Raw genomic sequence first — 65387 nt, forward strand, 5'->3', positions numbered from 1 at the left:
AGATAGGCATAAAGAACCCACCATTTACAGGCATCTACAGGGCTTACTAATCTAACCTTATATGATAGACGTGTCCACGGACATATACTACATCAAGTCCCCCGCCTAGAAAAGAAAACGTAGTACCCGTACTACAGGCTCCAAATAGCTCCCAATTTAAGCTCTCTTTCTATATAAATATCCCAGTTACAAATAGTGGTATTATGCCACTATTATAGTATCTTATATATCGTTCTAGTCTATACTCGTTCTATGTAGGCGTTTTCTAGCCGTGCCTACCTCTGGGCGAGTCTTTGACGCGGCTTTTCTAGTCGTGCCTGCCTCCGGGCGAGTCTTTGAGGCGGTTAGTTACCTTCCTTGACGAGCCTAGTATTCGTTTACCATCTTACACGTGTAGTATAGTTAGAAGTTAGTTTTCTAGATGTTATATTCGTAGCCGAGTCCTTTCCATTTGATAAGATACTTATATTTACTATATATAAGCTTATAGTCCTAAATATACTCGACTTTATATTTGTTACCGGATTCTAGCCTACTATTAGTATAGCTATCTTTAATAGGGTTAGTAGGTAGTATAGTGTAGTCGTATAGGTCGGTTCTAGGAGGCGTAGGTAATAAATAGGCTATAGATATTACTAGGTATATATCTATATTAGGTAGTAATTATAAGTGGTATACTAGATAGCTAATGTGTTTAACGATCTTAAATAGGCCTATATACTATTAGGACATTTTATACGACGGTTAACCTAGTAGATAGTAGCCGTAGTATAGGCGTAAATATACTTAGTCGCCTAGCTTAAACTCGATATCGTGGTAGCTAGTATTATATCTACGTTTGGCTCGAGCTATTATAAAATCTATTACTATCTAGGCATCCTAGCGTAGATATTTACATAGGACTAAGATATCTTATACTATATTTAACGATAGTGTAGTTAGCGCTTCTAACGGTCTGGCAGGTTTGAAACTATATAGTAGCTCGTATGGTAATACTCTAATAGAGGTAGTATAGGAGCTATTTAAATGCTACTAAAGCTATAGAAGTATAGTAGTCTAATCGTTATCTGGTTTCTTATATACGAAGAAGCGTAGAGTAATTTCTATAGTCTGGTTCTTTCGCTTTATAAGACCGTCTCCTTGTAGGTAGTACGCGGTTATTATTAATAGCTTCGTACCTAGTACCTTCTATATACCTATCTATAGTTCGGAAGTAAATTTGCGATCGTAGTTAGATATAACGGCTATCGGCACTCCCTAGTCGGATAGGAGCAGTTATCGTATTAGTACGTAGCCCTAGTTCGTGGTAGTATAGCTAGAGTGGCCTAGTATTAGGAGCATTTGTTTAGATGACTTATAGGATACTATTATTATCAAATCGAATTTATTATACCTGTCTAAGTGCTATAGCGTTCCGGCTGATATAACTAATAGTAACGCTACTATAAAGTTAATAGTAATTACCTACATTAGTAGTATATCTGATAGGCGGATTAGCTAGTAGTTACCTATAGGAAGGTTACGATCTATAGCATTAACTTGACAAATAGGATAGTGTTTTATATAGTCCTTTACTTATCTGGTTTTTCTATCGATCGTAATACTATATAAGTTATATATTATCTTATTAGTTCTAAAGTGATACTTCTTATTATAGGCCAGGCTAAGGATATATTATATAAGGCTTGCTAGTATATATAACGCGCGAGTGCCGTCTAGGCAAATATAATAGAGGAGCTTATCGATCAAGACGAATAGTAGCCTACGGCGCGAAAAAATAGTAATACCCTTATTATCGATAGTTCTATCTATACGCTTAGTTTTAAGGTCCTTAATGATATAGGTATACTTAGTATCCGTTTTATAGCCGTTAACGAACTTCGTTTTAAGGTTAGGATCTATCCGTACCTTAGCAAAAGCAAACCAAACGTCATCAAGTATAGCTAGCTCATTAGAGCGTTTAGACGGTTCGGGGTCTTGTAACACGCGTAGTCTGCTTAAGGCGTCTAGTACGAAGTTAAGCCTTCTAGGAAGATAGTAGACTTTAAGGTCGTACTACGATAGGTAGATAGATACGTTAATTAGGCGGCAGTTAACGTAGTCGGTAGAGCTTATATCTAGGTTAGTTTGTTTTATAATTCCGTGTATAGCGGCGTAGTCAGTTAATATAATAACTGGTATATACGCCGAATGGACCATTGTATGTAGTTTGTAAATTGCCTATATTAGATAAGCGACTTCTTGTTTAGAGGGCCTATATCGCATCTTAGCCTTCGTTAATAGGCGGCTTAGGAATATAACTAATAGTACTTGGTTAGCTAGGATAGGTATACCTAGGTGCTAGTTATATCTATTACGAGTATAGAAGACTATAATGCTAAATCTGTGCTCTAAATAGCCGTCTAGTTAAATATATAGCTATTTGTTAGGATTGAAGTGGTGTAGGATAGTTAGGTTCTTACGATAGATAGCCTCTTACAGGGCTAAAAAAGACGCCTTTTCTTGCTTAGTCGGTTCGAAAGAAGTATAGCTATAATAGCCTATTTGCTTGGTACGGTTACTAACTTCTAAACTACTAGACTTACGTCCTTATATTAGTAATTTAGTTTTACATTTTTATAATAGTTTAATGATCTTTGTATAGTATAGAATTAAATGCTATAGGAATCTAGTGGTGCCTAAATATTATTCTAACGCCTTTAATATATATAGAAAGGATAGTTACTTAAATGCTTCGATACACTAAGCCGTATTAGTAAGGCTAAGACTATCTACCTGAAAGCCAAGGAGTTCTATGTCTAGGTATCTGATATAGGATTTAGTAGGAGAAATGGCAATATTCTTCTTCTCGAACAGGCTAAAGATGGTCCTCAAATGGCGTACGTAATCTTCGGCTATATCTAAGAAGATGACGATATCATCGATAAACGCGCGATAGTAGGTAGAAAACGGTTATAATAGCTAATCTATAAACCATTATATATATATAGGCGAATTACGGTAACCTATAAGTACTATAGTTAGCTATTCTAAACCATATAGACTAATTAGTATAAACCTATCGTGATACTATGGATATATGCCAAATTAATAGAAAAACGATATAGCGTCAATAGCTATAATAAACTTCTTCCTACGTAGGGCTATAATAATCTCTAACTATAGTAGTAATAGGTAGTTATCTAGGACGGTAACCTTGTTTAAACTACGTAGATCAATAATAATATGACCCTTAGTAATGCCCTTAATATTACGCCAAATAACGAAGATAGGATAGGCGAAAGGCGTAGCCTCTTTTACAAATCGTATCTTTCCCTATTGATAGAGGGCGTCGAAGGTCTTATCTAGGACTTCCCTATCCTTCTAGCTTAACGGGTACGTGTAGGAGCGTATCTTCTGGTATTACTAGCCTTCTACTAGTAGCACTTTTATCTATTCGCTCTTTGGTATATCGATTAGACTATTATCATTCTAGAGTTATAGAAATTCGTTAACCAGGTTAGTAAACTTCCTAGCTAGGGCCGAGTCGCCTACGTAGATATAGATACCGTTGTTAGTAACGATCTTAGGTAGGGAGCCGGATATCCTTAATCCTAGGGTAGAATGCTTCTCTGGTACTCGCGGTTTACATTCCTTACTACTAGTGGCGTCGCCGGTAGCTCTAGGCATTGCTTTTGACAAAATATCTAGCCGTTAGATTCTCTTAGAGTACTAGGTAAGTTAGAAGATAAAGTCGCTAATAGGTATATTCAAATTCGCGTTTTTAATGTTAGTAAACATTACTATAGGTGTAAGTCGCTTTAGAGGGACGTAACTGCCTTCGAGGATTGCTCCTATATAATTATTTAAATTGAAGGAGGTATTAATAGGAATAACGTCATAGTGATTAGTAATTATTAATGTAAGGTTAACGTCGGTTGCTATAGCTGGTATAGCTATCGTTATAGTGGTAGTTATAACTATAGTAGCGCTAAAAGCTATTTCCTATAAATAGGCGAAATAGCCACTATCTTCTATTTCTTTGATCCTTCTAATAGGGTGCCTCTTTGGGATATAGATCGTTCCTCGTATAGTATTTTTAATAGGTACCACTTTTAGAATCTTTATATCTACTATAAAGTTATAAATAGCTATATAGGCTAAGTTGAATATAAAGGTATAATCTATTAGGAGAGGCTTATACTTAATAGGTACCATTGCCTATTAATTAGGTAGGAAGGTAATTTCCCTAGTTATTTTGACCTTCCGTATATAGGGCATAGAGTATATATATATAGAAAAAGGAATATAGAAGTTAAATAACTATAAATTAACTTCCTTATACTAGTAGTTAATATTAGCGTTATAGGAATCTAGGAATTCGTTACCTATTAGGAGATTCGGCGCTAGGGAGTTAATAACCTATATAGAATAGGTAAACTTAGCTAGGGTAGGGATACCGTTTTCTATACCTAGCAGATAGTAAACTGGTGCCAGCCTCTCCTAATAGTAGTCATATACCTTCCGAGACCAAACCTCCGTCTGGTTAGATGGAGAGGAGTGTCGGCTCAAAGTGTCTAGTATATCTAGGCACTCGCAGATGTAATAGACAAGTCTAGCCTCCTAGACAGCGGTTATAATAGACGTAGAGACGGCGATAACGATGCCCCTCTAGGCAGATATAAAAGAGCCTACCTATATAGGAAAAGATAACCAAACTTATAAGTAAAAGAAGAACCTTATTATTACGTAAATAATGCTATAGTAGCAGTCCGTTACTATTACTATTAATCTATTCTATAAAAACTATCTATTGTCCTTCCTTTGTTATTCCTTAGCACCTCCTAGATAAGTACCCCCTATTTATATCTAGTATATATATAACTTATTCAGAACTAGAAAAACGAATCTATAACCTATACCCCTCTAATTATACCAAGAGGTTCCTACTCTAGTCTATACTTCCCCTTCGAATTTGCTCCGAGGCTCCTACTAGCGAATTTAACACTTAAACGCCCTCCTTTCTAGCCTCCTACTATCTCGCTCTCTTGGCCCTACTATCCCCCTTAGGCGACGGTCGCTTCTTAGACTACCGACGCCTCTACCAGGCTTTAGTCTCGGCCTCTAGCTCGTCCTAGCCTATAAACTAGGGTAGGTATTTAGGAGCTAGCTCTAGATCTTTAGGCCCGGACTACTTAAAGAGAGGGGGCTACGTCTACTTAGCGGGATTATCCTTAGGGCAACGCTAACGTGCCTAGCCTTTTTTAATGGTCTAGGGTGACCTAGCCTATGCCGATATACTTGTCTTAGTCTAACTAGATAGCCGTTATACTATCAAAGGCTTCTACTTAGCCTAGTACTACTTCTACTACTACTAAGAGCCTAAAGGTTATATCTATCCTTATATATCTATAGCTATAATTTATTCCTCTACCTATATTACTACTTGCTAGTAGATATCTATCTTTGGCTTATAAGGGTACTCGAGCGCCTATTGTAAGAGCTAGGCCGGTTTAAGCCCTTTAGGTACCTTACTAAGGAATCGCTAGATAGCTACGTCTAAGGGGACTTAGGTATCCTTTTTAACCTTTAGCTACTCTTACGTTAGCAGGGGATTGTCTTCTTCCTCTATCTAGACAGAGATAACTAATTTTATATATCTAGGGGTTAGCTATAGCTACTAGATAGGTAGCTTCTACTATCTATCGTTTGCTAGCTATCTAGGTGGTTAGTAGGGATTAACGTTACCCTATAGGGTCTTTAGCTTCTCTATATATAAGGGATTATTAGGCTAATAGCCTAGAGCTATCTAGATTATTCTAAGCTAGAGTATTAATATCTTATTCTTGGTAGCCGTTATCTTTAGCCCTATATATAGATAGCCCTTCTACTAAGGGAGCTTAAGACAGGCCTTATCTTTCTAGTATATCTCCTAGAAATAGAATCGATAGAATTTAGTGACCTAGATCCTATATTCCTACTATCCCTATTATCTTGACGTCGCCTATACTATAGCCTAGACTCTAGTATCCTTAGGCAGAGGGAAAAGGGAGCTTAGGCAGATAACCTTATCCTATAAGTCCTTATATAGGTCTTTATAAGCCTGCTCATTAGAGGGGTATAAATCTATATAATAAATATAGTACTTTATCTGGTTATATATAGTTACTACCTAATATAATTCTTTTAGATAGTAGATAAGGACCTAAAAGCATTTACCTATAGCCTCCTTTTACTTCCTTAGAGGCAAAGCTACCTACTTAGGCTACTAGTCGATCACGGTATCTAGGAAGATATATATATATAGCTTATAAGCTACTAGTACGTAGTAGAGGAGATTTAGGAGGTCAAAGCTATTTAGGTATTCTCTTCTTAATATAAGCCCTTTAACGTTATAGAGGCTTACTATAATATTATATTAGGGCATATTAAAGTATATCCCTCCCTAGCTATATAGTCCTATATATAAGGGAAAGAGGTAGCTAATAATCTACTTATTTGCTAACAAACCAGGGCTTATAATCTAGTCAGGCCTCTATTATAGTACCCCGCTCGGGTAGGGAATAGGCCCCTTATATAGCTCTTTAAAAAGCCTATTAGAATCGCTAGGTCTAGGGTAGTTTCTAGCCTCTAGTCCTAGAGTCTGGCTTATAAGGAGGTACTATAGGAACTATCTTAATGTTTTAGGGTCCTCCCTTAGGAGTAGTAAAGGCAGGCCGGTGTTTGGCTGGTTCGGCCCTCTAGTTAGATAGAGAGGTACCGATCCTTCTCTTCTTTAGTACTCTAAGTCTCTAATATTATCGCCAAAGGTATTTGACGTTAGAAGACTTATATAGAGTTACTTAAAACCTAGACTACTAACATTTGGAAAAGAATCGCTTGATAGGACACTTACCTATCGGCTTCTAGCCTTCTAACTAGATATAGATGATATTTTGTTTAGTGTTTTTACAAGCGGCCGATTCGTAAAGTGGTTAGTTATTAGTTAGAAGTTAGAGGAGGGAGGGGGTTTAAGTTAGGGGTATTTATAGACCTCTAGGTCCCTCCCTGATTCCTTCCCTATCTGGTTATTCTAACCTAGTTTTACTATTTCCAGGGCTATCTAAAGTAGCTACCTAGTTAGCCCTTATATAACTAGGTTATTCTTTATTATAACTCTAGGGTATAACCCTAAATTACTTTTTATCTAGTAATAATAAAGAGGTATAACCTATTATATAGTAGGTTATTCTAGCCTAGGTATACCTTCTTTATATAGGAATCTATAGCTCTAAAACTCTAAAGTAGGTAGGCATTAAAGGATAAGTAGCCTTCTTCTCTCCCTAAGTCCTTCTAGCTCTCTAATCCTCTAACCTACTCCTTATCTACGTTGATCTTCCTCTGCCTAGATAGCTAGTGCCCTTCTCTTATATTACTTCCCCTTCGAACTTACTATAAGCTCCTATAAGCAAGTTCGAACATTATAGCGACTAAGAGAGTTAAACGCTAGAGATATAAAACCTCTATCTAGGAAGATATAAAAGTTAATAAAGATACTAAGCTAGTTCTTCCTATAATAACTAACCAATTAGTGGATTTAATAACTACCTAGGATAACCGTTTTCTTACGCCTCCTAAATTCGTATAGGTAATGAGAGCGGCTTACCTAGAAGATCCTCCTATACCCTTAGATAGTCTAGAAGTAGCCTTAATATAGTACTAGTATAAACTTTTCTTCCTATACTATAGATTCTTTATTATTAAGTACCTAAAGATATAGCTAGTTCCTTATATTCGTTAGGAACTAAACCCTAACCCAGACGCTCTAGAGAGGCTATTTAGAATCCTAAAGCTTGCTCCCTCCTATATAGAATTCTTTTACTATTACAAGGGAGCCCTAGCGAAGCAAATCTACCTAGTGTTTATAGAAATTAATAACGGTAGTCTGTTTAGCTAGTAGATTTATACTATAGTCGCCTGTTAGGCTTAAGTCCTTAGCCTGTTTATTTAGGTGTTCGGAGATATATAAGAGTAGGTCTCTCCTTCTGGTTATATAAAGAGCTAACTAGGGAATAGGAATCTAGTACCGTGTTAGGCCTATAAATAGTTGTACCGAAGGTCGACTACTAAGGTTACTCCTCCTAGTAGTAAGAAACCTGTGATGATTTACACTATATAGCTATTTTATAGCCGTATTTCTATAGGTCCCCTTCTAGACGGATAGTATAGAAACTGCTACTAGACTAATAAGAAGTGTTCTTAGGAAGATGTAGTTAATGACGGCTCCTAAGATCCTAACCCTTAGCTCCTAGGGCGGGCTAAATTTAACCTAAACGGTTAGCCGAAGAACGTCTAGCTTACTATATAGAAGAAGGGTATATAGATTTTAATAGATTTAGAAGAGGCTATCAAGAATTAACAGGCTATATATGATTAGGGTAGGCATAGGATAAAGGTAGATGCTTAAGGGGTAGAATAGGGGTAGTAGATATCTATATAATAGGGGGGGAATTTCTAGGGCTTAGATAGTAACGAGTGACTAGAAGTAAAATCTAAAGGCCTGTTTTTCGCGTTTCTTATTAACCAAAATGTTAAAATCCGGGTGGTCTCCCTCTAGTTAATTCGATTATAAGCTCCTACTATTACCATCGCTACTTATAAGCTTTCGATCTAGTAATTTGTTTAGTTAGCTATAGCTAACTAGCTTGTCTAGGTGCCTCCTCTTTTATTACCATTTCCTTAAGTGCTTCCAGTGGTAAAGATCTTATCTTATAAGTCTAAGGCCCTCGGTTAGCTAGAAAACCGTTAGATCTGTTAGCTTTAAGCCAAACTCTATCTCGCTTGAAAAACTTTTTAATATAGTTCGCAATATATAGTATCCCTATAGTTATACTATCAAGAGTCTCTAGGAGGTAGGTATTTCAGCTCCTAACCCCTCGAACGCGGTAAAGACTATACCACTAGTACTAAAGCTTTCGAAATAAACTTATATTAATCTGCTAGATATTGTTATATACTAGGATAAGATCCCTAACCTTGACTTAGGCGTTTTTGGCTCTAAATTTCTAATTATAAGCTTTGTTCCGGCGCTTAGCTATTCGGTGTCTTACCTCTATAACTTTTTCGGTAGCAATTTCTAGGTTAAATTCTACATCTAGTAGCACTTTGGTATAGAGCTCTAGTAGCCGTAAGCAGGCTTCCTATTGATCTTCCCTATCTAGTCGGATGGCTATAGAGTCCTAGTAAAGAACTCGCTAGGTCGGGATATCATTTTCGATCGGGCTAATAGGGTTATAATTATAGATAAGGTTAAAGGGTAAACGGCTATAGCTATTTCGAACGGTAGTTCGGTTAATATATAGGATATAGGGAAGAAGCTATTACTAGTTCTTTCTAGTCCTTGTAGTTATCTTTGCTAGGGTAGCTATAATAGGTATATACCCTGCTTTACTAATACTATTAGCTTTGGAATTATAGGGAGAGATAATTACGCGTTTTACTCCTAACTCTTCTAGAATAGCCTTTACTTCCCCTTTGAATTTAGATCCCCTATTAATAACTATAACTATCGGGAGTCCCTAGCGGAGGAGAATGTTTCGGTTAATAAAGTTCTTAACTACTTTAGCTAACTTGTTAGGTAGGATCTCTACTTCTATAAATCCTAAGAGATCATTACGCGCCTCGAGAAGGAAATAGGGCTTCCCCCTCTGGTTAGAGGGTATAAATTAGATATCTAGGTACCATTTTGCGAAAGGAATTGGAGAAGGTTATAAATGTAAATATACCTCCTTAAATCTTCGGGTATCCTATACCTAACATTCTAGGTAGGTATAAATCTACTCTATTACATTAGCATATATTACCTTCTAATAATAGTAGTTAGTGACCCTTCGGTAAGTTACTTCTCTACCCTTATAGCCTATCTTATTATAGTAGAACCGGAAGATTCTTCTTCTTTCTTCTAGGGTATCTATTATATAACGAGGGTTCTAGCTATCATTTGTAGGGCGTAAGAATAGATATCCCTTATCTATAAAGTATTTAAGCGCTTCTTTCTTAAATAAATGTCGCTACTAGTATAGTTAGATAGCTATAGGTTCTTCTAAAGTAACTAAGTACTATATAATTACTCTAGAGTAGTTAGAGTACCTATCTTTAAGGTTTAGGTCTATAGGCTTAGGAGGATTACTAATATAATTAGTATAGATTTACACATTAACCTAATTATTAATATCTTCTTTATTCGCTTTCTCCCTCTAGTTAGAGGGACTAGGAGGCTTCTATAAAAGGCTATTAGCTACTACATTCTTAGAACCTAGGATATATTTAACCTTAAAGTCGAATAGCCTATAATATACTAGCCTTATAGCAACTACAGATAAGCGCACAATGTTTTATTCAACTACCTTAAGGGAAGAAAGAGGAGAAAGTAAGTACAGGTGCCAAAAGGGGTTCCGTTTCCTAACATAGGGGGTACGTACATACTCCGGTTAGGGTCCGGTTAGGCATCGGGTTAGAGCCTAACTAGGTACTAAGCGCGTACCCCACGAACGCCCTACGAACGTATGTAGGTCCGGTCCGAAACCGGGTATAGCCCGTTATCGATTAGCCCGGGTAGAGCCCGGGCCTGTGACATACCCCCCCTCTTTTTCTGGTCGGATGCTCGGGTAGGTCTGCCTGGTATTACCGTGGTAATAGGTCCTACGCGTGCCGGCGGTCTGTACGTGCGGTCCAGCTTTGTTTGGGTCCTGTATAGGTCCCGGTCTTTGTTTTAATGCTATGTAGGTCCCGGCCTTTATTTACGTTCGAAGTGGGGCCTGGTCTTTGTTCGGGTCCTATGCGCGCTCCCCTAGCCCTACTCCCCGAACGCGTATAAATTCCTCCTCTCCCTCCCTCTAACTCCTATTTCTTCTCTTTTCGTAACCTATAAATCCTTCCCTACTTATGCTTAACCACGTACCATCCTGCTGCCTATACCTATATTACGCCCCTAAATTTTTTTTTTTTTTATTTAGAATGTCTACTACTATTGGCTCGCTTAGTAGTAGTGGTAGTAGCTGCTATCCTAGCGGTAATAAGAATAAAGATTATAGTGTAAGTTTTCCCTTTTATTTTCCTAACTATAGCTACTATATATATATACTAAGTCCCTACTAACTGTCTAAATTTTAGTATAAGAACTAGAATATTTCCTTTAGTAGGTTTGCTATTAAGGGTAACTCCTCTAATAAGGAGTTTAAACTCCTACCTAAGAAGATATAGTATTATCTTAATTATATTCGCTATATTCTAAGTAGTAATAATATTATATATATCCTTAGTTATAGTATATCTTATATAATATACTATTCTGCCTATAATCCTTATATTTAGGACCTATAATTATAGGCAAATAATCTATATTTATATATAGGTATTTATAAGATTATATACTATTATAATAAGGGTATAGCCCTAGAGACCCCCCCCTAGCTAAAGACTACAACCTATAGTATATATAAGGTAGTCCTTACGCTTACATTCGCTACCTTAGTACGTTCCTTTACTACGATTATAGAGGCCGTATAGGCTAACCGTTCCCCTACCCGGCTCGCCTTCTCCCCTGCCTAGGCCGCCTCCCCCCGCCGCTATAATAATGACCAGGCCCTAGTCGCCTACCCCTACACTCCCTCCTGCCGTAGCAACGCCCTCCCCGCCGCCTCCGACCCTGCCCCTGCCCTATAAGCTGCCAGGCAGCTTATACGCCATGCTATAGCGTAAAATAACACTATATTATACCAGATATAGCATACGAATAAGAACATATTAACTTTGGTTAACACTAACGCCACCCTTGTCGCCTATATTTTAGGTATGCCTTCGCCCGCCTCCCGGGCCTGCTACGCTACCGCTACACGCCCCGCACCCGTTCCCATTGACTTCGGCCGGGCCTGTGCCTGACGTTCCAGCTCCCTAGCCGAGCACGTGCCGTGCCCGGTCTATGACTATAAGGAGCCTGCCCCTATAGCTCCTAAAGGTATAATAGAGGAGGAGGAGGAGGTAGAGTACTTAGAGGAGGAGGAGGAGTAAGTACGTGGTATATTATCATTGTATATATTTGTTTTGTAATTAGTTAGGTCGGCACGTCTATAACGTAGCTATTACCTATTTGCCCTAGGTTTGCCTATATATATGGAAATTTTAGACCGTTTGCTTGTATGTTCCCCTACGTTTTCTCTTTATAACTAGCCTGTCATTTAGGTATATATCCCCCTATTCCTGTTCGAAAGCGTCGAGCGCTTTGGTATTCTCTAAGTTTTCTAGTAGTTCCTAAGTTAGGGTGTTATATCCCTTCTACTTTACTAATATATTGTAGCGGTTTCCCCTCTCCCTTATATTCCTAGCTATAAGAATCGCTTCTACTTTATATTCTTTTTATAGTAATCTATCTTACGAAAGTTCTAATACTAGGCTAGGGTAAGTATCTAATATATATTATAAGGGGAGCGGGTCGGATATAGTATATTTAATTAGATTAATATAGAAGGTAAGGTATAGGCCCTAGGGGATATCTAAAGTAATAGTTAGTAGTGTTGGTACTATTACTACTTTATATTTGGCGTTAACCTAATCGAGTTTTTAACTTAGGCGGTTAGTTTTTATATTATATAGGGATAACTATACTTTATCCCCTACCTTAAACCTTTTAACTAGATATCGAGATCGATTAACGTTTTCTTACTAGTACTACTATATATATACGATGGTAGCCTAGGTCTACTTTATACCTTCTTTTAGGTAGCGTAGGAAGTTAATAGCCCTCCCCTATAGGGACGAAGCGGGAGCGTCTAGGAGGTTAGCAAACTAAATAGGACTTATATTATAGCTATAGAGGAGGTAACTTACACTTATTCCGGTTACTATTAAGTTATAGTTATTAATTATAAGCTAGTATACTAGAAGATGTTTAGGCTAATCGTATTAGGCAAAGGAAATAACAATCTATAAGATAGTCTATACCTCCTAGTTTATACGTTCTATGCCTCTATCTATTTAGGGGTAATAGGCTATTAATAGTAACTGTTTAATCCTAACGATCTTATAGAGAGAAGTCTAGAATTAGCTAAGCTAATCCGAGCTATAGTCGGTAATAATCTATATCGGAAACCTATAAAACCGCTACTATATATCCTAGAACCAGAGCGTATACGCTTTGGCCCCTATCGAAGATATAGCCTTAAGTTAGACGTATTTCGACAGCCGATCGGTAATTACTATAAGGTAATAGGGTAAGTTCTTCTCTCGTACTAGGAGGTTAACTATAAAGTCGATAGAAATCTATTTCTAGAAGCGGTCGGCAATAGGTAGGGGTTAGAGGAGTCCTTATCGTAGTTATTATAATACCTTAGCCCTTTGGTATATATAATAGTTCCTCGTAAACCGCTTTATATTAGAAGATATAAGATCCTAATAATAGTCTCGTTAGAGTATCTTAAATAACCTATTCCTCCCTAGGTAACCTAATATAGGGGAGTTATAAACTCGTTAGAGGATAGTAGTAGTAAGGGGTTCTTATATAGGGAGCTAAAGTCTCCCTTGAAACTAAAGAGTACCTTATATACTTAGAGAATAGTCTATAATCTAGGTTTATACTATATTTGCCTCTTTAGGGAACTTCTAGGCCTTATCTTAGATAGCCTAGAGTTAGTATATATAGTATTTGTCCTTAAGAACTCCCTTATCCTAGAGGGATATAAGCGAGCTATCCGTAAAAATGTTACTCCCCTTAGGTAGGCAAGATATTTCTAATAACTCTAAGGTAGTAGAGGTGTCTAATTAGATAGTAGGAAGAAGTTATATAATATGCTATATATCTTCGGAGAAGTCTTATTCGCGATAGGACAGGGCGTTAGGGCGAGACGCCTATAATCTAGGACGGTATTAGAGCTCGAAGTTAAAGTAAGAGAGTATCTTAGCCTATCGAGCTTATTATTTGCTAATCGGATAGGGCCAGGTGAAATATTCAAGGTTCTTATAATCGGTTAGGATTTAGAAAAGGGCTATAATACTATAAAGCTCTATTAACTAAGCCTTTAAGTAGGAGATAATTATAAGTAATTCCTTATTATAGATCGTATAATTCCTTTTAGCTAGGGTTAACTTTACAGAATAATAGGCTATAGGATATAGAACCCCGTCTTCTCCCTATTAAGAAAGGTATCTACTAAGGGCTATCCTAGAATAATCTACCTCGAGAACTATCTCTCTCTTAGGGTCCTATTATACTAGGATTAGCTCTAAGATAAAGGCCGTCTTAAGGGCTTCGAAGGCCTCTTGTTCCTCCTTTCCCTACCGAAACAGGGTATTCTTATAGGTTAACCGTGTTAGGGGCACGGTTATCTCGGAGAAGTTAGGGATAAAGTCGCGGTAGAAGTTAGCGAACCCTAAGAAACTCCGTACTCCTTGAACTTTCCGTAGCGCCTCCTAGTTACGGATAGTAGCAAGCTTCTTAGGGTCAGGACGGACTTGGGCACCGGCCTTAATAATATAGCTAAGGTATTTAACTTCTTTTATAGTAAATATATACTTCTTAAGGTTAAGAGCTAACCCTACTACTTATAGTCTCTAGAGAACTTCCCTAACTCATTTTATATAGTCCTTTCTACTTCCTACTATATATATTAAGATATTATCAAGGTATACTATTATAAAGTCTCTAAATATTAGACCAAGGGTGTTATTAATATATCGCTAGAAAGTTATAGGTATACCTACTAATCTAAAGGGGTAGACTAGCCATTTAAAGAGTCTAAACCAAGTTCGAAATACTATTAAATACTCGTCTCCCTCTACGATCTAGATATAATAGAAGGCCGCCCTAATATTAAGCTTCGTAAACTACCAAGCCCTAGCTAAGGAGCAGAGAGTCTCCTTAATTAGTAGAAATAGGTATCGATCCTACTTTATAATCTTATTTAGGGCCTAGTAGTCTATATAGAATCTCTATCCCCCGTCTGCCTTCTTTACCAAAAGGACAGGGGCAGCGGCCAAAGAGGAACTTACCTAAATCTATCCCTTATTTAATAGATTAACGACCTGTTTCCGGACCTCTAATAGGTGATCTCGTAGTATATTATAGAGGGGTCCTTAAGGGAGTTCGGGAATCTTCCTATCGGGACCCTCTTTTAACTTAATATAGTGGTTAGTAGCGCTATGGTAAGGAGGTAAACCGCTAGCCTTCTCCTTGTCGAAGAGGTCGGTAAAGTTACGAAGCTCTTCTAGTAGAGTTACCTCTAGTTCTAAGTAGCTGCTCCCCTTTTCTCTTATACCCTTGTCGAGTTTATACCTCGATTCTAGGATAATTATCATTTCCTAGATACTTATAACTAGGAAGGTATTAGAGGTCTTCCTTTTCTATACTCTTTAGACTAGGCCTATAAAAATTATACTTATAATTTAGGAGATTCCTATCTTTTTAGTCTATAAGGAGACTTCCTAGATAAATAGTCCTAGCTATACCCTAATCTCGAAGATACTAGTACTTATATCTAGTTTAACCTCTTGATATTCTATCTATAGAAAGCCTAATATAATATCTTATACTAGTCTAGGAACTATATAGAATATAGCCTAACTCTCCTATCTATTGATATCTATTGTAATATAGATTATCTAAGTGATTTTCTAGTTAGGATATACCCTTATTATAGTACTAAGGGTATAAGGGGTTAGTAAACTAATTTACTTAAGTCTAAGCTTCTAGTATATCCTTTTACTAATAATACTATAGCTAGAATATCTACTATCTACTTAGGTATTTATAAAGCTAGTAAAGTTAAGGAAGACTAGAATAAGAAAAGGGGGTCTATCTATTTTCTTACTAATCTCTACGAACTTGCTTTCCTAGTGGTCGTAGTCTTCTAGCCCCCTCGCGAGACTTTGCTCGGGGGCTATTCTTTTCTCTACTCCTTATCTTCCTCGTTAGACTAGTCACTTTCCTCTCTTTCTTCCTTAACCTCTAGGGTATAAATGTCAGCCCTTGGCTAATTCTACTATACTAGTCTTCTAGCGGGAGCGTATTTACACTTAGTAATAAAGTGACCCTTCTATCTATACCGAATACACGCTCCGGCTACCTATCGTGCTACTCGTACCTCCTAGCTAATCTATTTCGCCCTTAGGGCGTCTCCTCTACGTCCCCTTGGTTAGTCCTTACTAGGACCCTTCTTTTATAGGTTAGTCCATACTAAGTTAACACCTATTATCGGCATATCCCTATCTATATCCTTCTCCCTCTATAGCTTAAATATTGCCTATCGTCTTCGTATCTACTAGTATCTCTTGCCTAGGTAGAGGGCCTTAAGGTCTGTCGCGATTTTACAGTATCTCTCTACTACCGCTATATAGTTATCTCGGGGAATTCCTCGTCTAACAGCCGTATACTTTAGCCTTAGGGAGAGACATTACTATAGTTTAATTAGGTATATCTTATTATTCTAAAGAAGACCGCCTGCCTTCGAGAGTTTTACCTCAAACCAAATAATAAAGGTAGAGAACGGCTTATTATCTCTCTATTATAAGAACTCGAGCTCCGATAGGGTAACTATCTTCTTATAGGGGTTAGAAAAGACGCTCTTAAGGTATTAGAGGAACTAGGCTAGGTTATACCTAGTCTTTAGGCCTGTAGATTCGTAATAGGCTATAACCCAAGTCTAAACCTATCATATTAGGTTTCCCTAGATAAAAACCTACTAGTCGTAGTTAGAACCGATAAAGTCTCTATCTATTATAAGGATATATTCTATTGTACTCTTCTAGGCTATAAAAAGTTCCTTCTTACTATCGAAAGGTTCCCTAGTTAGGAGTCGTTTCCTTTAAGGCCGCTGTCTCTCCGGGGATATCCCGACCGAGTCAGAGGTTAGTGTAGGTTAAGTCCGAGACGCCTAGAGGGAGTCGATCATAGCGTTCTACTATGCTACCGCCGCTTAGAGGGAGCGTACGAGTTCCTATAACTCCGCCAAGCTCGAAGGCGTATATACTCTAGATTCCACTATAACTAAGTTATCGGTCGTTCGTTTAGGAGGGTTACTATCAAGGGAAGGTAGTTAAAATGTAATGTACTAGCCTTATAGCAACTGTAGATAAGCGTATAATGTTTTATTTAACTACCTTAAGGGAAGAAAGAAGAGAAAGTAAGTATAGGTACTAGAAGGGGTTCTGTTTCCTAATATAGGGGGTATGTGTATGCTCCGGTTAGGGTCCGGTTAGGCGTCGGGTTAGAGCCTAACCGGGTACTAAGCGCGTACCCTATAAACGCCCTACGAACGTATGTAGGTCTGGTCCGAAACCGGGTATAGCCTGTTATCGATTAGCCCGGGTGGAGCCTAGGCCTGTGACATAGCCGAATCTATATAATCTACTGTATTATTAAGGCTCCTAGGATATTACTAGCTATACCGTTTAGCTAATAAACTAGGACAAGAGCATCTATTTCTATAATAAAGTAAACGCTAAAGAGATAGTACCTAAAGTATTTTAATAGGAAAAGTAGTCCTTAAAGCTCCTATTTAGTTAGATTATACTATTTCTTAGCTTTAGACTAAATCCTACTTTTAAAATAGTATAGGTACCTCTTCTTATTAGGGCTAACTTATTTAATAACCCCTCCCTAGCCAAATAGACTAACATTACTTATTAGGTATATCTGACTATATCTAGGATTATCGAAAACAAGTGGTATAAGGACTAGGGCGGTAGTTATCCGCTTTTGAAGTTCTCTTATAGCTTCCTATTAAGTAGGCCCCTATTCCTAATAGGCATTCTTCTTTATTAGGTCGTAAAGGGGCCGTATAATAGTAGTAAAGTGCTCTATCTAGATCCGGTAGTAGCTAACGATCCCTAGGAAGGCGCGGACGTCCTTTAAATCTAAATAGGAAGTCTATTCTAGGATTTTCGTAATTTTAGCATTATTAGGAAGGCGCCCTTCGGGTATATAGAGGTAGCTAAGTAAAACCACTTATAATCGATACCACTAGGACTTTCTAGTTATAATGGTAGCTCTAGCAAGTTTAGCGTTTAGGAGAACTATATCTATATTCTAAAGGTATTTAACTATAAACTTCTATAACCTAGGGGCTACTTCTTCTCCTTTATAGTCTAACCATAAGCCTTTTATATAGATATTATCAAGGTAAATATAGTAGATATCTAGAATTAGGTTCTAGAAGATCTTAATTATCGCTCTTTGAAATTAGGCTACTAAGTTCGTTCTACCTATAAGGAGAGTATATATCCTAAAGAGGCCGATAGGCATCTAGAAGGTAGTAAGGTCCCTACTTTGCTTATCTAGGCTAACTTGGTCGTACCTAGAGAAGAGGTTTAAGAGGGAGATAATCTTATAACCCCTAAAGTCTTTATTAAATTCCTCTATAGCTAGTAGTACAAATATATCCTATATAGTTATAGTGTTAGCCTTCTAGGTATCATTAATTAACCTAAGACCTCTATCCTTCTTAAGCACTAGGAACTAGTTGTTTTAGTAGCTCCTATAGCTAGGCTTGATGATCCTATGCTAAATTCTTTGCTTTAGGAGGTCGATAACCTTTGGTATTAATGGTTTTAGGATCGGGATGCTCTTTGATTACCACGCTATATAGGGAATAGTCTAGATAACCTAAGGAGGAATAATGTTAAGGTAAATCCGTCTACATTTAGTGAAGTCCTATACTAGAGCTACTTCCCGGTTCCGTAGGATATACGTAAAGAGTTTCTTCTCCTGGTTAGAGAGAAAACCATCCATAGCTATAAGAATTTTCTTAAGATACTTATCCGTTAACCTAGTTCTAAGCTTTAGGTCCGAAAACCATAGTATAATAAGGCTATCCTACTCTAACTCGAACTTTATCTTCTTAGTAGCTTCTTCTAGGCGTTGCTCCCTCTAGTTAGGGTTACCGTTAGGTACTAAGCTATCGCTAATAGCTATATCTATAGGATAAACTTTCCTAGCTATAGATTTTTATATAGTAAATGTCCGTACTTCTTGTAGGCCTTTCCTAACATCTAACGCGAGTTTCCTAAGCCCTCTCCGTCTATCTAGATAGCTAGTGTCCTCTATTTTAGTCTCCGTCTTCTAGTATACTTATATCGAGGCGTCCTATCTAGCGAGACGAAATATTAAAATTTTAGTAAGCGTATCGATAAGAGGTAAGTAAGAAATCCTTAGTACTATATTAAAAATAGCTTCTCTAGCCTAATCATTAAGAAATCTAAGTAGAATTTTACCGTCTTAAATATTAGTAAAGGCTAGGGTAGTAGTAATAGTCGTTACTAAGCCCTAAAACTCCTCCCTTAGGAGTTAATATTTTCTCTTAAATATTATATAGGCTATAGCGTCTAAGATAACCAATGCCCTAATTAATTTATCCCTAACGATAATATTTACTATAACTAGATAGCTAATATTATAGCTAAACGTTAGACTCGTATTATAGATAAATGATATACCTAGTAAGATTTGATAGCTACTAATATCCCTATCTAGGATAAAGAAATACTCCTAGATTAAGATCATTCCTAGAATAATTATACTAATAGTTTCCCTAGTAAATGGCCTACTATTATAGAGGCCCTTCGAAATCATTACTATTAATTAGATAAGGAGATAGTATTTCTAGGCTAGGCTAAGGGTGATTATATTATATTTAGATCTAGTATTAATAAGGGTAAGTACTTTCTTACCCCTAGGGTCCTTAAAGTTATAGTATAATGTTAGTAGGGTATATATCCGTATAAGTATACTTATCTAGATCTTCTAGCTAGCCAAAAGTATATAAATTAGCGCCTTAAAGCTAGTTTTAATCTCCTCTAAGTCTAGCTAGTCTCGCTATCTAGTAAGGTATTTGCTCTAGAATCTATTAGTAGCTACCGCCTATTAGCTATTACTAATAACCCCTAGAAATACTAGAACCGTAATCGTAGACTCTTCCCCCTCATCGCTACTCTATCTGTCTAGATAGCTAAGATTAGTTCTAACCTCCTAAGGACGCTCGTTCCTTACTAGCTTCGCTATTATTAGATTATCTAGGTAAGGGATAGCCGAGCCCTTATACTTAATAACCTCCTATAGATTCTCGTAGTCTTGTTTTAGAAAAGCGATTAGAGCATTTCTAAACGCTAGAGAGATTCTAAGTACCTTATTAATAGTAAGGGTCTTAGCTTATAGAGCTTTATTAACTAGTATTACTATATTATTAGCTACGTTTTCCTAGTTTAATTTCGCTTTCTCCTTAAACTAGATAGCTTATTTCTGTCCGACTAGAGGGATAGCGTCCCTACTTATAGGTTAATTTGCCCCCTTAGTAGCTAGTATACCCCCTTGGCTAATAGGGTTAGACTTCGGCAGCCCTTCTGACAGCAGCGCTCCTAGATTCCTCTTTACTATTAGGATAGTCTTATACTTACTCCTTTCCTTTGGTCGGATAGCGTCCTATATAGGTTCGTCCTCTATTTCTATAAAAAGCCGCTTCGTAAGCGGTACTCCTTAGACTATTATTATAGCCTCCCCTTTACCGTCAGACACGTCTTTACCGTCTATTTCTAACTTGATAGTATTAAATGTCTATATTGCTATCTGGTTAGAAGGAGATATACTCGCTAATAACTCTTTATAATCTATAGAGAAGTTAGGGGTATCCTTCTAAGATACTATCTACTTTACTTGCTAGATAAGTGTCTGTCCTCCTTACTTACGATCTATCTAGAAATTGATTTCTCTAGCCTTAGTATAATTATAAATAGACTCCGAAGAGGACCGCTTAGAGTTAGTAAGGCGGTTAAGAGACATCTTAACTACTTCTAGTAGCTATAGGCCCTTTACTTGTTAGAAGAAGGTAATATCTATAATAAGGTTTAAATCCGGATGGTACTTCTAACTATATTCCTTCTAATAAGCCTTTATAAACCTCTAATATAGCTCCTAGCTAGGAAGGTCTAGTTAAAGAGATATATAGGTATAGATAATATATTACTAAGTTCCTTAATTAGCTATAGTAGCTATATCTTCCCTAAGGATTTTAACTTTCTAATCTTAGGGAGACTTAGATCTCTCCTCCCTAATATCTACTTAAAACTAAGCTAATAGATAAGCCTATTATAGATATCCTCTATAAGGATAAGATAATCGTAGGCAAAGTACGTCCGGTTATTATAGTAATAGTACCCTTAAGGACTTATAGAGGTCGGACCTAGCTAGTATCTACTCTTCTTTCTTCGCTAAGACTCTTATATAGTAGATAGGAAGGTCCGGATTTCCTTGACCTTATTATCACTTAGGTTGCCTATCTAGTTATAGGTATACCTAGCTCTATTAGAGCCCTTTTGGCTAACTTTCCCTCTATTAATCTAAAGCTTATATAACGTATCCGTAAGCCTGTTAATAATCTTATTAAATATATTATCCCTCTAGATAGATGGCGCCAAAGAACTTTCCTAAGTCTAGGGAGTAGTTAAGCCCTTCTCGATAGGCAAGCTTACCTACAGCTTTACCTCTCTACCCTTCGGATCTAGTTTATAGTAGATTAACCTAGCATTAATACCCTTATATAGGCACTCCTATATAAAGTCACGGAACTCTTCCTATTCTATATTATTAACTTATATATCTCCTCTCTTATAGACCTAAAGACTAGTCTAGAGAGTAGGTAGAAATCGGTCCTATACCTTCTAAACCATAGATAACTAATAGACTGCCTTCTTCTTCTTAGGTACTCTAGTAAGTAAGACGTCGATATATTCTAGGTAGTTATAGATAGACTTGGCTAAATCTATATACTAGGAATCTAAAAGATACTCTAACTCCTAAGTAGAAGTCTCCTATTAGGAATTATTCTACTTCTAACGCTCCTTAATAGTAGCCTTAAACGTAGCCTAATCCTTCTTCTTTACCTCTAGCTACTAATCTAGAATCTCTTAAAGGTTATCTATATATTATTATTTAAAGTAGGAGATCTTATCTATATTATCTCTCCTAAAGATCTTATACGCCTTTGTAAAGCGCTCTAGGTACTTAGTAACGTTATAATTAGAGAAGAGTCTAGGTAATCCCTTGTCTATAGGTAAAGGGAATATAACCTAAATAACTTTAGTAAGTCTATCTATTATAATATCTACTTGGCTATAATATTAGTCTTCTATATTAAAAGTAAGGTTTCTAAACTCTACTAACTATAGTAATTCTAATAGCGTTCTCCCTAAGGAGTTCTTAGTATATCTAGATATAAGAGATATAAGAAGTAATATTTTAGGTTATAAAGTCTATTAAACTAATAAGAAGAGAGGTTATAGTAATTACTATCCTTAATTATACCTTTCTATTTAAATTACTTCCTTAAAGGTAATTTCGCTCTCTAAATAGCTAATCTAGAAAGTCCTCCTTCCTTCCTTTAAGTCTTCTTATTATAGTTATAACTAAAGCCGGAGTTGATCTACCGTCTTTAGCCCTTCTAAGTACACCTAGTAAAGCTATTCCTAACCCTTCTAGTAAGAAACACTCTATAATGCCCTAGCCTCTATACCTAGAGATCCTAAGATAATAAGAGAGATCTACACTAACCTACCAAAGAGTAGTAGTATATAGGTAGAGATAGTCTTACTAGCAAGGGCTAGTACCGAGGTAACTAGGGTTAGGATAGCTATAAGACTCTCCTCTAGTATCCTTATAACTCTAGAAGCTTGCTCCTTAACTCCGAGTAGCTCCGACTATACCGATCGATCTTCCGAAATCTCTATCCCTCTAGATAGATAGCAAACTCGCCTAATCTTAACATCCTATCGCTTCTCCCGCTACCGCTAGCGGTATTACTATATTAGGGCAAGAGTAGCCTCCTAGCCTACCACTAGATATACTAATCTCTTAGCACCTATATTCGCCTTTCTTAGTTTCCTAATAGATTTGCTATATACGCCTCTATATGTATATCCTCGCTCCTCTATCGCGAACGTTATTATCTATTATTCTCGAGGTCCGGTAGTCTAGTTTAGACTTAGAGCTAAGCTCCTCCCCGATTAAGCCCCTAAAAATATAAACTAGTGCTAGCCTCTCCTAGCAGTAGTTATATACCTTCCGAGACTAAACCTCTGTCTGGTTAGATAGAGAGGAGTATCGGCTTAAAGTGTCTAGTGTATCTAGGTACTTGTGGATATAGCAGACAAGTCTAGCCTCCTAGATAGCGGTTACGATAGACGCGGAGACGGTAATAACGATGCCCCTTTAGGTAGATGTGAAAGAGCCTACCTATATAGGAAAAGATAACTAAACTTACAAGTGAAAGAAGAACCTTATTATCGTGTAAATAATACTATAGTAGTAGTCTGTTGCTATTACTGTTAATCTATTCTATAAAAACTGTCTATTGTCCTTCCTTTGTTGTTCCTTGGCACCTCCTAGATAGGTACCCCCTATTTATATCTAGTATATATATAACTTGTTTGGAACCGGAAAAACGAATCTATAACCTGTGCCCCTCTGGTTATACCGAGAGGTTCCTACCCTAGTCTAATAGATATCGAATGTTATCTACTCGTTAAGACTTAATAGAGCGTTTTCTATACCTTTAACTCTGCCCTTGTGTCGTTTAATCTGGTGGTTTAATTGTTATAAGAAACTATAGTCGATAAGGGAGTAACTAGCGCTAGGATCTAGGTAAATCTCTATAATGCTATAGTTAGTTAGTTTATAGTATACCTAAATGTATAGATAGGTATAACCTAAAGGCAATCTGTAGAGGTTAGCTATATACCTACCTAGTATGTCCTTGACTTGGTATATATCTACTATAGCGTTTTCTGGTGACGTTATTATCAAATCCGTTGCCTAGTACGCCTTTTCTAACGGCGTAGTAGGCTCTTCTATCTTATAAATGCTACCGGATTTAATAGGGTGGCGAATGCTACTAGCTTTCGCTTTCTGATAGGACTTTAAGTGCCGGAAGAGTACATTCCGTAAATCTAGTGTGGTATTGTAAAACTTATAAGTGTGGCAGGCTAAATCTGTAAGATTGGCTTTATAGTTACGGACGGAAGGAAGAGGGCCTTTTCTATAGCACCGTTTAGCATAAGAGCGTACTTCGAATTGAGAATTAAAGGCATTATAGCACTTATAATAGGTAAGCTATAAGTCTAAAACGATATACGTGATACTAGTATCGCTATCTAAAGATTCGGATCCGGATTTAGGGACATTAGTAGCCGAATGATCGTTAACTTGATCCGACTTAGAGCTAGAGTTATTACTAGCTTCCTTTACAAAGTATATACAGTCGTGATAGTTCTTCTAGTAGTCATCCTTATAGAACTTATTATCTCGTTTACCTTCCTACTGCTTACGATTACCTTAGTCGCGGTAGGTTCCTTTGTGGTAGCGGTTATTTCTATGGTTTCGATCAATTCTATGGTTGTATATATTGTTCCTAAATAGTCTATCATTCCAGTAGCTAAATTGTCGCTATCGGTTAGCGTTAAAGGGCTTAAAAGGACCGCGACTTTCATTCCTATAAGGCTCTAGTTTACCGTCCGGGAATAGCCTTTTCTATAGAAACGGGTAGTAGTCAAGAGCGGCTACTAGAACAATAGATCGAGACTACTCGATATATTATATATAATTTCTAAGAGAAGAGTATTACTAGGGAGGATCTAGGTATTACTTAATATAGAGGTCTATTACAGACTAGACTTAAATTATAACTCCTTACTAGTTATCGTTATATTTATTAAGTATATATATTAAACGTACCTAATAGAGTATCTTCTATATAAAGAAACTAAGTGCCTATTTGTCCTTCGCGATATCCTTTAAATATAAGCGACTTTTATTAAATTTACAGGTAGTAGTTATAGCGTCTAGTATAAAGCGTTCTTATAGTTGTTCTATAATAGATTATAGCCCTTGATTATATAGTTATTTATATATAGTGCCATTTAATTCGTTAGTCCATTAGATGATAACTAGACTACCAAGGAGAGTTTGAAAGTAGGATAGAATCTACGTCTTAACACTTCTATAGGGGTCGCTTTCTAGGAAGGTTTTAATATGGTTAGCGAAGTAGTAGACGTCGATAAATACTAAGTTCTTTCTATCGTTAACAATGCCTAGGGAACATAGGTTAGGAAAAGAAGGATCAAACTAGCTAATATTATCCCTCTTGATCTTAAAGTCTAAGCAGCTCTATATACTTATAGTAGTATCGTACGTTGATTCGCGTACTCGACGTCTATTACTATTATTACCATTCTTGCCGTTATTACTATAGGGTAGAATGTCTTAACGGTATAAATCGTCAGGGGTATGGTAGTAGTTAGGAGGATCGTTATAGTTATCAGAGGAATTAGGATTACTACCACTACCAACCACAAAGTGTAGAGTTTTACATAATGACTATAGCGTATGTTCTAGCTAGCTAAGATTAAACCTATAGTTAATGTTAATACCTTTAGGGGGTATAGGAAAAGCTCTACTATTATAATATATATTTTCTATAAGGTTACTAACTTCTTATACTTCTTCTATAATAGTATCAAGTCTAGCTAGGTTAAGGGAAGATCGTTAATAACTAAGTGGTTACGTATCCTCCTCTTCTTTATAACCATATATCGTATTAACTATCTCCTTTATCTAGGTTACTACTCTACCAAGAACGTCCCTATACTATGTTATATATATTCCTAGTTCCTTAATACATTTGGCTAGTAGTGCTATTGTTACTAAAACTTCCTTTTCTAGGTAGAGGGCAAGGCGATCTTCGACTTCTACTATATAGGTTATAATTCTATAGTCTATCCTAGTAAGACCCTTTTCTATATTTTTATCAAATATCTTTATAAATTTACTAAGAAATCCTTTAGTAGTTTTAGTAATATAGTTAGTTTAGGCCTCTAGCTAGGCAAATCGAAAATCTATCTTACCATTTAGCTAAGTAAGTATCTCTTTATTAGTGCTAAACTTATTAGGTTTAGCTTATTCTATCTTATATTCGTTAGTAAATTCTATTACCGATTCCGTCTCTTATATAGGAGCTTCCTTTTCTTAAGGTAATTAACTACCAGGGTCAGGCTCTAGTATCTATAAGCTTATTAGAAGAGGTATTCTATAGTGTCTTTAGAGTATACTTACCATATAGTTAGAGAGTTCCTTATATAATAGTTATTTGGTAGGGGAGTTTAGAGGATATAGATAACTAGGAGGATCGTCTATAGGAAAAGATCTAGGTATTAATATAAGGTTCGTTTATTAGGAACAAACGAAGATAGAGTTAAGGGGTAGAAGGTAAAAGAATATCCTAGTTACCAAGTCACCAGGAATAGAGGGTTAGATAGGGATAACTACCCTAGTTACTTAGTCACTAGGAATAGAGGGATAGATAGGGATAACTACCCTAGTTACTTAGTCGCTAGGAATAGAGGGATTTTATAGTAGTTATAATAGAATTGCTTGGTTCGGTTTCTAAGTCACCAAAACTAAGCGTAACTATCACGATATTAGTACTAAACTAATCGTCAGAGCGATACGAATCTAGTGCTAATGGTTATTAGATGGTTAGTCGTAGTGCTTGCTACCATTTGATGGAGGTCTGGTTGTAGTAGTCAAAATAGTTCAAAAGATCGATGTCCTCTATTAACGTTTGCTGGCCCTATGGTTCTGTATAAGAAGAAGATGGGTATAAAGAACCTACCGTTTGCAGGTATCCACAGGGCTTACTAATCTAACCTTATATGATGGACGTGTCCACGGACACGTACTGCATCACTCGAGCTTAAAAATCCATATACATACACACTGCCGCTTTCAAGCCCCAGGCCCAAAAGACGCCCCGCCACGATGTCGCCAGTTTGATGCACAATTCCACCACGCAAGAAGGTAGAAGCGACGCCTGCGTACCTTAACGAGTCAGTCTGTGGTGGACTGGGACAAAGACTCCCGGACCCACCAGGCTTGCAGCCATCCACATCTTCCTGCAGGCAGCCCTGTTCGACTTCCTTCTTCTTCCATCATCATCATCATAATCAATCAATCTACCATCTTCCATGACAGCAGAGATCTTGATCTGTCCATCCACGATACAGTCAGAGGCCGGAATTTGCCGCTGACCATGACCTCTACCTCTCGATCCAGCTTACCGTAGGCAAGATGCATTCCAGATTCATGCTGGAAAGAGGTGGCGAAATTGCCGACCAGTATGTCTGTATGTATCAGTACAGTACACTCCGGGTTACGGTACATAACTACATACATACCTACATACTTCGTACTACCTACGTGCGTACCTTACCTGGAGGTAGTTGGGTGGGTCTTCCCCGGACTTCCTCCTAAGCCCCACAGTTCACCCCGCATGTCATTTAACGGATGTCCCCACAAAGGCCTAGTGTACTAATTAATTACAGAGTTTCCGGCACCCCCCGAGAGAATACCGCCTTGCGATCCGGTGGGATCACATGAAATATAAAACCTAGCACCCTCCACTAAGCAACACTACACCACTTTAGTTCACCATAGTCTCATCTCGCGTAGGTGTAGCACCTTGGCAAAGCTCCGACTCCATGCGGTCCAATATCGTCTTGAACTCGCACCTTAGGCCCGGCCCGGGCGCAACATCTCCGCTGCTTCATAACGGGCAGCTTTTCACACAGAGAACTATGGAACTGTTGATCTGTATTGATCTGCTTGAAAATGCCATGGCATATCACAGTTTCCCAACATGTGCCAAGTTTCGGGCGGCATTAATTAGCCTCGCAAGGCCCTATCCTGTTACACCATAATTAGCGGCCGCGGCTCAGTCAGCAACACTCGGGCTCCCTCTCAGCATAATTTCTTATATGTCAGGCACCCTTATAATTAGTCTACTATACTGCCGTGGTTCCCTGACGGGAGCCGGTTCTCCGTTTTGGGACCCCGATAGTTCTTGATATGCTTTAGAAGGCGGAGAAACCATTCTCCTCTGCCACGCGCCGCACCAGCAATATCTAAGGTAACGATACAGCTACCGGACGAAACATGCTTCAAGGCAGTATACAACCGTACCTCGCAACTAGGCAGTAGCTGAGCTGAACAATCGCGTCAAGTTCCTGGAGCTTAAACGGGTTTAATTGGCTTAGCCATCGGTCCATGATTTCATGTTCTTTTCGGTTTTAGAACGAAGGAAGAGAAACGAAGAGAGAAAGAGGCACATGCGAAGAAAAACTAATGCAATATCAGGCATCTGCAAGTGTTTCGCGATCCAGTAACCGATCCCTTCCGTAGCAAGTAGCTCTGTAGGTAACTCAGAAAGGATTTTCTAACCAGCACTGAAAATACCATGTTGAGAAGGAAACACATAGAGACTTGGCGATAGCTCTTGCCAGAGTTTGGTGGTTGGTCGCTGAGTTATGCTGGCCAGGAGGGCAGCACGCCCCGAGGGGGTTGTGGCGTCGATAAGCTTGTACATGTGCTCCCGTTGACTACACCAGAACATGCCCAAGGTGCATCCCCCTCCGTCACCATGAACTGAAAGTTGCAATCGGTGAATCCAAACTGTGCAGAACTGCCATTCTAGGAACTACCACCTCGAACTTCCCAAGACAATATGCGAGCACGGACTTAAAGAGATTAGAACGAGATTAGCGTCGCCCATTGAATGGTGATGTGTCGTGGCAGGTTTAGTTCAAATCTCGCGAGCCAGGCCGAGTGCCTTACCGATGTTAACCAAGGCAAGGGTTGGGAAAATAAGGTACTCTCCCGCCGTCGTTTATGGTTGGACTTCACTTCCAGAGCATCCACATAGCCAAATTAAGTCAAGACCCCTACTTGTCGGCCCCCCCCACTTCTCGGCCACCCCAATTTCCCAAACCCCAGACATCAACCACAACATTTAACTACCTCCATTCCCACTTTTTGAAGCCACTACAATACAACTGCCGGTATCGCTAGATTCCCTATCTTCAGAAGTATCAACTGGCTTAGCCTCAATTGCCCCGGCTTCTTCCTATGCCCTGCGGATAGCTCCGATACTAGCAAATACCGTGTTTAGGTCTATTTCTACCTTCCTTCTTTTCCTAGGCTAGATAGCTTCTAACTATGCCCGTAGAGCCTAGATTTCTACCTATATAATAGCCCTGTTATAGTCTATCCTGTCAAAGGCCTTATTAACCTTCTAGAAGAGTAGCCATTATGAGGATAGCTTCCTAGGCTAGGTACTAAATTGGGTTAGTTACTAGTATAGTTTAATAGTCTTTATAGGAGTAGTCTAAGGACCTAGTTCTTTAAAGGTAGTAGCTATTAGTATAGTAGGAGGACTAGAGGTATCTAAAGTATTATTTAATCTAGCCTTTATAGGTACTATAGTTAAGTTATTAGTAGTCTTGACTATTAGCCGGCTTATTAGGGGCTTTACTATATTAACTAGCTATAACCTAGCTACCTTCTATCTATTGTAAATGTTCTAGGTTATTAGGGCTACTTGATATACCTATTAGTAGTATTTGAGGAAGTTTTGCTTGCTAATAATAATACTATCGCTCTATAGGGCTAGGTTTACGATAGCCTTCTAGTAAGCTATCTTTAATACTAAAAAGATAGATAAATCTAATAGCTAGAGGATATAGGAATAATATAATAGAAGATAGAGGATATAGATATAATATTAGTAATAGAGCTATATAAAATCATCGCTTATATAGCTATCATAGCTATTAAGGATTAATAACCGGTACTTAGATAGATCCTAGGGCTAGGTCTAAGGTATAAAGATCTTTTCTAACTATTTAATAGCTATATTATTATTAGTCTAGCCTTTCTTAGTTATAGTAAATATCTAGTCCTTAAATAGCTTTAAATCTAATAGAAACCACCATTATTAAATACTCTTACCCTTAAAAATGACTAGTAGGCTTAGGAACTTACCCTTAGCTAAGATATACTTAATAAAGGATATCTAGGTATATATACCAGGTTATTTCTTCAAGATAGCCTTCTTTTTAGTATTCCTAACTACTAAGCCGTTAACTCCTATACCCTTTATAATACTAGCTTTATCTATATTCTAATGGTTAGCTAGCTTAATAGCTATAATAATTAGGATAGTCAGATATAAGAACCAAGGTTAAATAATTTCCTTAATAGCCCTATTAACACGTATATACTCTATTAAACGTGCCCTCTAGGTCTTTAGAATAGGGTACCTATCTAGGAAGCGTTATAACCAGCGTTTTCCTATAGTTATAGGGTCCCTACGCGCCTAGATAACTCGCTAGGCAAGCTCCTTAATCTACGTATATGTCGGAGGTAAGCCGAGGTTAACTTGGGTAAGGATCTATTACGTCAAGCGGTCTTCCTAGGCCTTAGAAAGTAGTTATATAGCTTCGAAGGCTACTACTCGCGGTTGACGGCCTGTAAGGCGCGACTATAATGTGCTTCTTGGTATGTGCCATTCCTTGGCTACCTTGCGTAATGGCTAGCCTTTCTGAATCTATAAAAGAGCCTGTAAAAGCTGTTCTTCAGTATAACTAGACATTTTGACAATAGAAGATATCGTATACCAAGTGGAAAGGCTAGATGGTTTGAATGAACGAAATTGTGGTGGTTTGAAGTGAATAGGTTGGTTGGGCATCAGTGTAGTGTTGGGTGGCCGAGAAGTGGGGGGGGCCGACAAGTAGGGGTCTTGACTTACCGGAGAGATATTGCTGAGTTTAAAACATTGGTTACTAGTACGTGGAAGGATTTGAACCAAGACCTCATAGTTAACAGGCGCGGATAGCAGCCTTTAGAAGTTTGGCGTAATTAGCTGGACGAAAGGCTGTTTTGTAACACCCCATGTTGCTACGCAGGCTCGGAAAAAGCGCGTTTGTATGTAGGAGTAGTAACCTTCAGCAGTTGTTCTTCTAATCGGTCCTTATTTAGTTCTAACGCCCTTTCTCTCCGACTTGCACCGCGCGGTTTCCGAAGTGAGGTGTTTGACACTAATTCGAATCTGCTATTCCTTGGGCCGAGATTCAAAAGCAAGGCACGGTAATGTCCAATTTCCTGATGTCTTGGGGTGGCTGACAGTGTCTTGATGCTCGGCAGAATGCGTCACTGAAGAGGGAAGAGGGAGCAGCTGCGGCTGCGAGAATCTACTGCCACCAACGTGAGGGCTATAACAACGACTCAATAAACCGAGCCCAGGTCTGGAAACATTCTAACTACGCCCATACACGAATCGGAAATGAAACCGAAATAGAGCTTCCTGGGACCGCGGAAGAGGGCTGAACGACCGCGGGCCCAGCTTGCTTGATGGAAAAAGGCACCTTAGCACGATCCGCACCTCATCGCCTGCTTAATATGCGTAGGGTAATACCAGGGCATGCTCGGCCTAGCGAAATACGTCTGGTTTCCGGTCTTAGCTGATGGGGAAGTTTCCGAAAATTTGATAGAACAGAGAGGCAGCGTCAGGAGGTATAGTACCGGTAACGATTTACCCTTTTTGAGACGCCGGGTGTGTGGTAGTAACGGGATCCGGCCAATGGCGCTTTAAGACAGCCATCGGCCTGGACCGAATGAAGAAGGATGCTGTGATCGTCAGAGGCGGTGGGCTTTCCGTTTTTATCTTGCGTCCATTCCCATTTGTAGGGCGACCGGTACCATCCATGGATGTCCACGGCCCTTCCCGGCGCAGCGGGACATATCGGGAACTGCAAGGGACCATTGCAACGTCCAGGCGCCAAGAAAGGACCTTGCGGGGAGCATTAGCGAGCCGCGATGCTCCAGACTGTCGGAACCGCTCAATGAAGGACCTTGGCCTCCATTTAGGGCTTACCGAGCCGTTGGAGGCTCATGGTGCTAGTCGACCTCCTTCGTGGGCGTTTGAAGAGATCGCGAACTCCCAAGGCTCCCTTTTGGTCGCTTGTGGCCGTGATGGGGGCGCCTGGCTCCGAGAAGCGGCTTTTCCCACCTCACCCGCCACCGGCTCTGCCGCTCTTTGCCGGTCTCGCTTGGGAACCAACCTGAATTCTTCGCAGGCCCCGGTGCCTCGAGTGATGTCATTTGTCTGCCTCCGAAACCCGGATCGTTCTGCCGGCTTTTCGTCTCAATTTATCCACGGTCCAATGCCTAAACGAGGAGCGGGGCAATGGTGGAAGAAACCAAAAGAGCAAATTTAGTTGCAGATCGAGTCGAAGGCTGTGGAATCTCTGTCCATGAATTCCTCACACTTGCTGCTCTGAGACTAGTGGGCCCCAGCGACAAGACGGAGGAGCGGGAAGAGCACCCGGCGAGGTGCGCATTCGGGGGATTTTGCACTTTCTCCCGCTCCTGCCATCTGACTGGCTGTTGGGTTTGGCAGGGGCCTTCTGTGTGCCAGTGCATGCATTTGCAAATGTGGCCGTTCTCCCCAAAATCAGAGCGCTTGTCACACAATATTAATTTTCCCTCCTTTTGAACTCGCATCTCCAATGAGAGAATCAGAACGCGTCTCAACAATACTGCCAGCGGTTTTCAGATTGATTCATCCACAGCTGCTGTATAACTCACAGTTAGGGGCCTGCGCGCCCTCCCTCCCCGGCATGTGCAAGGAAGGAGTGGGGGCCCCCTCGGGGTCCACTCCACATCAGACTCTCCCGTCTCGCCCACCTGTTCCCCACTGCGTGGATGTCACGGAATCTGCAGAGTGCGTGCACAGGTTCAAGCATCAACAAACCAACCCCAACGCCCTTCGTCGGCTAGCGGGTTGTCGGGTAATCCGGCGGGCCAATTGTCCATGGTCTCTCCCAGAAAGGGAGACTTTGGAAATTGCAGGCATAGTGCAATGAAGAGGCCAGCCAGGAGCTGACCAGAGAGATGCCTGCCGCTGAGCTCCCCAATCGTCGCCTTTTTGCGCCGGTTCGCCCGGTTCTGAGAAGCCAAGACAACCTAGAACGCATCCGAGGGCTCGTCAATGTCAAAAAGGGGAGCGGTGAGACTTATCTTTTCTTCCAAAACCAATTCTCCCGGTCGAGCGCCCCTGCAGATGAAATTGTGGGTTTGTTGGGACGCGCTTGCATTGCAGGTTGTGGTCAGCTGCCAGTGAGAAGGCGCGGGTTACAACCTTGTGCCTCCTGGGTCGCCGCCGAGCCCGTGTTGCCCAGAGTATTGACTCCTCCGGCTTCCGATTCCCGCAAGCCGCGAATGATTGAACAATTGAAAGTAACGGCTTACCCAGCGCGCGTGGCTCGACATGCGACCACCGGCACTTTCTTCCATTTTTATTTTTTTTTTATTTTTTTTATTATAATTTTACCTCGTCTTCACCCTGTGGGTACATCCCTGAGAGAGAATAAAAATAATAGATTCCAAGCAAACAGGACAGGCTTGGGACTACGGACTCTGTCACATACTCCTCTACTATTATCTTTGCCCCTGATCCCATCTGTCCTCACTGCAACAATACCGACATGAGGAAAGAAGGCTCGCTTCTCTATCCCTCTAACAATGGGGCTCGCTACGAGCTCACGAGCCCTACGGCCATGCCCAAGGCCGGCGGCTTCCTGTGGAACCAAAAGATGATGATCCAAATCACCTGCCGCGGATATGCCACTGCGCAATTCATGCAGCCGGAGCCGGCAAAGTACGCCTACGCACCCAACATTGAAGCCAAGACCTTCATGCAGCCGGAGCCGAACTACTATGCCCACCACCCGGGCCGGTTCGTCTACATCAAGGACCTCGAGACGGGCCAGCTCTTCTCGGCGCCATATGAGCCAGTCCGGGCGACGGCAGACCGATTCGTCTTTTCCGTCGGCAAGACCGATGTCGCCTGGGTGGTCGAGCACATGGGCATCCGCGTCGAGATGGTCATGGGCTTGCCGACACATGACGTCGCCGAGCTGTGGACCATCAAGGTGACCAACATCTCTGGCCGCCCTCGCAGAATCAGCGTCACGCCCTACTTCCCCATCGGCTACATGTCATGGATGAACCAGTTCGCCGAATGGAGCGAGGACCTGGTCGGCGTCGTTGCCAGCTGCGTTACCCCGTACCAGAAGGCCGCCGACTACTTCAAGAACAAGTACCTAAAGGACAGGACGTACTTCTTGTGCGAGACGCCGCCAGACTCGTGGGATTCCAATCAGCAGGCCTTTGAGGGCGAGGGCGGGCTCCACAACCCGTCCGCCCTGCAGGAGCCGAAGCTGACTTGTAGCGATGCTCGATACGAGACGCCCACGGCCGCCGTCCAATACCGCATCGAGCTTAATGCCGGCGAGGAGAGCGAGTACCGATTCCTGTTCGGTCCTGCCTACGACGAGGCCGAGATCCGCACCATGCGCTCGCGCTACCTGAGCAAGGAGGCCTTCCTGCGGACGGCCGACGAGTATGCTGCCTACATGGAGCGGGGGCGCGGTTGCTTGCGCATCGAGACGCCCGACAAGGAGCTCGACAACTTTGTCAACAACTGGCTGCCCCGCCAGGTCTACTACCACGGCGACGTCAACCGTTTGACCACCGATCCCCAGACGCGCAACTACCTGCAGGACAACATGGGCATGAACTACATCAGGCCCGAGGTGTCGCGAAGGGCCTTGATCACGGCCCTTTCGCAGCAAGAGGCCAGCGGCGCCATGCCGGACGGCATCTTGCTCGCCGAGGGCGCCGAGCTCAAGTACATCAACCAGATCCCTCACACCGACCATTGCGTGTGGCTGCCTCTGACGCTCGAGGTGTACCTGTCCGAGACGGGCGACTACGGGCTGCTGAAGGAGCGCGTCCGGACCGAGAACGGCGACCACTTCACCGTCTTTGAGCGCCTGTGCCGCGCCATGGACTTCCTCCTGAAGCTGCGTGACGAGCGAGGGCTCAGCTACATCGCCCAGGGCGACTGGTGCGATCCCATGAACATGGTCGGCTACAGAGGCAAGGGCGTGTCGGGCTGGCTGACGATCGCCACCGCCTTCGCGCTCAAGCTCTGGGCCGGCGTCTGCGAGCACGAGGGCGCCACCGACCTGGCAGAGCGCTTCCGCGCGGGCGCCGACGAGTGCAACGCCGCAGCCAACAAGTACCTCTGGGACGGCGACTGGTTCGCGCGCGGCATCACCGACGACAACGTCGTCTTCGGCATTAAGAAGGACCTCGAGGGCCGCATCTGGCTCAACCCGCAATCCTTCGCCATCCTCAGCGGCGCCGCCAGCCGGGAGCAGGTCTCGAGAATGTTGCCGGAGATCGACGCCCAGCTCGACACCCCCTACGGCGTCGTCATGTTCGCGCCACCCTTCACCAAGATGCGCGAGGACATTGGCCGCGTGACGCAGAAGGCGGTCGGGTCGGCGGAGAACGGCGCCGTGTACAACCACGCCAGCGTCTTCTATGTCCACAGCCTGTACCGGCTCGGGGGGCAGCAGGACCGCGCCTATAAGCACCTCCGCCAGCTGATCCCCGGCCCCAGCGAGGCCGACTACCGCCAGCGCGGCCAGCTGCCTATCTTCCTGCCCAACTACTACCGCGGCGGCTGGCACCAGTTCCCCCGGACGGCCGGCCGGTCCAGCCAGCTCTTCAACACGGGTACCTCCTCGTGGGCCTACCGCTGCGTCATCGAGGGGTTGTGCGGGCTCCGCGGCGAAGCCGACGGTCTGGTTGTCCGGCCCCAGCTGCCCAGCGGCTGGGACGCCATCAAGGTGACACGCGAGTTCCGCGGCGCCACCTTCCGCTTGGACGTCCGCCGCGCCGACGTCCAGGACGTTGTCGTCAGCGTCGGCGGCAAGACCCTGCCGCAGCCCAAGATCACCGAGTTCAAGGCTGGTGAGACGTATCAAGTTTTGGTTCTGGTGCCTCAGTAGGCGCTAGATCGTTTTTTTCTCTCCTTCTTTTTTCCTGTTCCTTTTTCTTCCCTTGTGGAGGGGGCAACAAAAGGGTTTTGGTGGCTTGTGTTCTTTTTGGAGGGGAAAGAAGGATACCACGGATTCACTCATTTCTCATTAATTCGTCAGGGTCGGCATTTTTGTTTAAAGGAATTGGCACTCCGCGCTCTTTTTCTCCGTGTCTCTAGAAAACGCCCAAACAGGGCACCTTCGCTTGGTGGGACCAAGCAAAAGTGTCAGATCGAAGAGGAGGGCAACCTCGCGACTGGTTTGGTCACAACGACTGCTACATCTCCATGTGAGCATCCGGGTGGCGGTCTTTTGCTTCTTCTACCGTTTGAACCGGCAGCTCTCGCTGAAATCAAGTTGTTTTTTTCCGGGTCCGGGTCCCGCATCGGGAGGGTCGGCAGTTCGCGACAATCCTATTCTCTAAGGCGGCTCTGACCTGTTTCGCATCAGAGTTACCGCCAACCGGCTGGCTGCGGCTCTCGTGCCCTTGCGGTAATTAATTAACCGCCTGGATGCCGCCATAGCAACGTTGAGGTGAGCAACTTTTATGCGCACTGCCTCAGACGCAGTTTCTCCTCAGCCCCGGGCCCTTTACCGGACTTCCACGATGTTGCATCTCCGCAAGACATGCAAAGTCTCGGGATCCTACGTTAGATGCGGCCCTTACCATCCATGACAGCGCGCATATTCGCCCCTGTTTGCTATTTATGTCCTCTGCCCATCCCAGGGCAAATCGATGGAACATCCCCCCTCACCTTTCTGAGCCGTCGCTGCATGAGATTATGTATGCACTTGTGGCCCAATCATTCCTGTTGCTTAAGACATAGGCAGGTATATCGACCAACGAAACGAGGGCAACCCTTTTTGAACCGCAATTCTTAGCACTTCCCACCTAACATGACATCTAGGGGCTGGAGTTTTAGACAACTCGCCGGAAGATGATTCCGAAAAGTAGATCTTGAACGTCTTTGGTTCGTACAATAAACATCACGTGTTAGAGTTTTGCGAATGCTTTGGCTTGATTACCGGTTGAGCCATACCGTTCTCTAGGACAGTCATCGGGATCCCATGCGCCCACAAATGATGGAAGAAGATGGGGGTGCTTGGGATCAAGTTTGGTTATTCAGGAACTCTTGTGGTATTTCCTGGGAAGACAGGTACGTCAATAATTACCTCACTGATGATCTAGCAGGGATCCAAGGAACGGCGCCGAGTTGTCGCTCCTTTGAGCGAACGCATATACCGAGCATCGACGGTTCAAAGTCCCCAGATCAATAGAGAGTGTCATACCCCTTCTTGCCTCAATTACTTTGCCTAGATGATTTCTAGGGTCATACCTGGCCGACGAGTCATGGGTTGACAGTTATGTAAGGTAGTGCCAATAATGTAGGCGCTGAGTTGAGGCAGAAGGCCCGAGAGCCCTCACCGCTCATGGTGTCAGCCAAACGTCATATTAAGAAACGATTTCATAAAGTTCAGTTACGACGATCATTTACAGTCCTAGAACGTCGAGCGCTCACACATAAATACCTTGCCGTACATACCCGAGAGCTTGGGTCAGTGGATGCATGAGTATGGTTCTGGCGCGATGGAAAGGAGAAGGCGAGTTATTATTTCCTGGATCTTGTCGCCCTCGAACGTGCAATCCTCCTAACCTAACCGTTAAGATTCGTAGTATTAGGAATCATACGCTCTTCTTTCAAGACCATGGAAAGAAGAGACGGTACCGCTAGTATTAATAATTACTATGTTAGAACGCTCTGATGCGGCACCGACATTCTAGATGAACGAAATGACTCGTTTGGGATCCCAAAGCGTCACGGAACTCGGACGACCCGCCTCCTTCAACTCTTAATCCGATATACATGCTATTCCTGTCGTCACAGATTCCCGAGCAACGCAATCTCTCGTACGCGGGGGCTTCATCAGCTCTACGCAACTGTGCCCTCATCGAGAAGGGATTGTTTCCAGTTGGGTGCGGATTCTTCTTGTTGCCGTAAGGTCGAGATGCCGAGAGATGGCTGCAAGCACCAGTTACTGTGCTCGATCTCGATGTCCATGACGCGAGGACCGCAATCTGGAAGGTTCTCAACTGATTGGGCGAACTGCCGTATTTGCACGAGCTGGAGCTGACAAACCGGATCAGATCACCCCGTGGTTATAATCGGTTGCCTCCCGCACATTCCGCCCGGTCAGGAGTATCTCCCACAACAATCTTCTCTGACCTTCCAAGAGCCAGAGTTATCCATCAAGCGCAGTCGTAATTAACCAAACGCCAACTCGTTTGGTCCAGAAACGGCGTAAAAAGGTCAATCGGAAAAGCATACCTAACACCAAAATGAATCTCATCGCTCTGTTGTTGACCCTTCTCCTCTTCCTCCTCCCCGTCGCCATCTCGCTCCCCGCCACAACGACCACCGACACCGACCACCCCCTTCGGCAGCCCGCACCCCACCAGAACAAGCGTATGCGCGGAATGGGTATGCGCGGAATGGCCGCGCCGCCCATGATGATGCCGGGGGCCTCCCGGCCGGGGCCGAGGATGATGGTCAAGCGCGACGATGGCGACGGCCGCGGCGGCCACGACGGCAAAGACGGCAAAGACGGCAAAGACGGCAAAGACCGTGATGGCCACGACCGTGATGGCAAAGACCGTGACGGCTACGACCACGACGGCAAAGACCGTGACGGCCACGACCGTGACGGCCACGACTGTGATGGCAAAGACCGTGACGGCAAAGATCATGACAGCCACGACCACGACGGCAAAGACCGTGATAGTAAAGACCGTGATAGCTACGACTACGATAGTAAAGACTGTGATAGCAAAGACCGTGACGGCCACGACCGCGATGGCAAAGACCGTAACGGCCATGACCGTGACGGCCACGACCGTGACGGCTACGATCGTGATGGCTACAACCGCGACGGCTACGACTACGATAGCTATAACTATGATGGCTACGACCATGACGGCTATAACCGTGACGGCCACGGCCGTAATAGCTATGGCAACAAAGATAGTAAAGACGGTAAAGACGGCAAAGACCGTAATAGCTACGACCGTGATAGCAAAGACCGTAATGGCTATAACCGTAATAGCAAAGACTATAATAGCTATAACCGTGACGGCTATAACTATGATAGCAAAGACTATAACGGCAAAGACCGTGACGGCTACGACCGTAACGGCAAAGACCGTGATAGCAAAGACTGTAATAGCCACGATTATGATAGCAAAGACCATGATAGCAAAGACCGTGATAGCTACGACCGTGACGGCAAAGACCGTAACGGCTATGACCGTGACGGCCACGACCACGACAGCTACAACCGCAACGGCCACGACCGCGACGGCCACGACCGCGACGGCTACAACCGCGACAGCTACGACCGTAACGGCCACGACCGCGACGGCCACGGCCGTAACGGCCACGGCGGCGACGGCTACGGCCATGACGGCCACGGCAGCGGTCATAGCGGCGGCGGCCACGGCGGCGGCCACGGCGGCGGCGGCGGCGGCCACGGTGGTGGCGGCGGTGGTCACGGCGGCGGCGGCGGCGGCCATGGCGGTGGCGGCGGCGGTCATGGCGGTGGCGGCGGCGGTCACGGCGGGAGGGCCTAGTATTACTCGGCTAGGTATCCGGCTTATAGGCCCTACCTGGCCGGGTACGGGTACAGGTACGGGTACAACACGCCGTACGGACGGGCGTGGTGAGCGGTAGGGCGTGTATGTGCAAGCGAAATGAAATATTGGAGAAAAAAAGAGAGAGGAAAGGGAAAGGGGGGGGAGGAGAGTCTCTTTTAACGTTCTGCTAGGTGCTTTCACAAAAGTTGGATATTGGTTTTCTTGTTCCTTCTAGGTCATTCCTCTTCTAACGTTACTTGTTCTTCTATGTGATTGACGATTCTGGCTTCTGAAAAGCTAGCTAGCTCAAGTAATAATTAATGGGTCGGAGCAGTCGAGGCTTGCAAGGTATGAATAGGATCCCTGATTAATTAACGGAATATGGGGGCGGATGCGGAAAGAATTGTCAATCAATAGCCCGTTAAGAGTGGGCAAGCATGTAATACGGCGAACAAGTATGTGATAATAGTCTACTAATTAACCGAGGCATCAGGTGTCCCCGAGAATTCGCTGATAGGTAATTAGTTATTTATTCACCCCTGCTCTTCCACGGCAGCTTCATCAACCGGCTTGGCAATTCAGATAGGCGTATGTTAAGCTGATATATCAGATCCGGTCTCGCATATGATCAGATCCCTGCGGTCGAACCCTGGCCAGAGGGGCCGCCCTGGCCCGGGAGAAGCAGTCGACGGTGCAGTTCAGCCGGAAGAAGGCCAACGCGGTGTTCTCCTGGACCGAAATGTTGTGGCTGACGCCGGCGGCGCTGTAGGCCTCGAACCAGCCGGTCGGTCCGTAGACGCTCTTGGTCCACCCGGGCAAGGGGGTATGTCCTGCACCACTCGGGCGGGCTTCCCGCTCAGGCCCAAGACGCTGGTCCACATCTTGACGGCCTCTTTGTGGTTGACGTAGCTGACCGTCTCGTCCTCGGTGCCGTGGAAGATCTGCAGCTTGGGCCGCCAGCCGTCGTAGCCCGGCGGCGAACAGGTACCTTACTGTTGCTGAGGGGCTGTATGTAAGGTTTGTGGAGAACCCCCCCTTTTTCACCCTTGGCATAAATAAACGGATGGTCTCAGCATGTCGCCGACTGGAATTGGTACAGTCAGCAGCCGTTGGATGACAGGGAGACGTATGAACCATGCATTGTAACGACGGACGGTATAAGTTGGCTTTAATATATACAATTGTCTTTGGATGCTGTTCAATGTCTGGGCCCCCCCTTCTTGCGGCTTCATCAGTAGCGTATCCGCACTGCGTATAAGACAGGCGAACATACACAGTAGCAACCAAAGAGAATATATACTGCGAAAATCAGACAACAGAGAGGCGGCCGCATTGTCGTGTCAGCCCGAGCTTCAAAGAAACCTCAAAGACCCCGCCACCTCGGAGCTCGGAGGCACCGGTTCAATCATCAGAAAAAGCTGCCCTTCCAGGCATCGGCGACCGCCTGGGCGACCAGCCTGTTGATTTCGATGCCGGGGTGGTAGTCGTTGAACCATAGGCAGGACTTGCCGTCGCTGTTGTAGCAGGTGGCGTCGGGGGCGCCGTAGTCGGTAGGGTTGTCGAGGGCAGTGTTGAAGGGCACACCCGTGTCGACAATCCTGGCCGTGATGCCGCTGTTCTTGTCCGTGAAGGCCTCCAGGTTCGCAGCGAGGGCTTCGTTGTACTTGTCGACCGCGAGCGCCTCGGCCTTCTGGTTCTCGGGCGAGTTGTTGAGCAGCACCGCCGGCGTCCGCTGGATGGCTGTGGTTTTTGTCCGCCCTCCACCTCCCGCGGCGGGTGGCGATTTGTCAGTAATAACACTCTGTGTGGTCCCCCCGGGGGGGGGAAGACCAAAAGGGGGCATAGCCCAACTTACGCGGCACGCTGAGCAGGACAAAGTTCCTGGCTCCGGCGTCGTAAAGAATCTGAAGCTGACCGAAGTAGCTCGCCATGATCTCCTCGAGGAGCGAGTCGTAGTTGGGATCCCACCAGACGTTGCCGACATCGTTGACACCGATCCAGACGCTAAAGAGCGCATTGTCGGCGTTCCACGGCGCATAGTCTGGCTTGCTCGCGATGCTGCCGCTGAACTGGGCAACCTGGTCGATGAAGCTGAGCACCGTCGGCTGGTAGGGCGGCACGATGGTGGCGTTGGTCGTGGCGCCGCCGTAGGCAAAGTTGTACGACAGCGTCGTCGACGTGTTGAACTCGGAGACCAGGAAGCCGACCCAGTTCAGCCCGCCGCTGGCCGTCCACCCGGGTAGCGGAGGGTTGCCGAGCGGGTTGCTCGCCGACGGCTTGGTGCCCGTGACGTCGAAACCGGTCTGGGAGTACGAGTCGCCGAAAGTGATAAGGTACTTGGTAGAGACGTCACAAGCCCTGATAGGTCTCGCGGTAGCTGCCCCACCCGTTGCGAGAAGAGCCAACGCCGTCGTCGTCAGGAAGCGACCCATGCTGATGAACTCAAACCGTAATTAATTATTGTTCTTCTCGAGTTGACAGTGGTTGCTCGAGAACACCGCAGACGTTGAGTACCTTAGTGTCGCCCCGAGGCGCAACAACAGCTACCAATCTAGGTTATTATAATAATAACCCAGGCCTGGAGCTACTAATTGTAGTTACATATTTATAGCAGGACTTGAATGGGTTCCTTCCCTTGTCCCGCGGAGTCCGCTCTGGTGACCACGCTCGATCCAGGAACTGTTTGCAGCTGATTGGCGGAGATTTGCCTCGGAGCGGGAGCAAGTGGCCCGTTGAGACGCCAAATCCAGGAGGGCGGAAGGAGACGTTGCGGGATGTCACCCGAACAGCCGAGCTAAGAGCAAGTGATGCAGTCCGTTTGTCTACGGACATATCTGTCATATAAGGTTAGATAAGATAAGCCCTGTGGATCCTGGCAAAAGGTGGGTTCTTTATACCTATCCTCTTCTTATATAGAGCTACAGGGCTAACAAACGTAGGAAGAGACATTGAACTTTTAAACTATCTTTTTTACTATAATAAATCTTCTATTAAATGATAGCAGAAACTCCGTTTCTAACTATCTTCAATCATTAGAATTGGATTCGTATCACTTTAATAATTAATTTAATACTACTTTTATAATAGTTATACTTGGTTTCGGTGACTTAGTAATTAAATTAGGTAATTCTATTATAATTATAATAAAACCTCTCTATTCCTAGTGACTTGGTAACTAGGGCGGTCTTCCTTCTATTAGTCTCTTAATTCCTAGTAACGTAGTAATTAAGAGAGTTATCTATTTAGCTTTTTCCTTCTTAGTAACTTAGTAACTAAAGTAATTATCTATCGACTTATATCTTTCTTCCTAGTGACTTAGTAATTAGGATATTATTCTATTAAATCTATCTATTAAAGTAGTTATTTAACCTAAGCAAATAATAGCTAGGTAAATCTTACATTAACCCTAGGATCCTTCCCTATAAAAGATCCTCTTAGACCTTCCTATCCTTCTAATACCCCTTCTAAATCTCTAATACTTAAGGAACTCTCTAACTATGTTATAAGTATTCTATAGAGGTATAATAAAATGCCTTATATACTATATATATAGGTATTAGAGCCTAATCCAAATAACTAAGTATATAAAGAATCTCCTCTATAGAAGATAAAGATATAACTATTATTTACTAATAACTATACCCTTAAATAGGCTAAACGATATATATATTATCCTACCCTAGTATACCCTTACTTAGGGCTTACTAGTCCCTCTTAAGCTAATATATAGGAAAACTATACCTATAAGCTAGATAAAATACCTATAACCCCCCTATAGAACTAAACAAGTAAAAGACTTTACAAACTACTAAGAAAAGGAAAGAGTAGCTAGGCTAGCCTAGCCCTAGGGGTACTTAGCCCCCTAGGGCCTAGCATAGCCTAGGTCCTACCCCTTGTCTAGGTCTAGCCTTATAGCTAGCCTATACTCTAAAAGCTTCCCTAACTATAAGAGCTAGTTAACTACCCCCTATATAAGCCTTTAAGCCTAGGTACCTCTACCTTACAATATATAATAGAGGTCTAGATAGGTTTATATTATCTAGCTTACCTAGGGTCTAGGCCTTAGAGGGGTTTTATATTATACTACCAAGTGCTTAACTATTTCCTAGCCTTCTTTATAGGTATAGAGGAAGGTATTAACCTCTAGGACCTTAGCCTTAAAGAGAAAGTCTTAGAGGCTAATAGCCCCTAACCTAGCCTAGGTTAGTAAGGATCTCTAGGCCTTTATTAGGCCCTAGTACTAGGTTAGGGCCTTATTAGTAAAAAGGTATTTAGGGGGGTCTTACTTAGCTAGCCTCCTAAGCCTTCTACCCCCTCCCTAGGTCCTTTGCTTCTACCAATCCTCTTAAGCCCTCCTAAGTACCTCTTAGGTATTGTTACTAGCCTACTATAGTGCCTCTATAGACTGCTAATTAGCCTCTGTTAGCCTCTATAGTTCTCCCCTGCCCTTAGGTCTCTAGAACCTCTTATAGAGCCTTAAATAGGCCTCCTTTACAATGCCTATTAGCCTCTAGCCTCTTAAAAGGACTAGCTATTATATTCTAGCCTTAAAGTCTATAAGCTATTTATTAAGGTATAGGTTAAATAGTAGGACCTAGGACATAGTTTCTAGTATATAAATTAGTATAGCTTAATAAGCCCTTATAACTATCTATAGGCTATAGCTTTAAGCCTTGGCTAGGGCCCAGGCTAGGCCTTAGGGGTTACCCCTAAAGGGGATAGAGGTATAGAAACTAGAGGCCTTATAGTCTATAATAGTCTATATATACTTAGTATATATCTCTTTAGCCTAAGTAAGCCCTAAGCCCTAGGTCTTTATAGCGATCTTAATAAGGGTAAATTCCTAGGTCTTAAGCTTATATTCTATAATACCTTTATAGGCTAACTAATATAGCCTCTAATCTAGCTAGACTCTAAGGAATCTAGCTAAACTAGTAGGCTATATAGGGCTTACCCCTCCCTTAGGGTAAGGTAATGTTAACCGGCCTATATTACTATTTATAGCCCTTATTAAAGTGGTTTAACTTGCTTTTCTCTGCTATAAAGGCTATCCTATAGGTCCTTACCTACTATAAGTAAGTATCTTATACTCTCTCTAATTATTAAGTATTTACTTTAGGAGTCTTATTAAAGGCTAGTAGGTTTATATTATCTATAAAGCCTATTAGGCCTAGGTATAGGTACTCTTCCTTTAGTACCCTATATAAAGTGCTAATATAGAATATAAAAAGGACTAGGGAAAGGGGGGACCCTTAAAAGACTCCTATTAGAACTAGGATAGGCCTTATTACTTTGCTATTAAACTAGAGAGAAGCTAACTAGTTAGTTAGCTATACCCTAACCTAGAGGACTAGCTACCTTAGGTAGCCTAGATCCTAGAGGGTAGCTAATAGCCTAGTATAGTTAATAATATTAAAGGCCCTAGATATATTAAGCTATAAGAGGGAGGTAATTTCCTTTTACCTCTAAGCCTCTTATACTTATATTATTACTAGTTATATTACTAGCTCCATAGACCTATTAGCCCTATTTCCTATCTATTTATCTAATAAAAGCCTATTAGCCTCTATAGCCTTAGTAACCCTTATTACTACTATTACCTCTATAACCTTAGCTATAATAAGTAATAAGATAATAAGCCTATAGCCTCTAAGGGTCCTATAAGCTATAAAGGGTTTACTAGGCTTTTATAGGAATATAATCTTAGCTTCTTTAAACTATAATAAGAACTACCCTAGTTATAGGTACCTAGTAGTTAAAACTATAAGTATATAGGCTAACAGTTCCCTATAGGCCTTTAATAGGCCTATAGGTAATAGGTCAGCCCCTAAAGCCTTCTAAGGGGTAGCCCTCTATAGGGTATAGCTAATATCCTTTAGGGTGACCCTCTATTTAATAATAAAGTAGCTAGGGCACTCCTTAGTCAAGCTAGGGTCCTAGATATTATTAAGGTTAGTAGCTAGGTTTAGGAAGAACCGGCTTATAAGGGTATAGGCCTTAGCCTCGAAGGTTATAGAGTCAGGGCCCCCCTAGGGATCCTAGAGGGCTAGGAGCTTTAGGGGGTCAATGGGAGTAAAACTCTTAAGCCGGGCCTACTGTTCTAGCTTTTAGAGTAGCGTTTGGTTATTCTAGGCCCCCTAGAGAGTTGCCCTCTATCTAGCTAGCTTATAGTGATAAATAGCCTTTAAGAGGGCTTTAGATACCCTATTTTTATATTTATCTTTTTTAATCTTTAAGACTAGGTATCTCTTAATAAACTTCTAAAACTAATACTTCCTAATAATCTAATTAAATCTAAAGGTATAAAGGATATAGTTAATAGAGACCTAGATTTGTTAATATTTTATTAGGAGCCTTAAAGGTTCCTAGGCTAAGATCTAGTTAGCTAAGTATTTTTCTTAATTATAGCTAAGCCTCTATATTACCTAGGCCTTATACTAGCCCTTTAATTAGGTAGTAAAGATAATCTAATTATAAAGGGTAGAAAAGGAGACCTTTTATATCTGGCTAGCCTTACGGATAGACTGGCTAGCCTAGACAGCTTGTATTGTGAGTTAGATGATATCTTTGGAGACTATAGTGATAGAGGAATTAAAGGAGGATAATAAGGCTTAATTTGAGCTTATTTTGGTAGAACTGTGGTGGTTTAGAACAGATGGGTGCCAAATCAGGGTGTGGTAAAAGTTTAATCTATTGGTGGCCTGATCCATTGGTGGGTGCACGGACTTACCACAGGGGCGCTCTTGGAGAGGTCCTGCACCGCTACATATTCCCAACTCGATCGAGATGTTCAAGAATAGTTACCGGCATCTTTCACAGCCAATCTCGTTGAAGTATACTAATGCAATTTGAGCCAACCCTCGGGAGGACAATTGCTCCTGGCGTTTGCTAGCATTCCGAAACAGCTTGCTGGTGGGCTCGGAAAGGAATCCCATGCCGGAATCTTTGGAAGCATGTTGCCTTAATCTGGGTAGCCATGCCGTGGAATATTATGTCTGCTCATTCGTGCCAGGCATTGATAGAGCGTCCTTCCAAAATGTGGTAACATTAGAGGGGACTCAGCACTACCCACCTCGACCAGACCGTTTATCTACAATCGGTAATCGTTTTGCAGTACCAAGACCAAGACAAAGCGTTACGTAGCCTTCTGAGTATTATTCTGTGATAGAGTATGTAATGTCGATCCGCTCCCGAGTGCTTCGGCGCGAAGAGAAAGTATATACCACGGTTCGATTGGGTTATGGAAGATCCTGTGGGTGCGAAGAAAAATGCTCGATTTGCCCAAAACACCACACTCCTAGGCCAGATCTATCGAGGTGCGCCAGCCCTGGCGATCCCTGGCGCCATCCTGGTAACTCCTGGTTTCAACAGCGCCAAGTCATCATTCCTAGCTCGGGCCTGTGTTGCGGGTTGAGATGGGGAGATGGAAATTCTGGCCTGGCCCGCCGCTGCCGGAGACGGCGACCTGGAACTGGTTGTCAGGCCCGCCGCGATGCGAGACACTAGTGTCCTGCTTGACCTCGCGGGTGACTTGAATGATGCGGCGAGTCGAGTCGCTATCGTCATTGCTTTCTTTATCCTGATGCTCGCCGATGATTGTGTCGTTGGCGGTGTTTGCCAGCTTGATGCGGGTGCGCCGCGCGCGCCCGCCGGTGCCGCCGATAGTCACCAGGTTCACATCGCCGGAATGGCCGGGCGTTACCTCATTGGAGCCATGTGAGGCTGCGAGGGCGCGGAAGAGACGGCGGATCATAGGCATCGACCCAGCTATAATGCCCAAGTCGCACTCGAGCACTGTCAACATGACGATCTTTGCGATTGTGTCTGCAGCGCTTCGCCATCAGCTCCCTTCCCCTCTTGAGAAAAGAAACGAAACTGTTAGGACTTAACCACGTACAATATTTGTCAACAGTCGCCGTGTAAGCCCATGTGTAGGCGATCCGGATCACGGTGGCCACGGACGCAAAAATACCCAGCGACAAAACGCCCATGGTCAAGAGCTTCAGTTTCGTGGGCATACGGGTGTGGCGGAGCAGGAAGATAGGCACCAGAGAGGTGCTGACGTCGGTGAAAATATTCGCCGCCGAGACGAAGTACGACACGTTCAGAATGACCCTCTGGCCTGAAGTGCAGTCTCCCGGCTCGCCCCAGGCCGCAGCCACGGGTTTGCATTGGAAGATGGCTACGGGCCATGAAATCTGCCAGACAACCCAGCCCAAGGCGAACAGTGCCCAGAGTATGTATGTATACGTTTTGTTCAAGCCCTTGGCCAGCCGAAGGAGCGTCCAGATGATGCTCGACTTGATAAGTGCGCCGTCCAAGACGTACAAGAACTGCCAGATTATCGTCCACAGTCCCATCTTGTACATCATGCCGACCGTGATGACGTCGTCGTGGGACCCGATACCGCAGAACGAAAGAACAATAACCGCGGCGTTATGTCCGAGGTTTACGATCTAGAGAGAGTTCACGATCAGTCCTGCGTCCGCAATCCAGCATTCTTGGTTCATCGGAACAGAACAGGGCAGCAAGCACTTACCCATCCAGCAAGCATCAGCCAGTCCTCGACGGAGAAGGATCGTAGTGTGATGCGGACGTAGAATCGTAGGCAGACCATGATGCTGGACAAGATGGTGAAGACGACGGTTGTCACCAACATCGAGAGCGCCAGGCCCTCGGGCTGGATGGGCTCAAACGTGGTCGTCGTCAAATCTTTGGCCATGATGCACTTTGACTTGATCCTTGGGGTACGAGGAGGAGGAAACTGTCGTGAGTGGGAAAAAAGACATTCTGTATGTGTCTATGTGAAATTCCATCAAGCGGCCCGTTGCCCCCTGGGACCATCTAACATTAGTTAGGTGGTCAAATAAACCACGTTAGGAATGTGCAGACCGTTCCTTAATTCCTTCGCAGGACCAGGGTCAAGGATAAGGAAACCAAGCTTAAAACTAATTATCAGGTAAGTACCTGATTAAATGCTGAGCGGCTGGAGGCGTTGGTCACTCAGACCCTCGAAGTTTTGCCGTGCAGATTGCCACACGGTTAAGGGGGAGCAGCGGTGCCGTGCCTGCGTGCCTGGGCATTTCGGCTGCGCGGTAACAGCTCCAAACGGTCAAAAGTCAGGCACGACGCAGTGATCGAGGGCTAGCACCGTCGTTCTTGCCCATTTACCCAATCAGGATGGCAATCGAGACCTCAGGTATAACTACTGAGTAGGCAGATATGTTGCCATGAATATGCACTACGAGACTGTCCCGCCCCCGTTCAGCAACCCATATCCGAATCGGCCCATCTTCGGGAGTGTCACGTTGCCTGCACACCGATACTCCACCAGACACACGCCTGATGTGGGACTGTGAGGCCCCTGCTCGGGGCAGTTCCCCGGCCCGGGGCAGTTCCCCGGCCCGGGGCAGTTCCCCGGCCGTTGAGGCAGGGGTTAGGAGTGGGGGGCCACAACAGGTCGTATCGGATGCAGTTTCCGAGAGCTGCAGGGCAGTTAGGCCATTAACAGTGGTCTGGGCTATGCCCAGACCCTGAAGTAATCCGTACCTGCCATGCCAAGCCACTGATACCCCTGAATTGACTGCCCTGACCTTCCAAGCCTGCCAAACCACTCCCACAGCTCCCGCAGTTCCAAGGCCGTGTTTTGAGGGCCACATCTTTCAACAGTATTGTAGTAAATTCTGCTATAGGTATATAACTACACAGTAACGTTAGAGCACGTATATACCTGGTCCTATTATTAGAAAAACCAACAGCGAATTGCCACGTCGTTGCACAAGGCACTTGAAAAGACGGAATCGCTACGTATAGAAGCAGACGATCAGCAGCAAATTGGCAGCCAGTCATGGCGCGCAGTCAATCAGGTTGATTTAACTTAGAGCCAGTGGGAGTTATTTCCGACAGTGTTAACCTTCCAAATACACCTTGAGATTGACCCTGAATTTACCGCGTAAGCGCTGCCCTATAGCGCAACATAATGTCTCCCCATGTTCATTTTAGTCAACCCTAGCAAGTTGGCCTCCGGTCTGAAACCGTCCGTTATCGGCTGTTTCACAGCTCATTGCGAGCTGTGGCGGACCGGTGGCCAAATTGCTAGGATGACCAAAGCGGGTGTGGAAGACGTTACCTCCGAGCCTGTCATGTGTTCAAGGAACCCACATTGAACAGATACACCTCGTCCTCGTGTCTTAAGCGTGCGGCTTTGGCTGGCCAAGAATGCAATCAATGACCTTATGATCGTCGTAAGCGGCAACGGTGCGCTCGCACAAGACAGCAACACGCTCCTTGGACTGCAGACCGTCGGGGCAGATGAGCCAGATAACGTTGGTCATAAAGGAGCGCCGGTACTCGATCATGACCTCGGGGTCGTTATGACGATCAAACTTGGGACCCCCGAGCCGGTGCAGCATCTCGAGGTAGTGGTCGAGGATCTCCATTTCGTGCGCGCGGCGGTCCTCGACGCTCAGCATAGCCGTCATGTGGTACACAACGTCGTGGAAGCACGAGCCGAAGTGGAACGCAGACCAGTCCAGGAAGCCAATGCGGCCGTCGGCCGTGAAGTAGACGTTGCCGATGTGTGTGTCGCCGTGCAGCAGCGTGCGGAATCGCGGGTTGCGCTCGGCGTAGTAGCGGTCCAGCGCCTCGTTGCATCGCTTGCCATCCATCAGGTACTCCGGTAGCTGGGGTCGGCCCGGAGTCCGCACCACTTCGTCCCATGATGCACACATGAATTTCATAGCGGGGTCGTAGTTATTCCAGATCCCTGGGGTAGTTGCACCTGGTTAGCTTTGCTGACAGACCGCCTGCTTGGCGGAGGGGAAAGGGGAGGGGGGCGATTTGCTTACAGGGATGGTCTTCCTGACTCTGACCCCAGTACTGGGCATGCAGGCCAGCCAGCTGCTCAACGCCATTCATGACCTGCTCAGCTGGGTACGAGGCAACCTCTGCAGGAAAGGAGCAGCCCTCCTTAGTAAGATCGTTCATAATTGCCATACCCTGCTTGTCGCTTGTACCGCTCCACCAGGCCTTCGGGAAGATCATGTTCTTGATGTTAGGGGCCAGTTTGGAGTAGAAGTCGGCTTCGCGCTGCGCTAGGCTGACTGTCCACGGTTGCGCCTGCATCATCCTAGGGTCGAAGACACCCTTGACACAGATATGGGTCGGCCGCTCGTCGGTACTTGCGTCCTCGTACGTGATGGCAAAGAACAGCTTGCTAGCGGTGCCCCAAATGGTTCGTGTGTTCTCGGCCCTCTTGATCTTGTGCCCGAGCTTGCTACCCAGCCACTCGGAGGTCAGATCCGAAGGGAGGGCTGGAAGCTGCTCACTGTCTGATCCCGACATATTTCTCGTCTCGTTCTGCGCTGTTTGAGAAGTGGATGAAAGGAAATTTGGAGCACAAGCCGGGACAATTTGAGATAGCCGCCCATTCCACCTTAAGTAATCCGTAAACAAGTCCCATCTCTATTGCACACAGCACCTACCTATCTTGGTACTATGAGCTTTACCCCGCTTTCCCACACCGCTTCTGAAGTGCCCAGGTGGTAACTTAAACCTTGACGTTGGTTACCTCCCTGTTCCATCCCGTTTTAGCGTAGTTTGGCAAGGGTACGTTAACGTACCTACAGTTGTTTCGAATCATCAAGGGATATTTCCGTACAGTACATGGGATTGCTCTTCTTCTCGCTGTGAGATTGTCATTCATCGAGGCTTCGAATCCTCCATGTCCTCTATCCCTTAAATACCTGCAGGGTCTTATCCAATCGGGTATTAAATCGTTTTCGAAGGCCCTATGTAGTGCACAGAATCCTTTGCCACCACTCCACCTATAAAACACCAGTTGGCGATGTACACGTACAGTACATACGTGCAGATCTCGCATTTTTCATGGTGTCTTTGCCCAGTGGCCAGGGGGCTGCGCCTCCGGGACTCCTCCTTGCCTGCGACGTTTATGCCGGCAGAGCCAACACCAGCGGATGTCACATCATGACAGAATTGTCATGATGGTTTTTTTGACAGGATTGTCGTGGCGGATATGACCTCTCCACCGTCCGCCAGAACCGGTGATGATGTTCGTCCAAGGGTGTGCATGCCCCTGAGCCACAACGCTACACCAACCCTCACATCCTCTGTCGCTCCCAGCACCCAACACACTTCAAAAAGAGGATGCATTCTGTGACCATTGGATACTGGCATGCAAGCCAACCTTCCAACACCTATATTTAATGACAATGAATACTACTGCATGCCAGTATCGACACTGGCCTGGCCACGTAGAAACCACGTGCATACACGGTGCGCACGAGCCGGTCAGCCTGTGGCACAATCCTTAGATAGCTTTCGAAAAAAAAACGCCCAGTAAATAATTCCTTCCTCGCTTCTTTCATGTACGGAAGTACACGGTGCTGTAATCTGTACATTTCAGAGCTCGTCAATGAAGCTTCGCTTCAATGACGCCTTTCAATGGCAATGCTTCTTTCTTCCCTGCCAACCCCGCCACCCCTTGAAAACGCGCAGCGTAAACACCCCTGAGCAGCCAGGCTTGGCTGTAGGCTTGGCTGGAAACAGCGGGCAATCGAACTAGGCCGCTGAATAGTGAAGTGAGTCGAACTTTATACAGTATGGTTGAAGATCTTCAAATATCTAAGTCCTCTTGGCGAAGGTGGCTTTGCCAAGGGGTTAAAGGATTCATTTTGAACCTTCGAATCCTTAAAATCCGCGCTTGGTTGCTCGTTCTCGTCTTCGAGTGATCTGTATTTTGCACCAGCCTCCCTCGTCATCATCCCCAGCCAATATAGAGGCACTTCTGCCTTCTAAACCCGGGAAACCGCCCTGTCTACTTGAACTCCAGGTGCTACTACTGTGCCAGCTGCTACTTTGTTGTCCTACCGTTGCTTCCTCAACGTCGTTCCATCCTTTGACCGAGTCTGATATACCGAATTATCCATACCGGCCATCAAAGCGAAAATGCTTACCGAGGTATGCTTCCTCCTTAGCCACTTATTCCCACAAGGTGACTGATGTTGAGTGAATTGGCAACGTGCTGACAAGGGCATAGGCTTCGGTCGCCGCCCTCAGGGAAACACTCTCGCACTTTGTCCACGGGGTTACCGGAGGCCGTGCGATAGACGCAGAGGCCCTTACTCTAACATCTATCGACAAGCTCCGTGCCGCTGTCGTGTCGGAGCTCCAAGCATCGAGTCTCAGGGCCCACTTGGACTTTATTGACTCAAAGGGCCAGCTCACCCTGGGGTGCTATGTGGCGGCCGACTTTACGTGGTCGCACCCGCTCGAGTACCAGGTTATGGTGGCGCAGCTCACCCTTTTCTTCTTCCACGCCGAGGACTTGCTGGGGCACAAGCCCGACGTGCTCCGGCGCCTGCAGCTCAACGTGGCCACAGGACAGCCGTGCGGCGACCCGGTACTTGACTGGTACGCCCGCGAGCTGACGCCGCGCCTGTGGAGCGTCTTCGACCCACTCGTTGCCAACATGATCGTCGTGGCCTGCTATGACTTCATCAATGGCATCGGCATTGAGCAGCTGACAGAGTGCGCCTCTGTGCACCCACAGGCACCCAACTTCCCGGACTGGTTACGCTTCAAGACGGGGCTCTCGCCCATGTACTCGTTGTTGGCGCTAGCACGGGCTTCAGACCTGAACCTGCCTACGGGCGGGCTAGCGAAGTATGTCCAGGTGATAGCCGACGTGATCACCTTCACCAACATTGTCAACGACGTCATCTCCTTCTACAAGGAGCTGTTGGCTGGGGAGAAGGCGAACTACGTTCAGATGCGGGCACAGAAGGACAAGGTTGACGTGTTGGCGGCGCTGCGCACTCTGGCCGACGAGGGTATTCGCATTCGGGACCGCGTGCTCGCCACCCTTGCCGACGAGCCCGAGTATCTTGCCAACTTTGATGCATACGCGAAAGGCATCACACACTTTCATACCTCATCCCCGCGCTACCGCTTGTGCGAGCTGTTTGGAAAACCTTGAGATAATTGATGTTACACAAGGCATTTGATTGCTGTTCTCTTAAACTCCTCCTAATCGGGTCGCCCTGCCGAGACCTCGTTGACGTTGTCGGCTCAGCCTCGATCTCCCGCCCCTGTCTGCTGTAGCTGGAATCGCGGCGTGTGATCCGCGTCAGATCAAGCCACCAACTCCCCCCCCCCCTATGATTCGCCCCCTGCATGCCTTGCCGCAGCTGCGCCGGCATTCGGTCCATATTTCTGGGGGGAAGGGGGAGGGGGGAGGGGGTGTTGGGGGGAAGCGGGTTGGATGCCGAGATAATTACAGACAGCCCCTTACCGGCGTGCATCACTGTAAACAACCGGCCGGATCACTACCGGTCCTTGACGAGCTCTTCCTTGGGCGACATCTCAGTTTTTCTGGCCGCCTCTGACCCTCCTCGGTTTCGGACCTTATCCCAAGGAATGAAGCCATTTGTTGTATTTATGACATCCAATGTTGCATTGTAAACAAAGAGAGCCCCGCGCCCCCTGCTGGGAGGTCGACCATCTGCCTCGGAAACCCGGGCTCCTTGACTGCGCCAGGTACACGGCGCAGTTGTAACAGTGCTCTATAGCACCCCGTACCGAACCTTGTCGGGGTGCCTGCTGCCCGCAAACTCCGCTCATGAGCATTAGAAACAATGCGGCTTCAGGATGATTACTCAAGTCCCCGGCTGGGACCAGATCACGTCGCTCAACCAACTGCGATAGCAGAGATGGCATGCTCAATGTCCAATCACCCTGCCGCGTTGCCAACCCAACCGCTCTCTTCGTTTCCTTCCCGCATCCGTTGGCAGGTCGTCCCGGGGTGGTGCTCGAACGTTAGTCGTCATAATGTTCAATCGGGGTGTTGAATAAGCTGTGTGATGCAGTACGTTGTCTACGGACGCGTCTATCATATAAGGTTGGATAAGATAAGCCCTGTGGATCTGGCAAACGGGCTGGCAAACGGAGTGTTCTTTGTTCCTATCCTCTACTTATACAGAGCCACAGGGCCAGCAAACGTAGGAAGGAGACATCGCACTTTTGAACTATTTACAACTTACCAACTTTCTTCCATCAATTAGAACCATCTTCTATCAAATGGTAGCAGAAACTCTGCTTCCAACTATCAAAACTAGATTCGTATCGCTTTGACAATTAATCTAGTACCACTTTCGTGATAGTTACGCTCTGTTTCGGCGACTTGGTAACCGAACTAGGCAATTCTATTATAATTACTACAAAATCTCTGTTCCTAGCGACTTAGTAACTAGGGTAGTTATCTATCCTCTTCCTTCTTCTTAGCGACTTAGTAACTAGGACAATCCTCCTCTCTTCTATTAACCCTATCTTCGTTTGACCCTGGCGACTTGGTAACCGGTGGCTAGGCGAATCTTATATTAACCCTAGGATCTTTTCCTACAGAAGATCTTCCTTAATCTTCCTATCCTTTAAATACTCCTACTAAAAAACTAAATATTAGGGAACTATCTAACTACGCTATAAGCGTTTTAAGGAGGTATGATAAGATGCCCTATATACTATAGGTATAAGCGTTAGAATATAATCCTAATAACTAACCTTAAGAAGATCCCTAATAAGAGCTAGAGTTACTACTTAAATTTACTAATAAATATAAGCTATAGTAAGCTAAACCTAATAAGTTTAGTATAAATAAGGAAACGTTAGCTTGGTTAAATAGTAAGATAGATCTTTAGTTTAATTAGCTAAAGGAATAAATTGATAGTATTTTTAATAAGATTAAAGGAGCTATCTATAAGCTGTCTTAAATGCTTAAAAAGAGTCTTATTAGAATGTACTATAACTTTGTAAACTACCTATAAGAAGCTAAAGATCGAATCTCCTAGTGTCTAGAGAAATATATAGAAGAAACGATAGTACTATTAGCTAATTATATTAAAGGGCTAGAAATCTATATAAATTAGTATAGTAATATACTTGGCTAAGTAGTATCTTAAATAAAGGACTTAGTTAATATAATATATAATATAGATAATAAGATTAACGATTAACTGCCTAGTTATTAGCGATCTTCCTTTGACCTTACTAGACTTAGTACTATTATAAAAGAAGTATAGCAAGTTAGCGATCTCGTAGAAGATATATAATGTAATAGTAATACCTTCCTTATACCTCCTAAAGGTATTAATATTAGCTATTGTTATAACCTTAGCCGCCCTAAATATATATAGTCTTTATATAAAGTCCTATACTTTATAACTAGTGGTAATAGAGGTAGAGAACCTAGTTCCTTAAGCTCTAATAACAATAGTAATAAGCTATCTAACCTTTATTAACCTTTAGGTATATTATAAGCCTAGGCTATACCTAGGCTAGACAATGCCTAGGCTTTACCTAGGTATAGAATAGACCTACCCTGCCCTACTCACTTACACCTTATAGGTCTATAGAGCGTTCGTTACTTGTTTATAACTTGTCTAGTAGATATACGGCCAAGGCCCGGTTAGGGCCCGACCTAGAGCCTAACTAGGCCCTACCTAGGTTATATATATATATATTAGTTAAAAGGTACTCCTCTATATAACTCTTATATTCTTCCTCTTTTTCCTCCCTAAGGTAGTTAAATAGAACATTATATGTTTATCTATAGATACTATAAGGCTAGTATATTACATTTTAACTACCTTCCTACTAGTAGTAACTCTTTAAAGGAGTTATTAATAATATAGTCATAGTAGATTCGAGAGTATATAGGCCCTTAAGCTTAGCAGAATTATAGGAGCTTGTCTGCTCCCTTTAAGTAGTAGTAGAACAGTAGAATACTACGATTAATACCCTCTAGGTATCCTAAACCTAACCTATCCTAACCCCTAAGTTAGCTAAGGTATCCCTTAAAGCTTAGTAGCTATAATAGAAGTGTCTCTTAACTAGATAACCTTTCGATAGTAAAAAGGAACTCTTTATAGTATAGAAGAGTATAATAGAATATGTCCTTATAGCTAATAGAGATTTTATTAGCTCTAATTATAACTAATAGGTCTTTATCTAAGGAAACCTTATATACTAGGTATAGACCTAAGTTATAGCCTACTATAAATCTATAGGCTTAAAAGTTAGGTATAACCTGACTTAGTTCCTCTAATATCTTAAGAACGTCTTCTCTAACCCCTATAAGAAGATAGTGGCCTTATTAGAGCTAGAGTTCTTATAATAGAGAGATAATAAACTGTTTACTACCTTTATTATTTAGTTTAAGGCCAAGCTATTAAAGGTAAGTAGCTTCCTTTAGAGTAATAAGATATACCTAATTAAATTATAATAATACCTCTCTCTAAAACTTAAATATATAATAGTTAGATAAGGAATTCCCTAGGATAATTATATAATAGTAGTTAAGAAATATTATAAGATTATTATAGATCTTAAAGCCCTTTAGCTTAGTAATAAATATTAGTAAATACAAAGGTAGTAGGTAGTATCTAAACTATAGAGAGAGAAGGATATAAAAGGAGATATATTAATAACTAGAATTAACTTATCTTATACTAACCTATTATTATTATTATTATTATTAGTCCTATACCGCTATGCTAATAAGTATACCAGAGCCTCTCTAGTTATATATAAAGGAAACCGTACCTAATAGGCCGGATAAAAACCTCTATCCCTCCTTTAACGCCTAATCCAGAATACTAATATACTACAAAGAAAAGGAGAAGTAGCTAGAACAGCCCTAAAGAGGCCTTCCCTCCCGGTCTAGTGTGACGAACCCAACTCAGACTTCTTCTGAAAGGGTCCAGACGAAGGTGAGTGATGCGGGACAAAGGTACAAGTCGTCTGAGGGATTCGGTGAAGCCAAAAGGTTCACAACAACACTAGAGTTGTCTCGCACAGTAGTCAGCGATGCTTGGTATAAGTACTGTGGTTATGATTGCTATCACTAGTGAACTCCCAGAGTCCACCATAACGAGTGATTGTCTACATGTTTATATAACCCTGGTGATCACTCCTGATCACGGTGATCGTGAGTGAGCGTATGGTGGTGATCACCCTGATCACTGGTGAACATAGTGATCACAATGCTTCCCATGTTGTGATTGGTCCTTCCATTCCCTCGGTTGATTGGCCTGTCTGTGCTAGTGGCCTAGGCGGCATCTGTATATATATTTCCGTGACACGATGCCCTCTCTCCGAGGCTTTTGACCTGAAAGCCCTCTTTAGGCCGTTTTAAATAGCGCCAACATCCCTTGCGATCCTTGTATGTGTTTTTTCTCCTTGGCCCCTTGTTATCCTTTGTATTATCAATTATACTATCTAACGTATGTAGATCCTAAGCGTCTATTCGTCGTAAGCGTCTAGCTTAGTTTATTTCCGATCACGGGTTCGTAGTGATGGCATGTTCCTATTACGCAGAGTATAACCGAGTATACAAAATGATTGAAAAATCTCGTCGCTACGAGGCTTACGTACGTTAGGGTCGTGCTTACGATGGTTCTGGCGTTCTAGTTTCTTCCTATAGGTTCCTGTTCCCTTGCGAGGGTACGCTGCTGATCGCGATATAGTGGATCGTATTATACGCGAGCAACGTCGTTTGAAGGCTGAAGAGAAAGAGGCCGAAGCCTTGCTACGAGAATACCAACGTAAAGCTTCTAAGGCGTTAGCCTATCTAACTCGGGTTCGTAAATAACGAGAGTTTCTGGTAGAGAAGGGGGCAGACATGGTTACACGGGGTTTATCAAATCTGGACGAATTGGAGGCGGTAGAACAGCAGGAATCGGGGGCCGTTCTGGACGTGCAACTTAATGGTGACGTCGACGTTGTTAACTAGGGCGCTATTTTCGGTTCTGTTCTGGGTTTGCCTTTGGCCGATCCGGGTTCTGCCGATGGAACTGTTCGAGTTTCTTAGGGCAGTTTAAGTTCTTAACTGGTTCCTATGAGTTGTCTTCTGGTCCGAAATCGAGCTATTTGACCAGATACTACAGTTCCCTATTGATGATACGTGAATCTAGAATTTCTTCGATGTCCCATTCTTCCTCTTCGTCTTCTGCTTTGATGTATGTAGCAACCTTGGCGTTTTTTGGTGCTAGTTCGAGAAGTAAAATATGAAAAACATCCGTCCGTAATCGTATAGATGACGGTAACGATAGTCGGTAGTTAGATGTCGAAATTCGTTCTTTGATAATAAAGGGTCCGACCTTCTTAAAGTCTAGCTTTGTACTTAGTCGTTTGGTTCGTAGGTTTCGTACAATTAAGTAGACTTTGTCTCCCCTCTCTAGGTAAGGTCCCTCGAGCCTATATTTGTCGTAGTAGTTCTTCATTCTGGTCCTGACAAACTCGAGTTCCTTTTTAAGCTTCTTATACAATGCGTACATCTGTTCTGCTTTGACTGCTGCTCTTGGCACTATAACCTCTAGTCCTTGCCTCAGGTCTACTTCGTATCTGTAGTTTGTAAAGAACGGTGTGACTTTGGTCGTTTCCGTTGGCGTTGTGTTGTAAGCGAGTTGTGCTGTCGGCAACAGCATGACCCAGTCATCCTGCTGGTAGTTGACGTAGGAACGGAGGTATTGCTCGACAACTTGGTTCAGTCGTTCCGTTTGTCCGTCAGTCTGCGGGTGATATGCCGTTGACAGTTTGCTATTAACGCCTAATCGTTACATTAACGCTTGCCAAAACTTTGATACGAACTTGGTGTCTCTATCGGTGATCTATTCTTGCGGCCAAGTGTACACTAATGTAACTTGCCGATAGATCACGTCTGCTAGCTGTTTAGCTATCCAAGACTCCTTATAGGGAAAGAAGTATACCTATTTAGTCAGGCGATCTACTATAGTGAGAATGCTATCGTAGATCACTCCTATGGCCGTGTCCTTAGATTCTGGCAGCTTCGTGATGAAGTCTATCGTAACTGAACTCCATGGTTTATCAGCTGTTGGTAGTGGCTAAAGTAGCCCGTACGGCTTATGTCGTGCCGTCTTGCTTCGATTGTAGATATCGTAGCTCCGTACGACTTCCTTAACTCGTGCCGTTAACTGTGGAAAGTCGTAATGTTTCTTGACTTATGCGATAGTCTTCGTGACTCCTTTGTGTCCTCCGAGTTTCGACTCGTGGAGTTCCCAAATCATTTGTAGCTATTGGTCTTTGTCGTGGATATATGCTTTGCCTCGGTACCAGAGTTTCCTATCTTTTTCTTCTACTTCGCTAGGTACCATTGGTCCAGGTACTGCTTGATATTGTGCCTCGTTGATCCTTTCTTCTCGAAAGATTGCGTAACATTCTAGGAACGAGCCGAGTAGATCATCTTCCATAGGTGTCTGCGTTTCGTGGTATAGTGTTCCGTCTATTCGTTCCTTGAATAACGGTGGCGTCGTTTCCGTTCGTCCTTCCGTATGATCCGTTCGTCGGCTTAAAGCGTCTGCTCGTGCGTTTTCTTTACCTTTCTTGTAGCAGATCTCGAAATTGAATTCCGCGAGGAATTCTGCCTATCGTATTTGTTGTCTGTTAAGCTCCTTCGTCGTCGTAAAGTACCGTAGATTCTTGTGATCCGTGTACACTTGTACTGGTTCGATCGTACCGCTGAGATATAGTCGCCATTCCTTAAAAGCTTTGATAATCGTAAGTAGTTCCTTGTCGTGGATTAGATAGTTAAGACGTGGTCCATCGAGTTTCTTTGAAAAGAAGGCTATAGGATATAGCTTCCCTTGCTCGTCTCGTTATCCTAACTATCCTCCGATAGCGTAGTCTGAAGCGTCCGTTTCTACCTCGAATGGCTTCTTAGGGTCTAGTAGTACTAGCATTGGATCCTCGATGATGGCGTCGCGAATCTGCGTGAATACTTGCTCGTGTCGCTCTTCCTATTGGAACTTAGCGTTCTTCTTGGTAAGCTCGTGTAATGGTCGTGTGATCGCTCTAAAATTCCTGATGAACATCTGGTAGAAGTTTGCAAACCCGATGAAACTTCGTACTTCCGTGACTAACGTCGGTCGTAGCTAATCCTTGATGGCTTTAACCTTTGAGGGTTCTATCCGAATTTGTCTTGGGGATATCTCGTATCCCAAAAACACCGTCTTCCTAACATGGAATTCGCTCTTTTCCTTGTTGACTGATAGCTTATACGCGTATAATACGTCTAGTACTACTCTTACGTGCTTCTAGTGTTCGTCTATCGTCTTAGAGAAGATAAGTATGTTGTTAAGATAATATACCGTAAATTTGTCGAGAAAGGGTCGGATAGCTTGATCAATTAGGGCTTAGAACGTTGCCGACGCGTTTATAAGTCCGAATGGCATGACGAGGTACTTGTAGTGGCTATAGAGTATCCTAAAGGCCGTTTTCTACTCGTCGCCTTCTTTGATCCGTATATAGTTATAGGCCGATGGCAAGTCAAGACATGTAAAATATTAGGCTCCTGCTAACTAATCTCGGAGCTGTAAGATTAATAATAACGGGTATCGATTCTTTACGGTCTGTTCGTTAAGTTACCGATAGTCGACGTATAACCGTAGCTTTCTGTCTTTCTTGGGTACAAACAGGATTAGGTAGCCTACTAGCGATGTCAACGGGCGGATATATCCTCTTCGAAGGTTCTCCTCCAGATATCGCTTAAGTTCTTCGTTCTATGTCTGGCTTGTATAGTAGATCTTAAAGAACTTTAGTTATACTCCTTCCTTGAGCTTGATCTCGTGATCCTATAGGCCGTGTTCTGGTAATCCTTCCAGATGTTTTGGTTCGAATGCTAGGTGTCCTTCGTACTCCCTTGGTACTTCCCTAGTCTTGTCTCGTTTCTCGGTTTTCTGATAGTATACGAACTTGGTTCCGTCTATGGTGATGCTGGTGATTTCTCCTATCTCAACCTATTGCTCTAATTGTAGTGCTCTACATTCGTTAACAGAGAGAACAGCTATCGGCGGTTCAGCTCGTTCCTCCTGTCGTAATGTCGGTGTCGTTATGCCGCTTCTTCTAGAGTCTGTAGTGGTCTGTCTGCTACTGCCCGTCTCTTGCGGTAGATCCGTAGGACATGCCTTCCCTTGAGCATCGTCCGCTCGCGATCCTTACACGCTCCCTATCTCGCTAGTTGAATATGACTCTATTCGGGGTCGTAGGTGGCTACTATTCTTCTAGCTAATGTCCGGGTCGTAGTCTTTGTACTATGGTAGTCCTAGTATCATGTCTTTGTTATTGCCTATGTCTATAATGCTAAATATAACTACTATAGTCTTCCCTACCATAGTGATGTCGATCGGTTCGGTCTCCCTATATACCTATTACGTTGGGAATGGCCCTTTGACTATGCCATACTTCCATTTCATTCTCTAGGGTATCTATAGCTAATTTACAAGTGTCGGCGAAATCAGGTTTATCTCTACTCCACTATCCACTAGTACGAGCATTTTATACTGCTTCTATCGTGCCGTTATCTATAGTTGCTTGTCTTACCATTGTCATCCAAAGATTACGGCGATTTCCTATATTTCTGCCAGGAGGTCTCGATATAGTGGTCTCTTACGCCAGTTCCTCCTATACTACGCTACCACTTGCCATTATATAGGTGTTAATGGTTTTCGGGCCCCTCGAAGGGCCCTGACCCGTTTCCTAGGTCAGTGCTGACCTCTTCGATTGTTCGGCTGATAGCGGCTTCGTCGATCGTTCTTATTTCCGTGAGCCATTGAGTGCTTACAGCTTCCCACCATTAGGTCCGTTCTGCTTTTCGTCGTACAGTCTATAGCTTCATCTGAAGCTCCCGAACTCGCGATTTCTTTTCGTCCGCGTGATAGAGACAATCGTTACTCTAGTATAAGTCCTATATGTCTTGTCCTATTCCGTAGTGCCTAGGCCAGGCTCGTCTTGGAACTACCGTGATGCCTTCTAGGCTCCGGGTTTCGATCTTCTAGAGTAATTTGGCCGCTCTGTTTCCCGCGTCGTAGACCCATTCTATAGGGCGTAAACTTCCGTCCCCGTTTTCCTGTCGGGTCGGCTAGTGATTGTTTTCGAATTTATCGCGGAAGTGGTATTGGCATTCGTATGCTATATACTAGAACTAGGGCACTTGTATATATGCCTCATGTCAAGGGTATAGTTATGTAGCATTGCCTAGAAGGTATTGAAATTCTCTTCCGAATCCTTCCCATTATATATAGACTGTAGGTGCCTTAATGCTAAAGTAGGAATGTTTCTTCTAATAGCTTTCCTACGTACGTTTGTCTTTTCCGCGGTTCGTGTATATAAACTAGTACTCCAGGTTCTATACGTTATGGCTAAGTTACTAATTGTCAAAGTGCTTGGTGTAACTATCGGGTCTATCGTACGTCACGGGCTGTTCCCCTTTAATGGTTTCTACGATACGTTGGAGTTCCCTTATTTCGTCCCTTATCTCGTCGCTCTGCTAGGCGAGTCGAGTCAGGTATCTATCTCGTTTGCGTAGCTCCGTATTGAGCCGAAAAACTTCATTATGGTACTATTCGATCCGTTCCTAAAGGAACAAGATGTTCGGTCCGGGTCGGTCGACTCCTTAGGTATCGGTCGTCCACGATCTATCCCGTCTCTACGTAACCGTAAAACCCTATTACCTCAAGGCTAGGAGAATCGAAATCGGTAGCGTATACTCCCCTACTGTATCCTATTTGGCAATACCTATCTCGGGGTCTATAGTGACTAGTTCGGAGTACGGCGTCTGTTTGTTTCTGCCGTTGTTATCGTGTTTAAGACTGTCCGTGTCGCTATCCCTGTCTTCGTGGCTCGTGGCTACTACTTCGACGACGTCCTTAGTTTCGTCAATGACCGTAGTTTCCTTTCCCGGGACTGGTTTCTAATCTTTCTTCGGGCTTTGATATTCTCGCTTGTAGTGTCCTTTCTTTCCGTAGTTATAGCAAGTGGCGTTAGACTTGTCTTTGGCCGTCTTCTTCTTGTCCTGCTTCTATATTACGTCTACGTCTATAGCTCTAGGATATATCCTATACGAGGTACTGACGTACGCTCGCTTTTTCTTATCATTAGCCTTAACCGTGGTTCCGTTCATTCGACCTCGTTTCTACTATTCTCGTATATAGAGCCGATCGTCGATTCTAATAGCCTATACGATATATTTATCTAGCGTTTCAGGCTGGTCGTACTTATATAGCTCGTCTTTGACCTTTTCCTTCAAGCCGTTATAAAACAGTTGCATCAACGCCTCGTCGTTAAGCTGAGACTTGAGTATATCCTGTCTGAACTGTACGGTATAGGAGGCTACTGACTTGGTCTATCGGAGATTGGCGAGCCTTTCTTGCGCGTGAATCTTCTCGTCTTTGTCGCTAAAGACCTTCCGAAGCTCTTCTTCGAAACGGTTATAGGATCGGAAGACTGCCTGTATGAAGGCGTCTCGGTCGTCCTCGTCTTCCTTAGTAAGGTAGTCGTTCCACGTAGGTTCAAACTATCTAAGTGCCTTGCCCTCTAATCTCGTAGCTACGTAGAGGACTTTGGCTTTGTTATCTAGAAACTTGTCGTCATTAAGCCGGAAGTAGGATCGGAGGTTTGTCAAAAACCCTACGAGATCCTCCTTGGTTCCTCCGTATTTGCCAGGTGGTTCGATTTTGATGCGACTTGCTTTGGCAGTCTCGAGCGCCTTGATTTTGGCGTAGGCCTCGTTGACCAGTTTCTACGAGTGCTTTTCGCCGTTCTCGAGTTCCTTGATCCGAGCTTGAGCAGCCTTGTCTCTCTGGTCTAACTCCTGGATTCGCTGCTAGAGTTGACTAAGCTAGGCGAGTAGCTATTCGGCCGTAACGTTAGTAGCTATATCGATATCAAGGTCGAAGTCACCTCCGTTCTAAACCATGACAGAACAAAGGGAGTGATAGCAACGTATGACGAACCTAACTTAGACTTCTTCTGAAAGGGTCCAGACGAAGGTGAGTGATGCGGGACAAAGGTATAAGTCGTCTGAGGGATTCGGTGAAGCCAAAAGGTTTATAACAACACTAGAGTTGTCTTGTACAGTAGTTAGCGATGCTTGGTATAAGTACTGTGGTTATGATTGCTATTACTGGTGAACTCCTAGAGTCTACCATAACGAGTGACTGTCTATATGTTTATATAACCCTGGTGATCACTCCTGATCACGGTGATTGTGAGTGAGCGTATGGTGGTGATCACCCTGATCACTGGTGAACGTAATGATCATAATGCTTCCTATGTTGTAATTGGTCCTTCTATTCCCTCGGTTGATTGGCCTGTCTGTGCTGGTGGCCTAGGCGGCATCTGCATGTATATTTCCGTGATATCTAGCCTCCTCACAAGGCAGTATTCTAGGAGCCTCCCTAGGTCCATTAGCCACTATAGAACCCTCCTTATTAAACGATGGTTATAGGTCCCTATACCTCGTAAAACAAGGTCTAGGTCCCTTTATAACTATATTTCCTAGGATTCCTACATTCGGCTTCTTGGTAGGTTTAGGCACTAGATAACCAGGTGCTCCACAGTCTCCCTCCCCTGGCTATAGGTATAATAGGGGGTACTAACCCCTAGGACTTGAACCCTAAAAAGGAAGTCGCGGAGGCTAATAGCCCCTATATAGGCTTGTACTAGTAAGGAGCTCTAGGCCTTCGTTAGGCCCTAGTGCCTTTATAGGCCCTCCCTTGTAAAAACTAGATATAGGGGGTCTTTATTAGACACGCGCTATATCCTCCTACCGGCTTGGTCAGCCCTCTAACGGTTGCTCTAGCTAGCTACTACGGCTAGTTCTATAGCCTATAGCCTTCTTTATAGAGTCTATAGGGGGGGTTGACCCCCTCTATAGCCTTTCTAAACCTATTACCGGACTGTCGACCTTGCTACCTCTAGGGCTATAGGCTTCGGCTCCTAGCCCCTTGCCCTAGCCCTCCTCTTCCGGAACCTCTAGCTAAGCCTATTATAGGCTTATTAGATAATAGCCCTTATAGGGACCCGTGTGACGAACCCAACTCAGACTTCTTCTGAAAGGGTTCAGACGAAGGTGAGTGGTGTGGGACAAAGGTGCAAGTCGTCTGAGGGATTCGGTGAA

General features: G+C 43.8%; 6 protein-coding genes across 6 annotated transcripts; 2 read left to right on the forward strand and 4 right to left on the reverse strand.

The window, feature by feature from the left end:
- Nucleotides 1-33129: 33129 nt before the first annotated feature.
- Nucleotides 33130-36143, forward strand: P884DRAFT_264179 (glycoside hydrolase family 94 protein). Its single transcript, XM_069441824.1, has one exon. It carries the CDS (start codon nucleotides 33367-33369, stop codon nucleotides 35740-35742), a length of 2376 nt encoding a protein of 791 aa, XP_069294286.1. The 5' UTR covers nucleotides 33130-33366; the 3' UTR covers nucleotides 35743-36143.
- A 3929-nt stretch (nucleotides 36144-40072) lies between these two features.
- On the reverse strand, nucleotides 40073-40417 carry P884DRAFT_316650 (uncharacterized protein; the record flags this gene model as incomplete). The annotated part of the gene is made up of 1 exon (XM_069445291.1): nucleotides 40073-40417. A coding segment is annotated over one exon (345 nt), but the record flags the coding sequence as incomplete, so codon positions are not given.
- Nucleotides 40418-40808: 391 nt separating this feature from the next.
- P884DRAFT_210010 (carbohydrate esterase family 16 protein) lies at nucleotides 40809-41832 on the reverse strand (the record flags this gene model as incomplete). The annotated part of the gene is made up of 2 exons (XM_069438972.1): nucleotides 40809-41140; nucleotides 41256-41832. 2 exons carry the CDS (start codon nucleotides 41830-41832, stop codon nucleotides 40809-40811), a joined length of 909 nt encoding a protein of 302 aa, XP_069294288.1.
- Nucleotides 41833-46671: 4839 nt separating this feature from the next.
- Nucleotides 46672-48188, reverse strand: P884DRAFT_294683 (uncharacterized protein). Its single transcript, XM_069444292.1, has 3 exons — nucleotides 47940-48188; nucleotides 47298-47856; nucleotides 46672-47224 (listed from the first exon to the last, which is right to left on the reverse strand). The coding sequence occupies exons 1-3, from the start codon at nucleotides 48120-48122 to the stop codon at nucleotides 46788-46790; spliced, it is 1179 nt and encodes a 392-aa protein (XP_069294289.1). The 5' UTR covers nucleotides 48123-48188; the 3' UTR covers nucleotides 46672-46787.
- Nucleotides 48189-49590: 1402 nt separating this feature from the next.
- P884DRAFT_210006 (kinase-like domain-containing protein) lies at nucleotides 49591-50743 on the reverse strand (the record flags this gene model as incomplete). Its single annotated transcript, XM_069438971.1, has 2 exons — nucleotides 49591-50165; nucleotides 50248-50743. 2 exons carry the CDS (start codon nucleotides 50741-50743, stop codon nucleotides 49591-49593), a joined length of 1071 nt encoding a protein of 356 aa, XP_069294290.1.
- Nucleotides 50744-52703: 1960 nt separating this feature from the next.
- Nucleotides 52704-53396, forward strand: P884DRAFT_280498 (isoprenoid synthase domain-containing protein; the record flags this gene model as incomplete). The annotated part of the gene is made up of 1 exon (XM_069443446.1): nucleotides 52704-53396. The coding sequence occupies one exon, from the start codon at nucleotides 52704-52706 to the stop codon at nucleotides 53394-53396; it is 693 nt and encodes a 230-aa protein (XP_069294291.1).
- Nucleotides 53397-65387: the final 11991 nt, after the last annotated feature.

This window comes from Thermothelomyces heterothallicus (assembly GCF_042370625.1).
Source record: "Thermothelomyces heterothallicus CBS 202.75 unplaced genomic scaffold P884_scaffold_30, whole genome shotgun sequence".
Taxonomy (NCBI): domain Eukaryota; kingdom Fungi; phylum Ascomycota; class Sordariomycetes; order Sordariales; family Chaetomiaceae; genus Thermothelomyces; species Thermothelomyces heterothallicus.

Excerpts from the sequence above, each read along its gene's own strand:
- P884DRAFT_294683 (XM_069444292.1), bottom strand. The coding sequence starts at position 48,122 with ATGGCCAAAGATTTGACGACGACCACGTTTGAGCCCATCCAGCCCGAG. Across the intron at positions 47,857-47,939 it reads GGCTGATGCTTGCTGGATGG|ATCGTAAACCTCGGACATAA; the intron begins GTAAGTGCTTGC and ends AACTCTCTCTAG. Across the intron at positions 47,225-47,297 it reads GGCGACTGTTGACAAATATT|ACACAATCGCAAAGATCGTC; the intron begins GTACGTGGTTAA and ends GAAGCGCTGCAG.
- P884DRAFT_264179 (XM_069441824.1), top strand. The coding sequence starts at position 33,367 with ATGAGGAAAGAAGGCTCGCTTCTCTATCCCTCTAACAATGGGGCTCGC.